We start from the raw sequence: 72,089 nt of genomic DNA, 5'->3' as shown, positions 1-72,089 counted from the left end.
CAGGGGCATGGCCAGGATCACCAGTGCCCTCGAGGCAATGATAATATCAAATACTGCACTGGATCCTGCCTTGGATGTGCCTGAGGGAGACGACAGCAGTAGCCGCAGCAGCTTGGCAAGCGCTGTGGTTCAGCCACGTAGGAGCAGCAGGCGCCCAGCTGAGCCTGCAGGCCATGAGGGAAGCAGTGAGCAACATCCCAGTGGCTCTGGGAAGCGCGGGGGTCAAATGACTTTGCCAGTGTGGGTGATGTAACCCAGGACATGTAGTCCCCACCTTTATTTTCTTTAATTTGTTGCACTTCAGTGCATGAACAATGTGGCAACATTAAATGATGTTCTTCTCATTCACAACCTGTCTGTGTCTCATTACTTACTCAGAAATAGTTGCGTGTAATCTCCTCACGTCTGTATCTGCCATCACTTGGTGTTGTCTCTCCAGCAGGTGGTGTGTCAGGCACAGCAATGTCGTCGTCATGATCCTCGTAGTCAGACAACTCCACCTCAGTACCCTTCTTAACAGCAAGGCTGTGCAACATGGCAAATACCGACTCCTAAATACCGAATTTGAAGCAAATTCGGTATTCAAGAGCTTCCCTACATCTCAATTTCCATTTTTACCTATTCTTATTTACCGATTCGGTATTTTACCGAATCGGTAAATTTACCGATTCGGTAAATTTACCGATTCGGGCTATTTTTGGTCTCCTACATCCCGAAAGCTAAATACCGGTCGGTAACGGCCGAAAATACCGATTTTCGGCCGTTACCGACCGGTATTGGGCTACCTACATCTGGCCCTTGTACTGTGCAAATGGGCGTGGCTAGCGCTATAAATATGTGTCATGCTGTGAAGTAAGCAGCAGTCTCTGTAGAATTGTCTTTGTACCATTCTGGGACCTATGTCCTTAGCTCGAGCTAATAAATGACTTGCTTCCCTCCACGGCTGGTTGTCCTGGTCTGTTTGGTAATGTATGATTGATGCAAGAAGGACCCGTAGATTCAAGGCGTTTCCCTGCGCCACTGGCTTTGACTCTCCCAGTGGGGGGGTCTGCAAAAAGCCGGTTCTACAGTGCCCAGCGGTGACGGCCAGAAGCTGGGGTTCCAGGGGTTGGTGGACCCTCCAGTTAAAACAAGCTCTGTGTTATCGGGGTTAAGTTTTAGTTGGCTAGAATACATCCATTCACTAATGAAAGTCATAGTGGATTGAAAGTTACTAATGGATGAATTGGAGGGATCTATGTTAAATACCAACTGAAGATCGTCTGCATAGTTGAAGGTTGTGGCTGGGCTATTACGTAGAGACATGATCAGAGGTTGCATGTATACATTAAATAGGAGAGGGGATAAGGCAGAGCCCTGGGGGACCCCACAGGTCAGTTTTGTGTTCCCCGCCGAGAAGTTGTCCAAACGGACTACCTGGGAGCGCCCATCTAGAAAGGAGGTGATCCACTTAAGGGCTAGGCCCTGAATGTCGGCGTTGCTGACACGGTCGATCTGAAGTTCATGATCGACCGTGTCAAATGCCGCCGAAAGATCCAGAAGCACCAGGGCCTGGGTGATGTTTTTATCGGCTCCTCTCCTAAGCTCATCCATGACTGCCAGAATGACAGATTCCGTGGAGTGAGCAGGCCTAAAACCCGCTTGCTGATGGTCAAGAACCTGGGAATGCTCAATAAATGAGCTGAGGCAGTTCGTAATGTGAGCCTCTAGTATTTTACTGAGGTAGGGGAGCAGAGAAATAGGACAAAAATTGCTCAGCACCGAAGGATCTGCATTGGGTTTCTTTAGTATAGGGACAACCACAGCGCATTTAAAGATATCCGGGCCTGATTTAAGGGAGTTGTTAAGAAGTGAAAGCGGCGGGTCAGGGCAGGTAATAAAGGCCTCTTCAAGAATATGAGGGGGGCAGCGGTCATTAGGGGAACTAGATTCCACTTTGTTCAGTAGGGTCAGGAATTCTTCTCTAGAGATCAGGGGGATTTGATCAAACGTGAAGGGGTTTTTACTGATTACGGGGAAGGTGAAAGGGGAAATGGGGGTGGGGATATTATTCTTGATAAAGGTAATTTTGTCAATGAAGAACGAGTTCAATGAGTCACATAGTGTTTGTGAGGGGACAGATTTAGCAGTCACCCTGTCAGGTTGTACAAGTTCATTGACAATTGAAAAAATATCTTTAGCCTTCGCGGATGAATTCGTGATTTTTTGAGAGAAGTAAGCAGATTTGGTCTTGAGAATGTAATCTTAATAATTTTTTAACAGGCTACATAAACCGCTCTCTCCTCAGAAGCATAGGCTCGCCGCCAACGGCGCTCTGCCTGTCTGAGTGCCAGTTTTTTCTTTTTTAGATCGTCTGAAAACCAGCGTTGGGCGCCGTGGGGGCGTTTAAGTAAGATTTCTTTCAAAGGGGCCACCTTGTCACTGTCTACTTCTAGCTGATGAGTGGGCACGAGCTCCGTCGATTGATTTTTCACAGGCAGCACACGCAGAACGCCTCCTCCTCCACAATCCTATACTGCCCACCGTCCGTTTTTCCAAGAGCCCAGCGGGGGAGAACCCCAGCAGCCTGTTCTGAGCCCCCACAGTCGCCAATGACCTCCCTCGCAGCTGCGAGAGTGAGTACCTGGGAATATATACAATGCGGGTGGGGGAGGAGGCCCGAAACACGTGTGCTATAGGTGAGTGCCAGCGGGCCATCTTGTCAGGGTTTCTTTGCCACTGTACGCAGCGGGCAGGAGCGATGTCGTGGTAGACCGGCTCCCCCTCACCCCCGTGGCCAATTTCAGACGCGGCCTCCAGTCAGGCCGTCATGCAGTCCAGCCCTCACATCCACTCGCTCCACTGCGGTCTCAGGGGGGAGGGGTGCCAGTGTCCAGCGCGGTTAAGAACAGAGGGGGAGGATAAGCAGGGAACCCCTCACCTTCCTCTGCATCTCGAAGGTCCCCACAGTCCGTTGAGAGCCCAGCGGATCTGGCTCCGTAGTGGGCGCTGGCCTTGCTCCGTCTCTGCTTCCGAGCTCTCAGGTGGAGGACTCGCTCCCCGGCAGCGTGGGCCAAGTCTCCTCCGGCGACGGTCTCCGCTCTAATACGCCGATTTACGGGACGATGGGCGCATCAAATTGCGCCCCGTCCCGTGCTGCAACGATTTCTCGTGGCTGGGTGATGAGATGCGGCGATAATGGACGTATACTTTCAGGATAGTGAGCTTGGCTGGAAGAGCCTCTCTACAGGGCGGCCATCTTGCTGCTTGGCTCGGCCACACCCCCATCCCTACAGCTTACTTAACATAACCACTCACTTATCCATACAAGCACTCACACATCCACACAACTACTTACATATCCATGCACGTATCCATACATGCACCCCTACATCCGCTCACTCACCCATACAGACATTCACACAGGCACTCACTCTCTAATACAGCCACTCATTCACCAACTCACTTAACCAAGCACCCATTCAAATAGCCACTCACTCAGCCATACAGCCACTTACACACCCAGTTACTCACTCATACAGCCATTCAGACACCCAGTCACTCGCTCATACAGTCACTCACACAGCCACTCACCCACCCTTATAGCCATTCACACAGCCACTCACCCTCCTATACAGCCACTTATACACCCACTCACCAATACATCCCCTCACTCACCCACACAGGGACTCTTACACCCCTACAGCCACTCAGATACCTATCCAAACACTCAGACATCCACTTGCACATGGATGCACACAGTCGCACAGCCACTCACATAATATATGTTAAAAGTAGTATCACTTAGTAGTACACCTAGTCTACTAATTTACCATTTGTAGTTGCTTAGTGTTAGAACCTGGGATGTCAGGTCACCTAGGGTAGCCTGGCCTAGGGGTAAGACAAGCAATTCTAGAGGCACAAGTGTGAAGGTTGCAAACCACCCAGCAGTAAATCCACGCAATAACACTTAAAAAGGACACTACACCAATTTGTTAGGAAAATAAGTACTTGTTTATAAAAATAATATCTTTGCTCTCTTTTGACACTAGAATTCACAGTTCAATATAATGCATTCGGTCAGGGAAATAAATCACCAGTACGTTTAGATATGTCAAATAATGTCAAAAACACAGTACTCTTAAATTATCATCACATTACATTTAAATGACTTATAATCAGTAGCTCTATCTTCAGGAATGTTAACTTATTTCAGTAATTATTATCAATAGAACATTGCATCAGACACCAACATTAATATTCTACATTCAATCTGTAAATACTCCTGGTATGTGTAATTGGACTCCAGCATTAATTAACTTTGGCTCTCAATGAGGTGCTCTAGACTTTTCTCCTCAACACCACTACCCATCAACAAGGTGCACATTCAATGAGAGGTTTCAGTTAAACCAGATGTTTACAAATGTGTCAGCCGCCTTAATGAGGGGCTTATACCTCTTTTTAATTGACAAGAACTCTCAGCACCACTTCGGCACGTGCTCCTTCTCTCAGGTTCTAGTACAATAGCTTCCTTTTCCCTGGGCCAGCACTTACTAAAGGTAGTTTCCTCAATTTCCTTCCCACTTCATAGATCACAGGTGAGGAAGACAGTCAGTGTGTTTGAACTGCTTACACCGGCTCTAGCGCCCCTTTTCTCCCTCACATACAGATCTCTCAAGGACCCTTCTCCACTGATACTCGAGGAGATTAAGACCTAAACGGCTCACTCTTCCCACCTGCCCCACACACTCCTTACTGTGCCAGGGAGGCGTTACTCCCCAAGTCTCCGCGTGTTGGGCACTATCAGGCGGCTCCACAGCAGTCCCGGCTGGCAGATACTGAAGTGATCACCTCCCGCCCAATCGGCTTCCTGTTCCCGAGGCTAGCGCAGGGAGGATCGGGGACGGGCTCTCTTCCACCCGGAACCCGCTGTCAGAGCCTCAAGACTCGCTTCCACAATCCTGGGGTTGGCGCTGCGGGGACGGACTGGCGCAGATGAGCGCCACTGCCTCTTCCTCCTCCGATCCGGCTCCGCCTCACAGAGCCCGGCGGCTCAACTGGGCATGCGCGGAAAGCGAGTGTCTCACTGCCAGAGACCGCGCTGCTCGAACGGCGCTGCCCTTCTTCTCCGCCCACCCGGAAATCGACAAGGGCTTCTCCAGGTCCGCTCCTCACCTCAGGACTTTCAGCTGCAGTTCCAAATCGGCGCCGCTCGCCTCGCGCCGATTCAGGAACAGAACGGCTTGTTGTTTCACTGCCTCTGCTCCCTCAGCACTCACACGCCGTTCCAGAAGCAGAACAGCTCGTTGTCTCGCTGCCTCCGCTCCCCCAGCCCTCGTTGCAACAGGTAGGAAGAGGGACACGGTGGGGTTGTGGCACCAGGGGGGCGATTCGAGCAGTCGGGCAGAACTTAATTAACGAGCTGAGCAAGGGGGGCGGCACAAGGATTAGCCCCTTTCCGTTTGAGATTCTTGCTGCAACAGTCTCACTGAAATCTTTATGCTGGGCAGAGGACTGCACTTCACAGTGCTGCAGTCTCCTTCTCCTGTTCACTTCCCTATTCTTCCAGTCAAGGGATTAGTCAGGCGCCCAGGGTCTCCAGTAACCCTCAACAGCGGGGTCAAGACAAGTAACCCAAAGGGGGGGTAGTGTGGTGGATCAATAAGGCAGCTTCCCAGTCCAGGAGGTCAACCCTTTGACTAGCCTCCCCCCACCTTTAGCTACAGCCTGTCCTCCAGCTGACTCTCTCTGGCAAGACAAAATGGCTGCCCCGCATTCCGCCTTATATAGGCTGCCCCTCAGTGGTCCAGAAAGGACCAGAAGATTCTGGAACGCCCTATACTGGTCTATGGGCAAGTTCTGGGTTTGGCAGTTAAGGCAGTTGGTAACCACCATTTTGTGTGGTTCCAACTTTTCCTGTCAGAACAGGCCTCTGGGCCTGAGGTGAAAGACTATGAGGGACAAAAGAACACCTATCCCCTTGGCCAACACCTATAAAACTAGTGGACACAAAAATTATTAAGGGTATGAGGGGCAAAAAGGGGACAAAATAAATAATAAATTGGAGGGACTACGCAAAAAAAACCAGACAGGTCTAACACGCGTCCCCCCCAGCTGAAAGTGGGGAGAACTACCCAACCCCTTGGGAGTCCTCATCACTAAGGCGGAAATACCTGGAGAGACCGTCTGCATTGGCGTGGTCCACTCCAGGCCGATGTTCCACCCGGAAGTCCATTCCCTGTAGGGAGATAGACCACCTCAACAGCTTGGGATTTTCCCCCTTCATTTGCATCAGCCAACGGGGTCGGTGGTCAGTCTGAACCAGGAAGTGCGAGCCAAAGAGGTATGGCCGCAGCTTCTTCAGAGCCCACACCACCGCAAAAGCTTCCCTCTCAATTGCACTCCACTTCTGTTCCCGGGGAAGCAGTCTCCTGGATAAGAAGACTACAGGCTGATCCAGGCCCTCTTCATTTAGTTGCGATAACACTGCCCCAATGCCATGTTCTGATGCATCTGTTTGGACAATGAACTCCTTGGAGAAGTCTGGGGCCCTCAGGACCGGTGCTACACACATTGCCTGCTTCAACTTTTCAAAGGCTTGCTGACAAGCCTTCGTCCAAACTACCCGTCGAGGTTGTTTCTTGGAGGTGAGCTCCGTGAGGGGCGCTACTATAGTGCCATACCCCTTCACAAAGCGACGGTAGTAGCCTGTGAGGCCCAGGAAAGCTCGGACCTCAGTCTGTGTCTTGGGGGGTTCCCAGGCCATGATTGCCTCAATCTTTGCCTGCAGGGGCTGCACTGACCCCCTACCCACCAAGTGTCCAAGGTACACAACCGACCCCTGCCCAATCTGGCATTTGCTGGCCTTGATTGTCAATCCAGCCTTTTTCAGGGCCTGGAGAACTGCTTGCAAATGTTGCAAATGGTCCTCCCAACTGCTACTGAAGACAGCAATGTCATCCAGGTAGGCAGCAGAGAAACTCTCCATTCCAGAGAGGACCTGATTCACCAGCCGCTGAAATGTGGCAGGGGCATTTTTGAGCCCAAAGGGCATCACACAAAATTGGAAGTGTCCCTCAGGCGTGGAGAAGGCTGACCTTTCCTTTGCTCCATCTATCAAGGAGATCTGCCAGTACCCTGAAGTGAGGTCAAAGGTACTTAGGTATTGGGCAGCTCCTAGCCGGTCAATTAACTCATCCGCCCTAGGGATCGGATGAGCATCAGTCTTTGTAACTGAGTTCAGTCCTCGGTAATCCACACAGAACCTCAGTTCTGGTGTGGTGCCTGGTGGGGCGGCTTTTGGCACTAGCACCACCGGACTGGACCAAGGGCTGTTGGAAGGTTCTATCACTCCTAGCTCTGGCAACCTCTCCATGGATGCTAGCCTTCACCTTGTCTGACAGCCTGTAGGTCTTTGACTTCACTGGGGGGCTGTCTCCTGTGTCCACATCATGGGTACACAGGTGGGTTCTTCCCGGGACAAGGGAGAACAGCGAAGAGTACTGCTCCAATACCTGGCGGCAATCCTCTCGTTGCTCAGAAGTTAGGGATGGGGAGAGAATCACTCCCTCCACCGACCCAACCTTCTCTTGGGATGAAAAGAGATCCGGGAGAGGCTCGCTTTCTGCTTCCTCGGCACCATCCGTCACCATCATCAGGATGACCTCTGGCCTCTCATGGTGGGGTTTGAGGCGATTGGCATGCAGCACCCGTAGGGGCTGTCGCGGGGTCTTGAGATCCACCAAGTAAGTGGCCTTACCCTTCTTTTCCAACACCTCAAATGGGCCTGTCCAACGATCTTGAAGGGCACTTAGCTCTCCAGGTTCCATCACCCACACTTTTTGGCCAGGCTCCAATTCCACCGGGTGAGCATTTTGGTCGTACCATTCCTTCATTACTGCCTGGCTGGCCTCCAAGTTATCAGAAGCCTGCTTCCACAACTTGGCCATCTGGCTCCTAAAGGCCAGCATGTAGCTCACCACATCCTGAGAGGTTTCCTGGGAGACTTTTCCCATCCATCCTTCATCAGGCTGAGAGGTCCACGCACAGGGTGCCCATACAACAATTCAAAAGGGCTGAAGCCCACTCCCTTCTGCGGCACCTCTCTGTAGGAGAACAGCAAGCAAGGCAGGAGGACGTCCCATTTCCTCCGTAGGCTCTCAGGCAGACTTCTTATCATGCCCTTCAGGGTCTTATTAAACCTCTCAACCAGTCCATTTGACTGGGGGTGATAAGGAGTGGTGAACCGGTAGGTCACTCCACACTCCTTCCACATTGTCCGCATGTAAGCTGACAGAAAGTTGGTCCCCCTGTCGGACACAACTTCCTTGGGGAATCCTACTCGGGTAAAGATTCCCATCAGGGCCCTAGCCACCACAGGTGCAGTAACAGTCCTCAGAGGAATGGCCTCTGGATAACGTGTGGCATGATCCACTAGAACCAGGATAAACCTGTGACCAGCTGTTGTTGGTGGATCCAATGGCCCTACAATGTCGATGCCCACCCTTTCAAAGGGGGTGCTAACGACTGGAAGTGGTTCCAGGAGAGCTTTCAGCTTCACTCCTGTTTTCCCACTGGCCTGGCAGGATACACATGTCCGACAGTAAGTGTTGGACGCCACTTTCATCTGAGGCCAGTAAAAGTGGAGGACAAGCCGAGCAAAGGTCTTGTCCTGGCCTAAGTGTCCTGCCAAGGGTATTGCATGAGCCAATTCCAGCAGAAAGGCTCGGTATTGCTGCGGGACCACCAAGGCCCTTGATGAGCCAGGTAGGGGTACCTTGGGTTCACTGTAGAGGAGTCCATCCTCCCAGTAAATATGGTGATGTCCCGTAGCATCACCTGCTGCCTGGGCTTCAGCCTGACGCCTCAGTCCCTCAAGGGTAGGGCACTCCCTCTGCCCCTTACAGAATTCCTCTCTGATAGGTCCTCCCTCCACATGCCACTCAGCAGGGATGGGTAAATCCTCCAGAGAGTCTACTTCCCCCTCCATGGACTCCTGGCCCACCACCGCAGGTGGCCGATCTGTCACATGGGGCGTGGAAGCCGAAGCAGGCTCTTCCTGTCTCCGGGTCTGTCCCTTTTTGGCAGCGGGTTGGGCCATTGTTCCAGGCTCCAACCCAGGCGAACTCCCTCTCCGGGCAGTCGCAGACCGTGTGCTTATACAGGCCCAGTCAGGTGTACCCAGCATCGCAGAATGCGTCCGGTATTCCACCTCTCTCCAAGTGTTGTGCTCCATGTCATTCCCCAACAGACAATCAACTGGCACGGCAGGGCTTACGGCAACTCGAAGTGAACCTGCAACCCCCTCCCACTCAAAGGGAACCTCAGCCACTGGATAGTGGCCCATTCTGCCGTCAGCCATCGCGGCGGGGTGGAGTACATGGGGAACCACCTGCTCTGGAGACACCAGTTGACTCCTCACCATAGTCATACTGGCTCCTGTATCTCTCAGAGCTTCCCCTCTCTGGCCATTGATGGTGACCCACTGCCCATACTTTGTAGTATTTGGGGGCACCTGGATCTTTGGAACCATCTCCCGTTCTCCCAGGGACACTAAGGTGACACCCGCCCACTCACCCCCCTTATCTAAGGGCAACTCCTCCCCGAGCGCTACACTAGTTACTCCCGGTGACTTTCCTCCGGTGGGAGGGGGTGGTCTCTTTGGGCATCTGACATCTCCCTTATAATGTCCAACACCACCACATTCAAAACAGTGGGGAACCCTTGGCTGCTGGCTTTGGCCAGGATTAGGGTTTCTGGGCGGGTTTGCCCTAGGGGTGAAACCTGCTCCCTTACCTTGGAAATTATTTTGGGGACCTTTGGAGAACTCCTTCTTTTTATCTCCCCCCTCCTTCTTCTGGGGGGCGCCCTGTCCGGCTTTTTGAGAATCCCCTCCAGTCCCCTTTGAGGACACCCGGGTACTTGCCCAAGTGTCCGCCTCCTCTGCAAGCTTCCGGGGATTGGTCAGCTTGCTGTCCACCAGGTGTTGGCGCAACTCGGGAAAACATTTCTCGAGGAGGTGTTCTTTCAAAAATAGATTGTACAGCCCCTCATAATCTTTCACCTCGCTGCCCTTGACCCAACCCTCCAAAGCTTTCTTGGCGTAGTCTAAAAAGTCTACCCAATTCTGGGTACTCAGTTTGTGACTTCCCCTGAATTTCTGTCTGTACCTTTCAGGGGTAAGTCCAAACTTCTTCACCAGTGCCACCTTCATTGTAGGGTAGTGGGTTTGCTCATCCTGCTCCAGAGCCAACAAGGTGTCTCTGCCAGCAGGGGGCATGTATTTATACAGCCCACCTCCCCAGTGAGTTTCTAAGATCCCGTGAGCCCTTAGAGAAACTTCGTAGGCGGCCAGCCATTTGGCAATGTCATCGCCTGGGGTGTAACTAGCGATGACATCTTTGGGTAAATAGGGTCTGGGTTCCCTGGTGTTCACCTTAGTTTCGCTGCCACCATTATCTGGATTGGGAGACCTTTGTATTAAGGCTTGTAGGTCCATCTCTTTGATGGTTCGCTCATGGGCTAACCTCCTGTCCTCCCTTTCCATATCCATCCTAGCTAATTCCAACTTCATTCTCCTCTCCTCCCTCCTATCTTCTAGCTCGGCGTCAGTTAAACCCCTCTCTGAGACGCTGCTGCCCTCCCTCGAAGGTGTCCTGGGACCTGTTGTCAAAGCTAACCACGTCGTCCCTTACCTTGTCTTGACTGATGTTCTCCTGGAAGACGTGGATGATTTCGCAGGGACGCAAGGGGCCAACTTCCCTAATCACTAACTAAAACTTACTGACTTAAATATGCACAGCAAGGTTTAAACTAGAATTCAGGGAGGAGGGCCGGTACTGGGCGTTGAGGAGATGACTTTGGATCTTGCTGTCGACCTGCGAGGCAACAAGCACCAAGACTTTAGTATTCTGTCTTTAAGAGTCAAAGTTCCTAAACAATTCCTAGACCCTCCACTACAATCTCTATTTTTAAATAGAGCCCCCAAAATCAAGTGATGCTTTTCTGAGGTCCCCCTACCTGCAATCAGCAAGTTGTCGGCCTTCGCCCAGTATGTCTTGTAAGGAAGTAGGGTAGTTGTGATGAAGTCGTCAGACGTCCTTTAGGATAGTTCTTTTTACAGGTGTGATGTCAAGTTGTTCATCTGGAAGTTCACAGAAGAAAGAAAGGATTAATTCACTATTCTTTAAGAGGCCCTTTACATTCTTTCTATCTCTTCCTAGACTTACTTGGCAATAACCTTTTGCTTCTTGGTCTCTGTTATAGTGCCAGAAAAGAAAATCTAAAAGTTCTAGGTAAATCTCTTCACAACTCAACACTCGTAAATGATTGGCAAATAGCTCTCAATTATACATAGGCAAATAATGTCAATCGGTTCTCAAATATACATAAGCCAATAATGTCAATTGGTTCTCAAATATACATAGGCAAAATGTCCAAAGTCTCTTTCTTTGCGAAGGCTTTCACAAAGTATAGTTCCAAAAATTCTGAAGTCCTTTCTTGCGAAGGGCGCCTTAAATCAAGAAAATGTACTTAGCTTTTGAACTCTGTTGTTGAGGTTTCAAGTTCCAGGAAATAAGAAGCACCGCCGTGGAGTCCTGCCAGGATTGAATTCTCCTTCAGGTGAGCATCTCCATCAGACGCGACCTTCTCCGAGGGAAATCCGAGGCAAAGCGCCTTCCAGAAGGCTGGGTGTGGTTTAAATACCGGACCACACCCAGCCGCTCCCAGTCACGCTCTGTGAACGTGCGCGGGGACGCTGAATGCAGTCCCAGCTTTAGCGCGCACCGAATGGTAGCGTGTAGGGATGCGAGGAGAGATCAGTGAGACCTTCGCGGGGGCATTGTTTCTCAAGAAGCCATACGCGAAGGTCACAATTCCAAATACAAGCGCTCTTAATCTCATTAACAACACAAGGCAAGCAAAAAAGGCAAAAGTAAAGGCAAGGTGGTAAACATGCATTTGCAGAAGAAGTATATGTACACACCAAAACACACTGACTAGAAGCGTGCGCGGAGCACGGGACAGGGGTGGGTTTTCACAAGGGGAAATTAGCACATGTCTTAGGATATGTGTACTAGGGGTGAGTGGAACCATGACAGTACTCCCTCCTCAAGATCCCCCCAAGAACAGTTGAAATGGGTTTCGGTTTCTCAGGATGTCTTAAATGGAAGAGTCGGATCAATTTAGGAGAGTTTTTTAGATGGTCCAAAGGTTCCCATGACCTTTCTTCAGGGCCATATCCCTTCCAATCTATGAGGTAAAATAGTTTTCCTCGAACTCTTTTGGAATCTAAGATAGTTTTAACCTCAAATTCAGGGTGATCATCAATCATGATGGGAGGCGGAGATTTAGAGATACGGGTCTGGGGATGGAAAGGCTTAACCAGAGAGACATGGAATACCGGGTGTATCAAGTACCTTTGAGGGAGACTCAGCCTCACACAAACCGGGTTAATTACCTTCTCAATAGGAAAGGGGCCAATAAACCTTGGGTTGAATTTCCTGTTTCCCCTAAGTTTCAGATTCTTCGTACTCAGCCATACCTTATCACCTACTTTATATTGAGGTTGTTCAGATCGATGTCTGTCTTTGGTTTCTTTCTGAGATTCTTTAGCCTTTGCCAAGTTGAATTTAGCCTCTTCTTGGATGGAAAATACTTTGGATACATAATCGGAAATTGCAGGTACAGAATCATAGTTAGAAGAACTTTCAGGGATACATTTGGGATGGAATCCAAAATTACAAAAGAACGGAGACATCTTGATAGATGAATGTTCGGAGTTATTATAAGCGAACTCTAAGGGGCTTAAGAGATCAGACCATTCTTCTAGAACATTGGGCAACATACATCGGAGATATTGTTCGATTGTTTGATTAGTTCGTTCAGTTAAACCATCTGTTTGGGGATGGTAGCTAGAAGACAATCGAACGTCCATTTGTAGTAAAGTACCCAGTTTTTGCCAAACCTTAGAAATAAACTGGGAGCCTCTGTCCGAAAGGACCACTGATGGAATACCGTGTAATCTAATCACGTGTGACATAATTAGATGAGCAAGCTCTAAAGCAGTGGGAAGTTTCTTTAAAGGAATGAAATGGGCCATTCTAGTGAACTGATCTACTACTGTTAGAATTGTATTAAATCCCTTCTTGGTTTCAGGTAGTTCAACTATGAAGTCTAGCGATATTGTATGCCAGGGCTGAGGTGGGATAGGCAGTTGCAAAAACAACAAGTGATGGACTGAATGTGGATCAATGTCACACACTCCCCCAGTCAAAAGATCTGGGCCCAAATCCATCGGTTTTTTGCACTCCACACCACCCTGGGTTAGACAATGGCGATATGCAAATCAGCTCTGACCCTGTTGCCCCATGGGAACAGTCCAGTCCGAACTACAAAAGCCATGTCCTTCCCAGAACGGAATCAAGCATCCGAGGACCGGACCGGTTTCGAGGTAACACCTCTCTTCAGCCCGGCTAGCTTGACTCCAAGTGGTGTGGAGTGCCTGGGACCCACGTCTGGGCATCCCCAGCGCACTTAGGGCGGTAATTGCAAAAACAACAAGTGATGGACTGAATGTGGATCAATGTCACACACTCCCCCAGTCAAAAGATCTGGGCCCAAATCCATCGTTTTTTTGCACTCCACACCACCCTGGGTTAGACAATGGCGATATGCAAATCAGCTCTGACCCTGTTGCCCCATGGGAACAGTCCAGTCCGAACTACAAAAGCCATGTCCTTCCCAGAACGGAATCAAGCATCCGAGGACCGGACCGGTTTCGAGGTAACACCTCTCTTCAGCCCGGCTAGCTTGACTCCAAGTGGTGTGGAGTGCCTGGGACCCACGTCTGGGCATCCCCAGCGCACTTAGGGCGGCAATTGCAAAAACAACAAGTGATGGACTGAATGTGGATCAATGTCACACACTCCCCCAGTCAAAAGATCTGGGCCCAAATCCATCGTTTTTTTGCACTCCACACCACCCTGGGTTAGACAATGGCGATATGCAAATCAGCTCTGACCCTGTTGCCCCATGGGAACAGTCCAGTCCGAACTACAAAAGCCATGTCCTTCCCAGAACGGAATCAAGCATCCGAGGACCGGACCGGTTTCGAGGTAACACCTCTCTTCAGCCCGGCTAGCTTGACTCCAAGTGGTGTGGAGTGCCTGGGACCCACGTCTGGGCATCCCCAGCGCACTTAGGGCGGCAATTGCAAAAACAACAAGTGATGGACTGAATGTGGATCAATGTCACACACTCCCCCAGTCAAAAGATCTGGGCCCAAATCCATCGTTTTTTTGCACTCCACACCACCCTGGGTTAGACAATGGCGATATGCAAATCAGCTCTGACCCTGTTGCCCCATGGGAACAGTCCAGTCCGAACTACAAAAGCCATGTCCTTCCCAGAACGGAATCAAGCATCCGAGGACCGGACCGGTTTCGAGGTAACACCTCTCTTCAGCCCGGCTAGCTTGACTCCAAGTGGTGTGGAGTGCCTGGGACCCACGTCTGGGCATCCCCAGCGCACTTTTGTACCGCTTTTGGCCGCTATAAGTGTGGCAGGGTATGCTCAGACGTGAGTCCCTTGCTCACTTTGCCACTGGATTCAAGCAAGCCGGGCTGAAGACGGCTGGAATGCCAGAAACCGGTCCTCGGAAGCTTGTTTCCGGTCCAGGGAAGACATGGCTTGGCAGTTCGGGCTGGACTGTTCCCATGAGGCACAGGGTCAGACTGATTTGCATATAGCCATGTCTGAACTGGGGTGGCAGAGTGGGCTAAAGAACGGTGATGGATTAAACCCAGATCTTTTGACTGGGTGTGAGTGTTTGATTGATTCAGATGCTCCGTCCATCACCACCCCCTTTTGTACCGTGGGATAGGCAGTGGCATTAACAATCCACTAGGAGCTTGATGGGAAGTCTTATGTTGAATGCAAACATTGCAAGTTTCTACAAATAACTGAATGTCCTTGAACATCAAAGGCCACCAAAAGGTGCGTCTTATAAGTTCCATAGTCTTCAAAATGCTAGGATGAGCAGATAACATAGTATCGTGGTGAAGCTGGATTATGGATCTTTGAATATTTTCGGTAGGAACATATATCAAACCATGTACCATCAATAAATCATTCTTCTCTAGAAGATAAGGATGATCCTTTTTCAAAACCTCAACATCCCTATCTTTCAAGGCCTCCTTGATGTCAGAAATAATGTTACTCGTGGTTAAACTTCCCTGAAAACAAGAAGTCGGGATTACAGGATGGACAATTTCGGGTTGTTCTAGGCCTTTCTCACCTATTCTAGACAAAGCGTCCGCTTTCAAGTTCTCTTTACCAGGACGATAAGTAATCACAAAAGTGTAGTCATTAAAGAACATAGACCAACTTAACTGTCTAGCAGTTAGAGCTTTTACAGATCTTAGAGCTTGAAGATTTCGGTGATCTGTATAAATAGTTACAGGATGACGAGCCCCTAACAGGTAGTGGCGCCATTCTTCAAAAACCGCCTTAATTGCTAATAATTCTTTATCAGCAATGGCATAGTTTTGTTCTGCTTCTGATAACTTCCTGGAAAAATAAGCTATAGGGTGCATTTGGCCTGTATCAGTATTTCGTTGTGAAAGAATTCCTCCTAAAGCATATTGAGATGCATCTGCTTCTACAATAAACGGTTGATTGGGGTCTGGATGACACAAGATTGGGGCCATGGTGAACCTCTTCTTTAAATTTAGAAAGGCTTCTTCAGCATCAGAGTTCCACAAAAATTTCACTCCTTTTCTCAGTAACTTGGTTATGGGTGTAATTAATTGAGAAAAGTTCTGGATGAATCTACGGTAAAAGTTTACAAAGCCTAGGAAGCTTTGAATCTGTTTCACGGAAGTTGGACTGGGCCAGGTTGTTACAGCTTCCACCTTTTTAGGATCCATTTCGATGCCTTCGGGACTGATTATGTATCCCAGGAAGTCTACCTTGGAGACATGAAACAAACTTTTTTCCAATTTAACATAAAGGGAATTTGAAAGCAGTTTTTGAAGAATGGCACGGACCTGTTGTACATGTTCTTCCTCGGTATCAGAGTAGATGAGGATATCATCTATATAAACTACGCAACAGATGTCAATAAACTCATGCAATACCTCATTTATGAAAAACTGGAAGGCGGCGGGAGCGTTACACAGTCCGAATGGCATGACTTGATACTCATAGAGACCAAATTTAGTGCGGAAGGCAGTCTTCCATTCGTCTCCTTTTCTTACCCTGACTAAATGGTAAGCTCCACGCAAGTCCAATTTTGTATATATCTTCGCCTTCTTAATTTGGTCCAGAAGTGTAGGAATCAGAGGTAAGGGGTACCTGTTCTTGATGGTGACGTTGTTTTATGCCCTATAATCTATGCACGTGCGCAATTCCCCTCCCTTCTTTGGAATAAAAAAAAGAGCTGAAGATACAGGAGATTTGGAGTGCCTAATGAAGCCGTTTGCAAGATACTCGTCAAGGTATGCTCTGAGATGAGTGTTTTCTGCCTCAGTAAGAGCATATATGCGACTGCAGGGCAAGGTTGCTCCGGGCACGAGATCGATTCTACAGTCGAAATCTCTATGAGGAGGGAGAGTATTGGCCTTTCTTTTGTCAAACACATCAGATAAGCTGTTATAAACAGATGGGACCCCTTCCAAAAGCAGGACATTAGGTGATTCAATTCCAAAATCAAATCCTTGAACTATGTCTACAGATTTTTTGATTAGAAAACATTGCTCTGTACAATAGGATGACTTGAAGGTAATTAACCTGGTTACCCAATCTATGATTGGGTTATGTTTTATTAACCAAGGTATCCCCAAAATCATCTTAAACTGAGGGGCATCAATTATATCAAATTGTATTCTTTCTCGATGTATGGGTGAACATTCCATCTCTAAAGGTTCAGTTTGTTTGTTTACCAACCCTGAAGTCAACTCTTTACCATCAACTGCTCTGACGGTTTCTGGGTGATCCTTAAACACAGACTGAAAGCCTAACTGTAAGAAAAATTGGGAGTCAATAAAATTACCTGTAGCCCCAGAATCTATAATGGCTTCCACTTTTCTTGTGTGGGATTCTGGAAGCAGATCTCGGAGTTCTACTAGGATTGAAAAGTGTCTAATTCCTGCAGGAGGAAGAGTCGAGGCTAAACTAGAAAGACCACCCGATAAACTGACCTCTCCCTTTACCGAGTGTACTAGTTTTCCGACCTTTCTTGCATGATGGCCAAATCAGAAGTCTTGGTTTTAAACTTGTTAGGTCGTGTAGGGCATTCTTTTACGAAATGTCCTGTCTTACCGCAATATAAACACTGGTTTAAACGTCGCCTTTTGTCCTTCTCCTCTTTAGATAAAGGACCACGGATTGAACCAATTTGCATGGGTTCGACAGAGTCAGACTTTGGACCTGATTCACGATTCAGGGTCGACCTTTCTTTAAAGAACACTACTTTATGCTCTGTCTTCCCTCTTTCTCCTTTTCTCTCTGAAATTCGATGATTAAGTTTTACCACTAAATCAATAAACTCACTTATGTCTTCTGGGGGTTCAAGAATCTGAGTTATCATGTCCTTTAATTCCTCCCTTAGACCTCTGTAAAAGATGGACACTCTTTTGTCGTATGGCCAGTCAGCCTCTAACACCAGACGGTTAAAGGTGGATATGTAATGTATCAGATCCGAAGATCCTTGCTTTAAACTTAAAAGCTCATTATCTGCAGACTGAACGAAGAGATGTTTTGCAAACATCTTCTTTAAAGCTTTCTCGAAATCCTTGAAATTGTACAAAATCCGATCATCTCTTTCTACTAAAGGAACTGACCAAAGGGCTGCATCTCCCCCCATGTAGGATAACATAAATGCTACTCTGGAAGAATCGTCTGGGAAGGCTGTAGTCTTAGCGATAAAATGCAGGTGACATTGCTGTAAAAATACAGAAAACTTATTACAGTCCCCATAAAATCTTTCTGGTGGGGCTAAGGGGGTGGGGAACGGAGTTACCACTTGAATCTGAGTTTTGGTATCCGCACTGGAGAAGGAACCCTGGGAAGGGGTTGGTTGTTGTTGAATAGAGTTCTGAAGAGAGGATAGATCCCTACGTAAGGCTACGTTATCCTGCCTAATAGCTTCTAAAACTGCTGCCAAATCCTGCATGTTAACGTGATCCATTGCGTCCGGGCGAAATTATCTTCGTGGGCTTTGCCTTCTGTCAAAGCTAACCACGTCGTCCCTTACCTTGTCTTGACTGATGTTCTCCTGGAAGACGTGGATGATTTCGCAGGGACGCAAGGGGCCAACTTCCCTAATCACTAACTAAAACTTACTGACTTAAATATGCACAGCAAGGTTTAAACTAGAATTCAGGGAGGAGGGCCGGTACTGGGCGTTGAGGAGATGACTTTGGATCTTGCTGTCGACCTGCGAGGCAACAAGCACCAAGACTTTAGTATTCTGTCTTTAAGAGTCAAAGTTCCTAAACAATTCCTAGACCCTCCACTACAATCTCTATTTTTAAATAGAGCCCCCAAAATCAAGTGATGCTTTTCTGAGGTCCCCCTACCTGCAATCAGCAAGTTGTCGGCCTTCGCCCAGTATGTCTTGTAAGGAAGTAGGGTAGTTGTGATGAAGTCGTCAGACGTCCTTTAGGATAGTTCTTTTTACAGGTGTGATGTCAAGTTGTTCATCTGGAAGTTCACAGAAGAAAGAAAGGATTAATTCACTATTCTTTAAGAGGCCCTTTACATTCTTTCTATCTCTTCCTAGACTCACTTGGCAATAACCTTTTGCTTCTTGGTCTCTGTTATAGTGCCAGAAAAGAAAATCTAAAAGTTCTAGGTAAATCTCTTCACAACTCAACACTCGTAAATGATTGGCAAATAGCTCTCAATTATACATAGGCAAATAATTTCAATCGGTTCTCAAATATACATAAGCCAATAATGTCAATTGGTTCTCAAATATACATAGGCAAAATGTCCAAAGTCTCTTTCTTTGCGAAGGCTTTCACAAAGTATAGTTCCAAAAATTCTGAAGTCCTTTCTTGCGAAGGGCGCCTTAAATCAAGAAAATGTACTTAGCTTTTGAACTCTGTTGTTGAGGTTTCAAGTTCCAGGAAATAAGAAGCACCGCCGTGGAGTCCTGCCAGGATTGAATTCTCCTTCAGGTGAGCATCTCCATCAGACGCGACCTTCTCCGAGGGAAATCCGAGGCAAAGCGCCTTCCAGAAGGCTGGGTGTGGTTTAAATACCGGACCACACCCAGCCGCTCCCAGTCACGCTCTGTGAACGTGCGCGGGGACGCTGAATGCAGTCCCAGCTTTAGCGCGCACCGAATGGTAGCGTGTAGGGATGCGAGGAGAGATCAGTGAGACCTTCGCGGGGGCATTGTTTCTCAAGAAGCCATACGCGAAGGTCACAATTCCAAATACAAGCGCTCTTAATCTCATTAACAACACAAGGCAAGCAAAAAAGGCAAAAGTAAAGGCAAGGTGGTAAACATGCATTTGCAGAAGAAGTATATGTACACACCAAAACACACTGACTAGAAGCGTGCGCGGAGCACGGGACAGGGGTGGGTTTTCACAAGGGGAAATTAGCACATGTCTTAGGATATGTGTACTAGGGGTGAGTGGAACCATGACACCTGTCAGCAGATTCCCCCTTCCAGCTTGGTTCAACATTGCAATCTCAAGGACAGTGTCCCTGTCACTCCCTTCGGTATCTGGTTCTTCCACTAAATGAGCTTCCACCCATGCCCTTATGCTTGTCAGCAACTCGCCTTTCTTGGCACCTTTGTTAAAGAATACCCCTTGTTGCTGACACCATTCTTTGAGTTGGGTCACAGTATTGGATTCTAGCTCTTTAAAATTCAATTCCATCTTTCACTATGGAATAAAATTAACACACAGGAGAAAACCAAGAAGTGACCTGAGGTTAACCTCCACCCACCACCAGAAATAAATTTGGAAAAAACAAAATTCAAATTAGGAGGGCCGCAAGGAGAAAACTCCTGGTGTAGGTCAGTGTATTGCGTTGAATTACTAATGAGTAGCTGCAACCAAGTCAGAATCCCACCGCTAGGCACCAAATGTTAGAACCTGGGATGTCAGGTCACCTAGGGTAGCCTGGCCTAGGGGTAAGACAAGCAATTCTAGAGGCACAAGTGTGAAGGTTGCAAACCACCCAGCAGTAAATCCACGCAATAACACTTAAAAAGGACACTACACCGATTTTTTAGGAAAATAAGTACTTGTTTATAAAAATAATATCTTTGCTCTCTTTTGACACTAGAATTCACAGTTCAATATAATGCATTCGGTCAGGGAAATAAATCACCAGTACGTTTAGATATGTCAAATAATGTCAAAAACACAGTACTCTTAAATTATCATCACATTACATTTAAATGACTTATAATCAGTAGCTCTATCTTCAGGAATGTTAACTTATTTCAGTAATTATTATCAATAGAACATTGCATCAGACACCAACATTAATATTCTACATTCAATCTGTAAATACTCCTGGTATGTGTAATTGGACTCCAGCATTAATTAACTTTGGCTCTCAATGAGGTGCTCTAGACTTTTCTCCTCAACACCACTACCCATCAACAAGGTGCACATTCAATGAGAGGTTTCAGTTAAACCAGATGTTTACAAATGTGTCAGCCGCCTTAATGAGGGGCTTATACCTCTTTTTAATTGACAAGAACTCTCAGCACCACTTCGGCACGTGCTCCTTCTCTCAGGTTCTAGTACAATAGCTTCCTTTTCCCTGGGCCAGCACTTACTAAAGGTAGTTTCCTCAATTTCCTTCCCACTTCATAGATCACAGGTGAGGAAGACAGTCAGTGTGTTTGAACTGCTTACACCGGCTCTAGCGCCCCTTTTCTCCCTCACATACAGATCTCTCAAGGACCCTTCTCCACTGATACTCGAGGAGATTAAGACCTAAACGGCTCACTCTTCCCACCTGCCCCACACACTCCTTACTGTGCCAGGGAGGCGTTACTCCCCAAGTCTCCGCGTGTTGGGCACTATCAGGCAGCTCCACAGCAGTCCCGGCTGGCAGATACTGAAGTGATCACCTCCCGCCCAATCGGCTTCCTGTTCCCGAGGCTAGCGAAGGGAGGATCGGGGACGGGCTCTCTTCCACCCGGAACCCGCTGTCAGAGCCTCAAGACTCGCTTCTACAATCCTGGGGTTGGCGCTGCGGGGACGGACTGGCGCAGATGAGCGCCACTGCCTCTTCCTCCTCCGATCCGGCTCCGCCTCACAGAGCCCGGCGGCTCAACTGGGCATGCGCGGAAAGCGAGTGTCTCACTGCCAGAGACCGCGCTGCTCGAACGGCGCTGCCCTTCTTCTCCGCCCACCCGGAAATCGACAAGGGCTTCTCCAGGTCCGCTCCTCACCTCAGGACTTTCAGCTGCAGTTCCAAATCGGCGCCGCTCGCCTCGCGCCGATTCAGGAACAGAACGGCTCGTTGTTTCACTGCCTCTGCTCCCTCAGCACTCACACGCCGTTCCAGAAGCAGAACAGCTCGTTGTCTCGCTGCCTCCGCTCCCCCAGCCCTCGTTGCAACAGGTAGGAAGAGGGACACGGTGGGGTTGTGGCACCAGGGGGGGCGATTCCAGCAGTCGGGCAGAACTTAATTAACGAGCTGAGCAAGGGGGGGGCACAAGGATTAGCCCCTTTCCGTTTGAGATTCTTGCTGCAACAGTCTCACTGAAATCTTTATGCTGGGCAGAGGACTGCACTTCACAGTGCTGCAGTCTCCTTCTCCTGTTCACTTCCCTACTCTTCCAGTCAAGGGATTAGTCAGGCGCCCAGGGTCTCCAGTAACCCTCAACAGCGGGGTCAAGACAAGTAACCCAAAGGGGGGGTAGTGTGGTGGATCAATAAGGCAGCTTCCCAGTCCAGGAGGTCAACCCTTTGACTAGCCTCCCCCCACCTTTAGCTACAGCCTGTCCTCCAGCTGACTCTCTCTGGCAAGACAAAATGGCTGCCCCGCATTCCGCCTTATATAGGATGCCCCTCAGTGGTCCAGAAAGGACCAGAAGGTTCTGGAACGCCCTATACTGGTTTATGGGCAAGTTCTGGGTTTGGCAGTTAAGGCAGTTGGTAACCACCATTTTGTGTGGTTCCAACTTTTCCTGTCAGAACAGGCCTCTGGGCCTGAGGTGAAAGACTATGAGGGACAAAAGAACACCTATCCCCTTGGCCAACACCTATAAAACTAGTGGACACAAAAATTATTAAGGGTATGAGGGGCAAAAAGGGGACAAAATAAATAATAAATTGGAGGGACTACGCAAAAAAACCAGACAGGTCTAACACTTAGTATATATGTTTAACAATCAAATTCTTACAAAATACATACACTCACTGGATGAGATCATCAGTGATGTAATTTGAGATGTCATTAGTGATGTCACTGACCATGTCACGAGTGATGTAATATGTGGGGTCATAAGCAGTGCATTGCAGGGGCGTACGTTGTAGTTGGCTCTGGTAATTATAACTGGTGAATTTCACTTGTTTTGTATGAGTGAAATCTGAGCCTAACTATAACTTCGCTGTAACCTTTGGTTAAAGGTTAAAGTAACGTTATAGTTAGGTGAATATGTCAGTGACATTAACATTTTGAAATTAAAAAAACCGAAATTCACCAATTCTAGTTCGCAGAGCTAACATCACTCATGACATTTCAAATTACATTACTCATTACATTATCCAGTGAACATGTTTGCTTGTTTATAATTTAGATAAAGGCGAGTAACTACCATATTACATTTCAACCAAATTGTGTAGAGCTTGTGTCCAGCTAATTGGTGTGTTTACAAAACGCTTGTGCTCCTATCATAGGTGTGTAGAGGTAGTGAACAAGTCGTAAATCTTTGCATTGAAGAGTAACTTGGTGTGCAGGTGACAGCTGACGACTTTTGTTTATTATGTTCCATACAAGTTTATGTGCTACATACTAAGTATTGTAAGCAGCCTTGAGTTATTAGACGGAATCCTAACAACATAAAAATTTCGGCATAACACAGAATACTGTATGCACCAGGTACTAACCTATGTACATGTGCTTCTTCTGCTTCCGAAGATGAGCTACCTATAAAGTTTTCAACACAGTATGAAAGTTGCAGGTAATATAGCTATTAGCACCCTGACAATTGTTGTATAATGTGTACACTGTTCTTAGTAGATTATTTTTAATCCTCTGTGTACTTCTCATGAAAATTTCACAGACTGCAAACAGTGTGGTAGAAAATAAACTCACTACATAGAATAAACACTGTTTGTAGTACCCACCTTTCTACTCATATCAACTTCATTTCTCAGTGTAGGTTCGGTGACTGTGAGGAGTTTGAAACAGATAAATCTGTCCTTATTATTGAATTAGTTTTGGAACAGACGTTGAGTAACGTGACTTTCTCTGAACAGTTGTATACATATTGAACACCATGTGCATTGTGGATTTCCAATATATCTGTGATTGATTGTTAATGTGAACTCAGTTACTCATGAAGTGTATGGTATAGGGTCAGTGTTGCACATAACATAAGCTTGCTACACCTAAGGGATTTGTCTGTGTGATGCCATTTCTGGGGCTTCATATTATTCTGAGCTATTTTGTACTGAATTTCAGACCTCTTACGCCATACTAGTTTATAGAGTAATGTGTACAAAAGAAGCTTGGATGATGTTGTCAGTAATATCATTTGAGAGTGCATCAGTGATGTCCTAAGTGGTGCCACAGAACATGTCATGAGTGATGTAATATGCGAGGTCATAAGCAGTGCATGGCAGGAGTGCGAGTTACAGTTAGCTCTGCTAACTATAACTGGTGAATAGCTGTTTTTTTTATTTCAAAACATTATTGTGGTCACTGACATCCACCTAACTTTAATGTTACTTTAACCTTTGGTTTTTCAGTGAATTTTTAGGGTGGGTTGCCCGCAGTACCTAGCCTGAGTCCAAGTGGTACGTTACCCCCCCACCCAGTCAACCCCACACTGCTCTCTGCCTTTGTCCGTGCTGGCTCTGGGGCCAACCCACCTGTAGCAGTACCATTGAGTACTACAACCTTGGAAGAGGCAGGGTCAAACGGGAGGAGCATGTTGGTGATTTAGCGACTTTGTATACTTGACAGCAATTAAAAGGGAGAATTGTGGATTCTACTCTCAGACCAGGAAACAACAAGAAAATATCAACCTTACTGTGTTGGAGGGGGCTGCGCCGCCCCTTCCCCTAACCTCATTAGGGCCTGGGGCCCCTATCCCCTATCCCCTATGGCATGTTTTTTCCAAAGGAGGGGGTGATGCGGGCAGGAGCAATATCTTGATCTGTTTCCCTGCCCGCATCAATGGGAAACAGATCTGACATCTACTCCCAGCTGGGGGGAGCATTTTTAAAGCTCCCACCAGTTGGGAGCAGACTTTGTGTTTCCCTCCCGGTGATGTCTCCGGGATGCAGCTAGTGAGCTGACCCCAGGGATAGGGTCCCCGGGGCCCTTTAAAGGCTTGTGGAAGGGATCCACATGTTCTCCTCGCCATATTTAATGACTTGGGACCTGGGGGTCGAATGCAGCTCGGGAAGGGGGGTTGCGCCTCATCTCTGTATTAATGTATTGGGCCAAAGGGTTGGCATCCCCATGGCCGAATACGGCTCTGGAAGGGGGGCAGTGTGCTCCTCTCCCCTTAATTAAACCACGCAACTCGGAGCACTTTCTTTATTTTTTATCCCGCGAGAATCCAGAAAGATTGCTACAGAAGTTGCAGGTTTTTTTTCCTTAAAATTCTGGTCTTGGGGTCCCTCTGAGTCCCCCCATGGGGCCTAGTGGGCAAAGTATCCCTAAACAGCTCCCTTATGTTTTTTAGGTCAAGCCTAGGCAGTGAATACACGATCTCTCTCTCTCGACATGCTGTATTCACCATTGCCTTTTTATTTGTCCCCATCAACACTCTTTCTAAAATGTTTGCTTGTTAATGGATAATTCGTCCTCTTTGTCCCATTGTTTTGCCTTTCATTTACTCCCATAGAGCACTGCCCTATTACTTCTATCCTTACGCCTCTGTGTTTTTTGTGTTGTTTTGGGGGACTATTTCTTTGTTTGCTCATTGCTGCGACAGAGCAAAGCAGAGCAGAGGAAGGTGGCGTTTTCTGTCCATCGCAATGCAGTAGGAAATTGTCTCTGGTTAAACTTTTAGCTGCGTGGAATGTAACCTACGCAGGCCCGGACTGGCCGTTGTGGGCACAGGGCAATCACCCGGTCGGCCGCAAGGGTGGGGGCCGGTTTTGGGCCCTAGGGCCGTTTTTGTTGCAGAGCCGTTTTTACAGCATAGCTGCAAAATCGGCCCTGTAACAAAATCGGCTGAAAAGCGGCCCTGGCAAAGCGCTCGCCCCCCTCCCGCCCGGGGGGCGGGGGGAGGCCGGCCGAGCACTTTGCCAGGGCCGGTTTTGGTTCCCAGTCCGGCCCTGAACCTACGTCGCTGTTGTCAGCATGTTACCCCTTTCCCGTTCTCTCAGAAGCTTCATGATCCACTTCAGGGGCGCAACACCCATTGGCCTCAAAGGGCTTCAGCCCCCCCGTCGTGTGTGGCAGCCCGGGTTGAGACACTTCCCGGGCCGCTCACAGCCGCACCCGAGCACTTCACATGATAAAGGTGCTTTGTTGTTGTTTCACCCCTTCTAAGAGCCCCTGCAGCTCGACTTTGCCGATTGCCTAAAGATTCAGCTCCCCCCCCAATTTTTTCTTAGCCCACCCCGAAATTTTACTCTAGTTGCGCCTCTGATCCACTTGCATGTGGTCATTATTTTATTTAGCGGGCTGCAGGCAGGATGGAACATGCATGAGGCATTCATTTATTAAACAACATTGCGTTAAAGTCACAGCCTTGGAGTAACACTAATGGGTACTAAAATAATAGTGGATACATCTAGCGTGTATTTAGATGAAGCATCTGTTGCACATTGAAAATGACAAACCAAACTTAAGGAAAGGATGGACAGTACGCTGAAACTTTTCAGACACTCACTCCCAGTAACAGATCTGGGTTGACTCCATCATCAATCTTTAGCTCATTTCACCACCTCAGTTCAGTCACAGCTAATGCAAATTAGTCTTGACCCTGTGCCTTATGGAAACAGTCCAGCCTGAACTGCCAAGCCATGTCTTCCCAGGACCAGAAACAAGCATCCTTGGGAGGTTTCGGGCTAACAGCCCTCATCAGCCAGGCTCGCTTGAATCCAGTGGCAAAGTGAGCAAGGGACCCACGTCTGGGCATACCCTGCCAACTTAGGGCAAACAAAGCAAACACAAGGAGATGATGGAGGGAGCGCTGAAACTTTTCAGACACTCAACCCCCAGTCACAGATCTGGGTTGAATCCATCATCGTTCTGTAGCTCACTTCGCCACCCCAGTTCAGACACAGATATAGCAAATCAGTCTTGACCCTGTGCCTCATGGGAACAGTGCAGCCCGAACTGCCAAGCCATGTCTTCCCTGGACCGGAAACAAGCATCCTGGGACTGGTTTTGGGCTAACAGCCCTCATCAGCCAGGCTTGCTTGAATCCAGTGGCAAAGTGAGCAAGGGTCCCAGGTCTGGGCATAACCTGCCAACTTAGGGCGAACAAAGCAAACACAAAGAGATGATAGACAGAGCGCACAAACATTTCAGACACTCAGACACTCACCCCCAGTTACAGATCTGGGTTGAATCCATCATCATCCTAATCAAATGCCAGTTACTTGAGCATGTTGCAGTAGCCCTCCTGCGTATTCAGTATTTATATGTGGTGCAGGCTAATGGTCCATTCCTGATGTTGTGCGTAGTGTTCACATTGTGGGGGACCAGTTCTCAGAACATCTAATGGGGACACAATTTCTTTGAGTGCAATTCATTTACAGGAATTGTAAAATTATTTTGTATCACTTATTCACTCTGCATGTGCTGTATAATATTCCTGATGCACATAAATATTGCATTACTGTTAACTGATGTGATGCACACATACATAATTCTACGTTGACAAACATTCCGTCAAAGTCTAGTAGACTGCTGCTTTTAATCCGCTATGCTTCTAATTACATAACAATCAAGTTATCATTCTTGATGATTGATTGATTCGTTTATTGTGTAGTTAATAAAAACCATTACAAAAAAAAATTAATAAAAATACATCAAAGTTTGGAATGCAACATGATATGTACATGATTAAAAGTTAAAATCCTTGGTAAAAAATGATATTCGTGGAACTACGAGAATGATATCAATGTTTGGCTGAACAGTTCATGAAACTGTAGAATTTAAAGTTTGTATCAGATCTGTACAGGAGTTCCTCTTTTTTTTTTTTCTTAACTTGGTGACAAATTTGGTAAATCTGTAGTGAGACGAGGTGCCTCAGCTAACATATTGCCACTGGTCCGACTTCCATTTTCATTATACCCATTCCTCTTTTTTTCTCTGAATTCATAGCTGGATGTAGTCCATTTGCAATACTTCGAACGGTGCAGTAGGTGGAACAAACCCTCCTTTAGGAGTATGAGTCCCTTGTCCAGGATTGTGCTGTAAACATATCAGACAGGTCTGCACTACTCTCTTAGCCGTACAATTTCAGGATTTTCCCAAACCCGTGTAAGCAATTTCGTAATTGCGAGAGCTCCAATATGTGTCAGCCCATGTGTCATTTGCACCATTGTTTGTAAATAGGCCATGGGTAGTTTCCATCTTTCCATATCTTTACTGCGCCAGCAACCCTCATCATCCAATACTCCTTCAGTGGCCCATTTCGTAAGTTCTACTTCATTTGCTGACTTCTGTATATCTAATATTTCTTCTCTAGCATCATGCCACCGCTCGGCTTGTGATTTCACCACGTACATGGGGGAATTATTTTGTAGCATAGCGGTCTCTCTCGCAATGCGATCTGCAAAAGCATTGCCTTGTCCTACTTTATCCGTCACCTTTTTGTGCGCACTGCATTTGACTATTGCTACTTTCTTCTGACACAATAATGCATTCAGGAGATCACGTACCAATTCTCCGTGCATAATGTGTACTCCATGTGAAGTCAAGAATCCTCGTTCCTTCCAGAGTAGGCCAAAATCATGCACTACTCCAAAAGCGTAACGACTATCCGTGTAAATGTTCACACATAGCCCAGCACTTAACTCACATGCTTTCGTTAAGGCTATCAATTCAGCTGCTTGGGCCGATTTCTGGGGTATCCGTGCTGCTTCTACCACTGTCTTAAGTGTCGTGATCGCATAAGCTGCGGAAGTCGTGCCATCTGGTAACTTCACACACGATCCATCGACCCACAGCTCCCCATCTACATCTGGAAATGGTGTATCCTGTAAATCGATACGACCCTTTGTCTGTTCCTCAGTCAGAAAAACACAATCATGTTGTTCTTCCTTCTGGGTCTCAGCAACAGGATCCGGCAGTAAAGTAGCAGGATTCAGTGTCGCACATCGTTTTAGTGTGATGTGCGGCGCCAACAACGTAGCTCATATCCTGTTAGACGGGCACTGGTTAGATGCTGTGTTTTCGTTTGATTCAACAACGCATCTACCGCATGGGGAACTAACACCAACAATTTGTGTGACAAAACTATTCCCTCACTTTGTCGTATTGCTACTGCTGTTGCTGCAACTGTTCGAAAACATCCAGGCAATCCTCGAGCCACAGGGTCGAGTACCGCCGAGAAGTATGCACAGGGTCTCTGTTTGTCTCCGTGTGTCTGCACTAAAACTGACAATGCGCACCCATCCTTCTCGTGTACATACAATGTGAAGATCTTCGTATAATCAGGTGTACCTAACACTGGTGCAGAACAGAGAGCCTGTCTCAATTGTTCAAAAGCATTCTGACATTCATTTGTCCATTCAATGGGAATCGGTGTATCTTTGGACAGCAATGCTAACAAAGGCTTAACAATGTGAGAAAAACCCAATATCCATTGCCTACAGAAAGACGTCAAACCTATGAAGGCACGAACATCCTTCTGAGTGCGGGAAACTGGTGTATCTAACACTGCTTGAATTCGATCTGGTGTTAATGCACGGCCCTCCTTAGACAAAAGATGACCGAGGTAGGTCACCTTTGGTCTACAATACTGTAACTTCTTCTTCGAAACCTTATGATTGTTTTTGGCTAAGAAGGAAAGCAAGGAAAAGGTACTTTTCTCACACTGTTCCTGCGTATCTGCTGCAAGTAAGATGTCATCCACATACTGTATAAGAGCCACTCCATCCTGCAATTCAAAGGGATCAAGCTGTCTCTTCAAAGCCTGACTATAGATGCTAGGACTTTCTGTATAGCCCTGGGGAATTCGACAAAATCTACACGATTTTTTGTTTAATGTAAATCCAAAGAGATATCGACTATCGGGATGTACAGGAATCGAGAAAAATGCGTTTTTCAAATCGAGAACTGTAAAAGTAGTTGCCGTCGGTGGAACCAACGTAAGCAACGTGGTGATGTCAGACACCACCGGGTACTGAGGCACTACTATCTTGTTGATTTCCCTCAAATCAATAATAAAACGGTAAACCTTAGCATCTGTATCTCTTTTAAGGATCGTAAAATTGGGCTGTTGCAAACATTGTAGGGAACTTCCTCAACTACTCCTGCCAAAATCAAATCATTCACAATGTGTATCAAAGCAATTTCACCTTCCCTCGAAATTTTATATTGTGGGACACATGGCAGAGATACTCCCTCCTTTACAGTAATATGTACTGGAGGAATACTCATCTGCCCTATATCAGTATCAGAAGTGGCCCACAATGTTTTGGTAGGGAGGCTAATACTTCAGATTCATGGAGAAGACACACTCGCTCAATTTCTGGATAATTTTCATTCAACACCACCCGCACTCCTTCCGGGGCACAGCGAATAGTAGCTCGAAAATGTTTTAACATATCAAGTCCCATAATATTATCTGGTGTATTCGGTGACAGCAAAAAGGGACAAGGGGCAGCAAATTTATCAACATGAAATGTAACGGGTTGAGACAGTGGGCTAGAAGTAGGTGTTCCATCGAACCCTATAGCTGTAATTACCTCGCCAGACAGGGGAGCCCTTGGAACCAAGTGTTTGGACAAAGCGCTACGAGTAGCTCCTGTATCGACCAAAAATTGATCAGTGGACCCCAAGACATGTGCCTCTATGTATGGACCCCTTTGATCAACTGGTACCTCAACCGATTCCACACCCCATCCTACGCAATCCTATGCATAGCGCTCATCACGTTGTTCAACAGAGCCACCCTCATTTATCTGATATTGATTGCGATTATCGAATGTATTATAATCTGTCTGACCACGACCCCTTGCTCCATGTCCTCCACGATCATTCGTCCCATAACCTCCTCGATCATTTGTCCCATAACCTCTCGGTCCTCCATAATTATTCCTGGACCTACCACTTCCTCGTCCCCTCCAATTACGCTGTTCCCGAAACAATGGACAATCTGCAATCCAATGCCCAAACTGTTTACAGTATGCACACTGATTCACAGATATGTCGGAACGAGGAGGAGGAGCGTTATTATACGATCCTCGTCCCCCTCGATTGTTTCCCCTCGTAGCCTGAACCTGAGCCAACATTACCTTCGTCTTCAAATCCTTCACTTTCTTATCACTACTTTCCTTTGCCTCCGATTCCTGTCGTTCATAATATTGAGCCATAGTCAATAAAGAAGCAGGGGTTGCCGTGGTCCACGAACTTTCACTCGCTTTTAATCGTTTTGCAATGTCCGGTAGGAGATTAGCCACATATTTGTCAACGAATAAATGTCTGCCTGTATCTTCTGTCAATGATTGTCCACTGTAATCATGGAACGCTTCCTCAAAGCGAGAAAAGAAATCTGAAACCGATTCATCTGTTTTCTGTTTACAAGAGGCTAATATGGTCCAATCAATCTTTTTAGCGGGAACGAGCGTTTTTAATTTATTTAGTATGCACCCTGGAAGGTCCAATATTAATTGACAAGGCTTACATGCTGGTTCCCTGTCTAAGTCAGCTTGAACTATATCTTTCCAACCTGCCCCAAGAGTCGTGGAATCATCAAACTTACGAATCGCTCTCCACATATCAGGGGGCAATATTAGTCCAAAAAACAGATCAATATCAACTAACGTCATAATACACGATGAAATTGCACTTTCAACACTTTCATAGAAAGCCGCTGGGTTTTTACGAGGATCAGGCAAAGCATTCTTAAGTGCCATAACATCTGCTCTATTCCAGGGCGTATAAACCCAGTTATACACAAAATACCCCTTGGCGTCTTTAGATGTTTTATCATCATCTGTGCCTTCCCCTTTATGGGGGGACATACAAAGGCGCAGCTTCTCGCATAGGTCTAATATTAATCGCGGCGATCTTATCTGTTCCAAAGATAGAGCATTCTTTGGATATCTCCGTCGACCCGGACACAGGCGGACCCGATGACCTTTCCAACTCCCGTAGTCGTGTCGCCTCATTCCGTAGCTGAACCAAACGTTTGAAAAATTCATCTGCATCTGAAAGAACAAAGAGACCTTTACGAAAATTATCGCGACCCTTGGATATCTCCTTGGGTTCTAACTCTGGAGAATATTTTCTAAAGCGTTCAACAACCTCATCTCCAAAATGATCTAAGAAATACATTCGCTCCTGATCAGACCATTGTTCCATTTGCTTACTAATTTCAGAAACAGTAACAGTATTAATATTTAACTTTCGTGCAAACGAACGCAATTCCGCAGTTCGTTCCGCATGTAACCTTGTACGCTGCGTATTCTGGTCGTCCTCATCCGCATCCTTGTTCGGAGCCGTAGGTGCGACGTACGGAGGCGGACAACGATCTAGTAATGAAAAATCATCTGTTTCATTAGTAAGGACCGGATAAAGAGGACGCCGGATGGGAAACTGACCATTAACCTGTAAATTATGTTCCCGAGTCTCCCTCTCTTTCTGTTCCTGCAACTCCTTCTCCTGTAGCTGTAAAGCTTTGTCACGTGCAGCCTTTCGCTGCACCTTCTCCGCCAAGGCTTCCTCACGCTTCATTCGTTCACGCACCTCTTTCTCCCACATACGCACACAATCAAACATATCTTGTCTAGACCTTCGCTGAAACAAACACTGCTCCACATACTGAACCTTTCGTAAATCAAATGACCCATGTAGTGGCCACTGTAATTCACGATCGGCTTTGCTGTATTTGTGCCATAATGTGCTGTACATTATTGGCGGGATGACAAATTTTACATACATCTCGCGATTAGGAGTCCCCTCTGGGGGAGCCGGCTGTGATTTATTTAATCGATAATTGGTACCAGTCTCAAAGCAGCACATCCTTCGGAGCGTGCTGAAAACAGACATGTTCAAAAGTACCACGGAAACGCGATACTACATAAAATGGCACTTAATGTGCTTCATACACGGTGTGCCGTTCAAATCAAATAAATTAGAGAAATATCCCTACATGCCTGCCTATGTGAGGTGCACTCCACATATAAATCAAATTCAAAGATTCAAATGTTAGCTAACTCAACAAATTCAGATTCAAATTCAAAAAGCCATAGTAAGTGTCAGTAGACTACCTCACCAATCAGAAGCTTACAACATCTCTTCAACAAATTCAAATTCAAAAAGCCATAGTGAGTGTCAATAGACTACCTCACCAATCAGAAGCTTACCGAATATCTTCAAATGTCCAAGATCCATCTGCCAAGTTCTGTGATCGAATCAGCCAAAACGGCACTACACGACAATCCAAGATCGGAATCTCAGTCGAGGACCGGCGCCACCTGGAAGGTCAGATCAGAAGGAAGGAAAGAAACACCGTGGATGCCAAGACTCGGGTCACTCAATGGCAGCGATCGCTTCCATGGCGAGTTTCCAAACCTTCGTCTCGACCTCTCCTTCGGGCATCCGAGTCGCCGATGAGTCCCTTCGTGGTCGCCAATTGTGGTGTTGGGTTCAATCAGGCCTACATATTCTGCTAAACTCTCGAACACCTTAGTATAGAAGTTGGCACGGACACTGGAAAATGCAAAAGACAAGTTTATTAAGACCCCATGGGGTGGTGGTACATTCCTACAGCACCCTTCGGCAATGTAAGAAGTAGCACCCCGAACATCGGTGCGCGACCTCTTTTATACAGTTTAATGACAATAAAAAGATAGGCGGTTACAAGTTACACACTTTAGGTACATATAAGGTCATTTTTGGAACACAGCCAGCATGTGGGAGGAGTTTAATAGCACTGGTCAGTTTATGCTAACATTCCTAGAGAATGACCAGTCGATGCATAGTGCGCATGTGCGCTTGACCAGTACTAAAAATAGCCTGTTGCCGAGCAGAATAAATGACCATGGGTATCGAGAAAGGACAAAGGGGCACGCTGACCACGAGGCAGCGTGTTCATACAAAATGGAAGTCGGAAGGATTCAAAATGGCCCCCGTACATTTTGGTCAAGTTAACGGAAAAGATCGTGTAGCTGAGCTAAACGCTAACTCAGGAGCTGCCAAAACACGACACTGTGTGCAGATGCTTTGTATTGTAGTTCTGAAGTTTACGAGCTACTGATGTGTAATACAGCGCTTCTTTCAGGTGCACTATAATCATTTGAGTGTTAGCAGTGTCAGGCATGTGCACACAGCATCGTAGTTTATACGTCTGCAGTGGTGAGGTGCTATAACGATTAATTGCTCATCTGTGATCTTTTTGTTGGGATGCTTTCAGTTTGTGGGCAGTAATGTTTGCAAAATTTACATTAGATTGGCATTTAGGAATGTGCCCTAGCATGGCCCCAGAGCTTCTCTCACTCGTAGATGAGAATTCCATAGGTGTCCATATTGTACCTACTTAGGGCCAAACTATAAATTAGCCCTTGGTGGAGGGCTCCTGCGTCCTGCAAAGCAGACTTCCAAATACTGCAGCACCCGTTTTGTAAGATAGTCTGCTGGAATATGGCTTTTAACTGTGATTTGTTCCAGTAACCACCAGCATTTCGTAACCCTTCATCAATTTGTCACATCAAAATAAAAAAAAAATCATTGCAGTGCCGGAATGTGGATACATCTAGCGTGTATTTAGATGAAGCATCTGTTGCACATTGAAAATGACAAACCAAACATAAGGAAAGGATGGACAGTGCGCTGAAACTTTTCAGACACTCACTCCCAGTAACAGATCTGGGTTGACTCCATCATCAATCTTTAGCTCATTTCACCACCTCAGTTCAGTCACAGCTAATGCAAATTAGTCTTGACCCTGTGCCTTATGGAAACAGTCCAGCCCAAACTGCCAAGCCATGTCTTCCCAGGACCAGAAACAAGCATCCTTGGGAGGTTTCGGGCTAACAGCCCTCATCAGCCAGGCTCGCTTGAATCCAGTGGCAAAGTGAGCAAGGGACCCACGTCTGGGCATACCCTGCCAACTTAGGGCAAACAAAGCAAACACAAGGAGATGATGGAGGGAGCGCTGAAACTTTTCAGACACTCAACCCCAGTCACAGATCTGGGTTGAATCCATCATCGTTCTGTAGCTCACTTCGCCACCCCAGTTCAGACACAGATATAGCAAATCAGTCTTGACCCTGTGCCTCATGGGAACAGTGCAGCCCGAACTGCCAAGCCATGTCTTCCCTGGACCGGAAACAAGCATCCTGGGACTGGTTTTGGGCTAACAGCCCTCATCAGCCAGGCTTGCTTGAATCCAGTGGCAAAGTGAGCAAGGGTCCCAGGTCTGGGCATAACCTGCCAACTTAGGGCGAACAAAGCAAACACAAAGAGATGATAGACAGAGCGCACAAACATTTCAGACACTCACCCCCAGTTACAGATCTGGGTTGAATCCATCATCATCCTAATCAAATGCCAGTTACTTGAGCATGTTGCAGTAGCCCTCCTGCGTATTCAGTATTTATATGTGGTGCAGGCTAATGGTCCATTCCTGATGTTGTGCGTAGTGTTCACATTGTGGGGGACCAGTTCTCAGAACATCTAATAGGGACACAATTTCTTTGAGTGCAATTCATTTACAGGAATTGTAAAATTATTTTGTATCACTTATTCACTCTGCATGTGCTGTATAATATTCCTGATGCACATAAATATTGCATTACTGTTAACTGATGTGATGCACACATACATAATTCTACGTTGACAAACATTCCGTCAAAGTCTAGTAGACGGCTGCTTTTAATCCGCTATGCTTCTAATTACATAACAATCAAGTTATCATTCTTGATGATTGATTGATTCGTTTATTGTGTAGTTAATAAAAACCATTACAAAAAAAATTAATAAAAATACATCAAAGTTTGGAATGCAACATGATATGTACATGATTAAAAGTTAAAATCCTTGGTAAAAAATGATATTCGTGGAACTACGAGAATGATATCAATGTTTGGCTGAACAGTTCATGAAACTGTAGAATTTAAAGTTTGTATCAGATCTGTACAGGAGTTCCTCTTTTTTTTTTTTCTTAACTTGGTGACAAATTTGGTAAATCTGTAGTGAGACGAGGTGCCTCAGCTAACATATTGCCACTGGTCCGACTTCCATTTTCATTATACCCATTCCTCTTTTTTTCTCTGAATTCATAATAAATTTAACTAATCTGCAGATGAGTTGTGGGTCCGTTGTGCATAGACTTGTAAAATCGCAGAGCGACAGGTACGAATTCCATGTTCGTTGAACTTGGGTTTTAACCAGCTCCGGCGTTCAAGATCCAATGCTGGACAGATGCAGATCAGATGAATAAAGTCTTGTTTGGCGGCACCACATAAATCACATCCCTTATAGCCTGATGTCCTCCATTCCAGTCGATCGGCATTAGTTGTCAAGTTGCCCATCCTTAAGCTGAGATATTTGAGTTTGACATGTGGTGGAAAGGCACAATCTAAATAAGCTGCAGGTTTTGGCTTCTTGTATGATTGTAATTTCATCCAAGCATGTGAGCGATGGCTAAGGGTTTTTTTGTCATTGATCAGTGAGTGCCTTTTAGCCGCATTTTTAATCGCCAGTTTGAATGTAGGTACAGATAACTTAGTTTTCCACAGAGATGCTAGTTCAGTGGTTTCTATGGACAGGTTTAAGAACTTGGCGTATTGGGAATTGGGGCTCATTTGCATTGCTTCCCACATTGCGGAGTTGATTGCAATTTCCCTATTCATCCAAATGTCGTACCAAAATTTGACCGTTTCGTATTTTTTTTGCAGTATTTGTGATTGCAGGCCGAACTCGAGACGGACCTGTGCCGGAGAAGCATCACTTGGTAAACTGAATACACGCTTATAGACTCTTGTTTGAATTTTGTCTAAGAGCTGTGCACTCCTTCCGTGATGTAAGACACTGCCATAGGCTATTGTAGGAAGTAGCTTGGCCTTGATGACTGTCAGGAGAGGATTGAACAAGGGGCCTTTTAATTGCTTAGATAAACTGCTAAATGCGTGTAGCAGAGCTGTCCCCTTCTTTTCGATGACTGCGAGGTGCTGCGAGAACTTAAGGCGCCTGTCCAGATGAATTCCAAGGTATTTATAGCAGTCCACTACTTCCAATCTCTTGGTGTCTATTACAAGGAGTGGCGGTGCTTTGCATCGGCGAGTTATTACCATGATCTTTGTTTTCGTGCTATTTATCTCAAGAAGATTCTGTTTTGTATATCCGGCCAGTTCAAGCAAAAGACGTTGCAGACCTATTTTTGTCTGGCTAAGGAGGACCACATCATCGGCATAGGAGAGGTGTGTTAATCGTAGTGTTCCAAGCTTTGGTGGATGGGCATTGGTCCCATCTAGCCTTGTTGTCAGATCGGCCATGAACAGATTGAAAAGATGGGGGGCCAAAACGCAACCTTGTTTTAATCCATCATAAGTGCTGATCTTGCGTGTTAGCCGGAGCCCTTTATCGATCTTTACTTGCATCCAGGTATTCGTGTATAAATCCATAATTGGGTTTAGGATTTTGTCCGACAAGCCCTGGTGCTTGAGTTTAGACCAAAGCAGTTGTCGGCTGACACGATCGAAGGCCGCCTTGAAGTCTACAAAGCACGCGTACAATGCTTGGTGATTTTGGATGCTTTTTTCGGCAATTAAGCTTAGCGCCATAGCGTTTGCCATGGTGCCTGTGCCGCGGCGAAACCCTGTTTGATTTACCGGTATTTTGTTGTTGGCTTCAGACCATTTTGTGAGATCCTTTAACACCAGTGACGCGTAATATTTTGCTTCAGCATCAATGAGTGCAATTAGGCGATAGTTGGCTGGGTTTTTACGATCTCCTCCTTTGTAGATCGGGTTAATGATCGCTCCTCTCCAGCTTTCTGGGAGCCGACTTGTGTTGTTTATTGATCTGAACAGGATGTTAAAACTACGGGCCCAATATTGAGGGTCCTCCTTATAAATCGCCTGGGGGACTCCATTGGGTCATGGTGCACTATCTTGTCTGCTGTTCTTTATTATTAGCAATATTTCTTGCTCCGTATTTAAGCTTAGTACGTCTTCTGGACTTTGCTTCTTACTGCCTGAACTGTTAGAATGAGCAGATGCTGTGGTCTTTGAATTTACTACATTTGGTGATTTATGTATTGTAATTTCCTTTATAATTGGTGGCGTCAATGGATTTATTGAAAAAGTATCTACTAGATGTTGGGACCATATCTTTTCCGTGATGCAGGTCATACTTGCTGTTTGTGCTATTCTGTTCAATGAATTTACTTGTAACCAGAATGCTCTGGAATCAGATTTATTTATGTTGTATAATAATTTGGTCCAAAATTCAGTGACTCTGGTTTTTTTTTCAATCCAAATTTGTTTCTTGTATTGTTTTTTATTGATCGAACTATCTGCCAGACATTGGAATTTGAGCTGTGACCTTGGGCTAGTCTCATTGATTTCCGAAGGCGTCTTCTTAAGGAAAGTGTGATTTTGCTAAAATGGCCGTTTTTCTTTTGGTTAAAATTCTTGTTCAAACTGGCACCAGTCTTGGGTAATTTGTTCAAAAAGGCAGACCATGTTTGTGCACACAAATCGTTTTCCTCGATTAGCATTTGAAGTAGATGCTTTGCATCCTGAGCTATTTGAGGTAGTGAAATGCTTGTCCACCTTAGGCGTTTCAGGTTGATTGTTGATATTTCCCCAGCTGTTGATGGGGCTTGTTGGTGTTTCAACGGCGAAAGTTTAATTTCGATGTGCTGCATTGAATGATCACTGTCTGGGGAGCATTTTATGCGGAAGTTTTTGATTAATCCCAGCAGTGGAAGCGAGACTATGGTGTAATCCAGGATTGTGGTTGTATTTGGGCCTGTGTAGGTGGTTGAAGGCGGTTTATCCTGCTTGAGTCTTCCATTAAGCACTCGCAGCCCTTGATACTCAAGGTCCCACATCATCTGTTTGCCCACTTTATCAATCTTTTTTGCGGGTGGAATCTCCTGTCTTTCAACGGCCCAGAATTCGTTGGCAGTAGTGATGTTGTCCTCATCTTCTGGGAAATGTATGAGGTTAGCATTGAAGTCGCCTGTTAGGATTATCTCCCAGGCTGGTTGTTCGAGGCGGAAACTGGAGATTACGTTGTTAATATCTTTGAATAGTTCTTTTTTTGCTTTTGTTTTTGGGTGGGCATATATATTGATTAAGATGATGGTTCCATTGCTGGCTTGTAATATCCTTTCGAGTTTAATGATTTGCATGTCTGCCGTGGTAGCGGCCAATTGGGAGGCCTCGATATTTAATGCGGTGGTTATGTAAGTCGACAAACCCCCCTTCGCTCGCCCATGACGCTGAGTGCAGGTAGCATTGACATGAAAGCATATTCTACCTGGAACGTCAATTGGCTCTGTTAGCCATGTTTCCTGTAGGGCTATTATGTCATAAGTGGCCCAGTTGTCCGTTTTTCCGTTATCATTTAAGATTTCTTTTGCACCAGCAATGTTCCAAGAGAGAACCTTTAATGTACTTTGTTCGGTTCTGTCCACCCGGCTGTAGGTTCAGTCTTCGTTTATTCCTAGGTTTTGTCTATTCGGCTGTTTGGTTTTAAAAGATTCTGCACCCATAGCACCTTGTAATACTGAGTATGTTGGTCGACTTGCCCTTGTAAGTTCCTCTATTTTGACACATTTTCTTAGTAAGGGAGACGGGTATCCTGGCATTTCCTCTTCTCTAATTGTGATCCCCCATGCTTCAAATTTTGTACTTTCTTGGAGTATCTCGTTAACAGTTTTTGCATTCCTCCAAGTTGTGAGGGTACCTTCCTTAGCTGTATTTTTGCCGAGGCTAATAAATTCTATTGTTAATAAATCGGCAGACGTTAGGTGATTAAGGCTCGGAATTGCCGATGTAAGGTGTAGGATATTTCCTCGATTTAGGTAGTCTTGTTTACCTTGTCTTTTTTATAGTTAGGGATGAAGAGTAACCTTCCCTTTGTAGAAAATGTTCCTTCATGCGATTGCTCACGAATGAACTGTATTTGATCATTTATCTGGAAATTCAATGTTTTGTTACTTCCATTGACCTTTATTTCATCACTTGTAGTTTTTGCTTTATGGCTCTTGTCGCCATTCCCAGTTTGCTCAGGTGAATTGTTTGTCTTGGTCTTTGATGTCAGAATTGTTCTTTTTAGACCACGCAGTTCTGTATTGGGCATATTTTCATTGGTGGTAAGTGCTGGATAAAAGCCTGCCCCTGTAACTTCTTCCGATCCTATGCTTTCTTGTCGATCATATTGCTCTGTTGTTATTTTTATTTGTAATTTGTCCTGCATGCTCTTATCAGCACTTGTTAGGACTTGTCTTGTACTTATTTTGTCCCCTTTGTTCAGGGTCGCATTAGCACTCGTTGTTATGTGCGGGATAAGAGATACTTTGTATTCAGTAGTATTGCCTTTCGTCACTACCCTTTGGCATCCCTGGCTGTTCGTTTCGTGCCTAGTATGCTTCTGCTCCCTTATGTAATGTTTGGAAACTTGCCGAGTGGTCAAAAACTTTTGTTGTGCTTTATTTCTATTGTTTTTTGGCTCTCCTTTATTACTTCCCGGTGGTATTTTCGGTTGTGTTAGGGCATAATCGGCACTTTCCAGACTCCAATCTGCGCTATTTGATGTTATGGATAACATCGTGCGATTGGCGTTGTTTGAGTCCTCTATAACTGGACTTGTAACATAGGGAGTCTCCACTTTTTGTTTTGGTCTTTTTGTTCTTGTATTAAGGGATGATTCGTTACTGATTGCTTCTTTCATGTTCTTCTGTTGTGTTGCTTCTTTGGAACTGTATATTGGAAGTCTTTCATGGGTTTTTGCTGTTTTTGGAGACTGGTATAACCCCTCTTCGGTCTCTTTGTTGGAACTTACTGAAGATTTTAGACGGTTAAAAATCGGGAAATAGGTCACGGCCTGCTTTTTTGCGGGTATTCGGTTTTGTGGTTGATTTCTATTTTTTCTCGCATGTTTTTTCTGCCGTTTGGTTAGAGGTTGTCTATTGCTCGAGTTTATTTCCCAGTCCTGTTCAAGTTGTACTTGTTCAGTTAATTCAACGCTACGGTGTTTCCCCACGAGTGGGTTAATTCCTGTTGATTTTTGTTCTTCTGTTGTTTCATCAGGTCTTGGTTTTAATAACTTATTGTGCTTCACTTTTTGATCTGTTATTTGTTGTACAACTGCTGTTTTTGAGTCTCCAATCCTATTTTCATGTTTATCTATTTCTTCAGTTGGTGCATCTTTTTGATCAGCAAAGGTGATGAGATCTCTTTCATTTATTATACTATTGGTGCCCTGGTTTGCTTGCTTAAATTCCTGTAGTATATCTTTGAGTATTAAGGGTAGCTCTTTTAGTTTTTCTAGTATGGGACTACAGGTGCATGTTGACGGTTGTGTCCATGGGAGACTCTTATCATGAAAGATGTTGAATGTATTGACCATAGTGTCCAGTTTTTTGTTTATGCAAAATATATGTTCCGAGATTGTACTCATTAAGTGTATTTGAATGTCAAGTTTGTCTGACTGCATATTCAAAGTTTTGATTGATGTTTCCAGTATGTTGCCCAATGCACTATGTAGTGTAATTATGGATTCCAAGTTTTGATTTAGACTATGCTGTCCTGCTTGCTGGCATTGGTTTGTTTTGATATTGTTTTTTAAAGTGGGTTTGCAGTGTGGGTATTCAGTGTGGGTCGTAGGTACTTGGTGATCTGCATTTTGGTTGTTAGATGATCTTATATTATCAGAACCTTTTGCGCGTACTAAGTCGTACGATGCTGATGCACTTGATATTTCTATAATTTCTTGACGGCAGTCAACATCCGTACGATGGAGCGTGTTTGCGGCTTCTACGTCCTGTATCGACCCGCTGGATATCTCGATTCGGTTTTTATTTACCAGATCCAGGATCGATTCATTGTTGAGCCTGATTTCACTTATTTTCTTAACTTGTTTAGCATTATGGAGTGTTGTACTTTGTTTCTTGGCAGAGTTAATTTGGGTCTCTAACCAAGGTTTACGCGCCTCACTCTTTTTGCTGGATTTCGACGTTATTTGATTTAAACATGACCCCAATCTTGGTGTGGAGTGATTATTTGGTTGTTCCTTATGGGTGGCTTCTAAGGTGCCAATGTCATGATATCCGTCGTGGCAGCGGATGGCCATTGGGCTGCCAACCCTTGATAGATCTAGGTTTATATCGCTTGTTGATTGATCTGGCGTTATGGATATTCTTGTGGTTCTATGAGAGCTTGTGTGAGGTGTACGCTTTCCCAGAGATTTTTCTCTCGGGCAATCCATAGTCCTTTCCATTATCCTTCCGGTGACATCTAATGGCGTTAGTTGTTTTAATTGTTCTTGAGCCGTTTCATCACTTATGTTTTCCATGTGTACTTGGGCTTGTGTTTTTATTTTGTAGTCATTTTTTCCCTGGGCCATTTGCTCGCACACGCCTGATTCTTCTATTCCGATGCCCTTTTCCACATCGATATGTGGACAGGGCAAGGGTGTCTGCGTGATTACTGCCTGCGTGGCTGCTTTGCTTGGTGTCATTGGTTTTTGTAGTCCATTTGGGGTTACTGGCATTGAGTAGATTGCTGTTACAGGATCTTTTAAAAATGTAAATTTGCCAGTCGACTTCATGGAACCAAAGATAGAATAGGTAGGTGGGATTAATGTGGTATTAGAAGGGTTGACTACAATGTCTTTGGAGGGGGTAGTGAGTGCTTTGGTTTGGGATTTTCGTTTCGTGGTCTGTGGGGGGTTCCTACGTGTCCTCCCAGACCTCATTGTTCCGGTTCAATACCTAGGCCTCTCACTCCCCTATAGACCTTGGTTCTTATATAGGACCTTAGTGCTTATTTCCTATAATTAGTCCTGTGCGGGCGATGTTGGTTTTAAGTTTGAGGATATTTATCCTGAGCAGATAATGGAGTTGTTTGATTTTAAGAGGGGTGGCAGGTGGCAGGTGGCAGGTAACAGCGGGTGGTGGCAGATGGTGGGCTAGATGAATCTGTCTCAAGCTGCCCCTTTGCACTCCACTTCAACTTTCGAGCAGTGTGTCCTTTTCTACTGCACACCTGCTCTGCCGCTGCTCTGCCACTTCTGGACCTGACTATCCCACAACTCCCTTCATTTCTCCTCACCGGATTTACTGGTGGCTCAGCTCAGGCTCGGCTCCTACTCCGACTCAGCTTTTGAACGCCTCGGGGGTGCTCCGTCAGTGCTATACTTCGGATTTTATGCTCAGTATTTGGGATCATAGGCCGGGCCGGCCCCCAGCTCCCAGCTCTTCCTGCACCCCTTGCCTGTTCTTCTTATTCTACTTGCTTCGGGGGCTCCCGACTCGCACTCCTGGGTCCCGAATGACAGCAGGTCCTTGCTCCGCCTGCCCTGCTAACACCCAGCCCGGTTGGGACACCGCACGGCGTGGAGTGGACACACCAGGATGGCTCCGTGCGCTCTCAGGGGCTCTCAGGGGCTCTTCTGTCAGGAGCCCGATTTCATCACCTGGCTCACCCACGGTCCGCTTCCCACTCACGTTTCTCAGCGTCTATCTACGGGCAGGGAAAGGTCAGCAGCAGCAAAGCAAAGGGATTACTGCTTGCAAAGCGCGAGACAGAAGGGCGGCGCACCTTACTCCCCTTACTGCTCACGTCTGAAGCGGCCCCGGTACAACGGTGTGGCGGTGCGGCTGGCGTGACGTGGCAGACCGTGTGTGACCTCCGCCGGGTCCGGCTCCGAACTCCTGGCTCTCCGCTCACCCCCCGAGCCGATGCCGATGAATAAGCCGCTGAAATACCGCAATGCCGCTGTTTCTCGCCGACTACGAGCTCCGACTCTGCTTGGCCTTCGCGCTCTCTGCTCTATCATTCTTTACGCCTACTTTATTCACTCTTAACCTCTTCAGCTTGATTCATGCACACCTCTGCGCTTGATTCCATCTACTCTTTACTGCTCTTTCAGCCATGCCACTTAATATTTTCAATAGGAACACCTTATTGGATAGGTGCTGCCCATCCTGTCACTAGTAATGAAACCCTTAAAAACTATTTTCTTTCCAATGTAAGGATGTATAATTGTTTTTCTATTGTAAATAAACATAAAGGTTTTGGAGTGTATGAATGACAATTTTGTTTTCAAAGATCACTCTTTTAAATTCCCTGTTACATTTTCTTCCCCCTTTTTCCAAGGATGACTCCGTTGGGAGATCCAAGGAAAGACATTGACAGGAAAACACAGATATCCAGTTTGAAGCAGGTCTTTTCACCTTTCTGCAGACTGTGTCTACAAAATAAAAACCAAAAGGACTGCATATGGCTGATTCAGACTGTTCAGCAGCATACTTGCTATAGTAACAAGTTTCACATGGAGTATCCTTGTCTTTGGCCGTTGCTCCCAGTACTCAAGGGTGTCCGGAGTCTCCAGCTCTGGTGCTTAATGTCTGCTTCACCTGTGGTTCTTATAGCTCCTATTTTACCACAACCTGTGCTGGTCTTTTTTTGCAGCAGAGATTTCAACCCCTCAACGGCTCGGGCAGTACCAACAGCAACTGCAATACCAGAAGCAACCCTACCAACCTCAGAAGTCTGTAAAATGAAGAATCGAATATCGAGTTTCAGTGCTGCAGGAAACCCCTTCAAGCAGCGATTCCTATGTCCCCATTTCTGTTCATCACTCCTTGGTGAAAACATCAGCAATTATCTGGAAGAGTAGGACAATATAACAAAAGACAAATGGGTGCTGAATATTGGTCAGCGTGGCTATACCCTGAGGTGTTGACCATCTCCTCCAGTCATCCTGCTAAACAAAACTTCTTAGTACAGATTTTTATATTTCAGCTGGAAGTCAACACTCTTCTATGCCAAGAGGTTTAAAAATATTCCTTGTTTGAAAGAATGGTCCAAAATAGGGTTAGTGGCCCATTCTCACTTTTAGCACAGGATTTGAATGTGTACCGTAGACTTCCAGGATGCTTATTTCCACATCCTCTTTGTGCAGAATCGTCACAAGTTTCTGAGTGGAAAATATGCACTGTCAAATTAGAATCCTTCCTTCCAGTCTTTAGTTGGCTCCTAGAAAATATTCAAAGTGCATGGGCATAGTATAGAGAAAGGCAACAGGTTATGGGGCGCACAGCTAATAATTTAGGCTATATTCAATTGACACGTAGTTCCTCTTGCTACTAGGCAGAATAGGGAGGTTACCTGTCTCCCTAGCTAATACACTGTTCCCAGGTATTTAAATAATTCAAAAAGTTTTCTGCCGAGCAAAAAAAATATATTAGATAGCTAAACTCTCAGAGACCTTAGTCACAATGTACATATATCGTCCATTAAGTCCATTAGCTAATTAGACACCAGAATCCAGTATAGATTGGTCCGTATATATTTTTCACTTCTCACGGTTCAATTCATCAATTTCAATATTTTCAGTAGTTTCATCAATTTCAATATTTTCAGTAGTCAGATCAGCCTTATAAGCAGGTCAGCCGACACGTGTTTCGTTGTTTAAAACAACTTCATCAGGGCTGCAAGCCAGAAAGAATATATAAAATAAAAACCTTGTATGCTTAACTATTTACATCCAACTCTAATATTATGAAAGTGTTAATATTGATTAATCTAACACCACCTAAGTGAAAGACAGGCATAGAATTCCCAATACATTCGTGTCTCGAATTTAAAAATTGGTGATTCCCGGTGTCTCATAGTGGTACACATCAAAAACATTCGGATCTTTTGCCTACTGTACGAAATTTGTACACTTATACATACATTTTACAAAGATTATTTTCTCATCTATCTTAATCTATGGAGTGGTATGGAGAATCCCCCCGCTTCGTCCTGTTAGTCACCGCCATTCCAACCCCAAGAGCAGTTGTATCGATCTTATTAAAATTAGTATGTCTGTTCAAAACCATTGGACCTATTTCCCTACAGTTTTAGATAAAGTTTGTTTACCTTTCTATAAGTCTCAGTTTTCAATTCAATAATGTGTTCCATCCGTTTCTTAAAGTTAATTTTCGAATTATGCAGGTTCTGTAAAAGGAGGGACATGACTATACATATTTGTCCTCTATTTACTCAAAGTAAATATTATTCATGACTTAGAAGGAGCCTTACCAGTCAAGTGTCCAAAGTTCACCTATTACTCTTATAGGCGCGGTACCGGTAACTTTGTATTAGCTATAAGGGGGTAGATTAAAATCAGACCTCACCCCTGTATCCATTATAATGTTTAACAATTTATGCAACTATTTTCACAACAGTCCTTACCTCTGACAAAATCTGGGATTCTTACTCTTATATGACTCGTGTTAATAGTATAGTTATCCACTTCTAATCGTGTATCAAAATCTAAAAGAAAATATTTATAAGAACAATAATTAGGTCTAAATTCGTTTTATACGCTAAAGTATCTCATTCAAATATGTGATCGGTGAAATCATTTGCACTCACCTAGTAAGAGTATCTATCTTCTCTTACATCTTCCCGTCACCTCGAGTACCGGCGTTTGTTCCGGGCGCCATCTTGATTAAGTAAATATTTAGCAAGTATGTACCGCGTATCGATGTATTGTGCGGCCATCTTGTGTAAGTAGTAGTGCGATTAACAGCGCTACATGTAGATTATGAATTAGACAGTTTTAGCCGTATAATACTTTTCATTGTAGCTTTCTAATATATATAGTAGCGAGATTATTGTGCTACTACATATAATTCTAACACTATATAGTTTATACCGAATATTCTTAAACTATATGTTATGGCAGCCATCTTATGTAAGGCATAGCGTAATTTTTTAGCGCGTTGGATATAAACTATACCTAAGAAGGTCAAATCCGTGTTATATTATTTGTAACTGTTAGTTATGGGCGAATAATTATTATGAGCGATCGCAATAATAACTAGTTATATTTAGAAACGATTTGCGAAAATATTTTTTTTATTTACGATCCAATAAGTTTCTTTGTTTAAAACTAGTCTGACCCTCTCTGGTCTTGAGGAAATTATTCTTTTTAGTTGGCCATAATACCAATATGGCTAATTAGTGATGTTAAGCTGTCTACGAGACAGTAGAATACAGAACCTACTTATAGTGTATCTAGCCTCATTCCACCATATTGGAGTGGTGAGTTTATCCATATATTTCAATGGTAAAAAAATGAAAGTAAGATCTATAGGGTTAGCGTGGCGGTGACCCCCAGTGTCAAAGCTGTTGGCACCACATACCATTCCATTACATTCTTTACTAAAAATTATTAAACAAAACAACCCTCGGAGGATTATAGGCATAAGCAGAAGTGTTATCTCATCTCATAAAATTGCATTTGAAGTACAACAGTTATAATGAGTAGGTTATATCCTCTATACAGCAATATTATCATATTCTTAATGGTCTCCTAAGTAATATTGGAGCTCAGAATCAATGTTAAGACCATCTTCGACTGCTCTAAGGACCATAATCCATCTTGCCTCTCTACGTCTTAAGTGCAGTAGTCTATTCCCACCACGTCTGTCCAATGTCACATGCTCGATTCCATGATATGAAAACTTATGCTTTACAGAGTCATTATCATTTTGAATCATGTGTGAGGAGATTGGATACCTGGTATCACCATTCTTCAATGCCCGATAATGTTCGATCATACGGTCTTTCAATTTCCTCACAGTGCTGCCTACGTATATTTTTCCACATAGGCAAGCAATTACATATACAACATATGATGTTTCACAATTAATAAAGGATTCGATACGGAATGTCCCAGTGTTATTATATTCAAAAGTTTGTACTTTTCTCATTGCCCATCTGCATGAGCTGCAATTTCCACAATGATAAAATCCTTTTGGACATGTCCGAAGCCAGTCACTTTGACTTGTCGGTATAATAGGTTTAGGATAGCTAGGACTCACTATATTAGCAAGTGACATTCCCTTTCTGTATGTTATACTTGGACGTTCTGATAAAAAAGGTTTTAGATCTTTATCAGAAGTAAGCATTTGCCAATATTTGTTCATGATATTAAAAAGTTTGTGACTACCCTTACCAAAGTTGGTAATCATTCTGAGTTTCTGATCATGAGACGGGACCTCAGATTTATTTTTAGCTTTCAAAGTTTCTTCTCTCTTTAACCTGTTGACTCTACGAACTGCTTTATTAATTACACTATCTGAGTATCCTCTATTAGCAAATCTCTTAGTCATGTCTTTGACATTGTGGTGAAAATCTTCATCTTTAGAGCAGTTCCTCCTTGCTCTGATCATTTCTCCATATGGGATTGATGTAATTTGGCTAATCGGGTGGCAACTGTCTGCTCTAAGTAATGCGTTGCAGCTGGTCTCTTTACGAAACATGCGGCTGCCAAGTTTGTTATTCTCCACAAAAAGTTCGATATCTAAAAAGGTCAGTTTTTCTTTACTGAATTGAGTGGTGAATGACATGTTCATATCATTTGAGTTCAAGTACTGAAAGAAACTATCTAGCTCCTCTGGTGTGCCTCTCCAAAATAATAAACAATCATCTATAAATCTACCCCAGTAGTAAATATGATCAATCCATTGACAGCCTTTAGGGCCCCAAATAAGCTCCGCCTCCAATCTCCCCATAAAGAGGTTCGCGAAGGACGGAGCAAATTTGGAACCCATCGCTGTCCCAGTCTTTTGTCTATACCAGGTAGATTCAAATAAAAAATAGTTGTTTTCAAGTACAATTTTGGTCATTTCCAGTAACATGGATGTATGATTCAGGTATTCAACTGGCCTACTATTTAAAAAAGTTTCTATAGCTCGTATTCCTTTGTCATGATCAATGTTAGAATAAAGAGATACTACATCCAAAGTTGCTAGAATCATGTCACTCTCCCACATTACATCATTCATTATATTGAGGACATGTTTCGTGTCCTCAATATGTGACGGTAAATTCTGCACATAAGGTCTAAGGTATGAATCAATGAATTCAGAGAGTTTCTCAGTGGGTCCCCCTATGCCTGAGATAATCGGTCTCCCTGGCGGTTTCTCTTTATTTTTATGTATCTTGGGCAGACAATATATACAAGGTGCTTTTGGGGAGTCAATTTTGAGAAATAAGTATTCATCGTGATCTAATAAAGTTGTTTCATACCAGACCTTCAGTTTCGTGTTTATATTAGTCTTGATCGTTTCCAGAGGGTTAAAGTTAATCCTCTCATAGTATCTACTATCCCTCAATTGTGACAATACTTCATCATTATAGTCATCCCGATTCATAACAACAATGTTGCCACCTTTGTCAGCTCTACGTATTATTAGTTCTGGGTGGTCTGTAAGTTTACGTAATGCTTCCCTCTCATCCATTCTTAAGTTGTCTAAAAAGATTCTTTTATGATGGTGCTCTTTTTTGATTTGGTTGTCAATCTCAAAATTAACCGATTTATAAAAGGCATCAACCACATTACCCGTGGACAACTGAGGTGTCCATTTAGATTTTTCTTTAAAACCACTCTTACTTGAAAGACTTGGGTTTATTTCTAGATCTTGTAAAAGAGAATTCATAGTTACTGGATCTTCTTCTGATTCCGTCAATGAGAGCAGTAATCTAGTGTCATACAGTTCTTGTATAGTTAGTTCACTCAAAGCTGGTTTATTAAGAGTTTTCACAGCTACATCCTCTTTATTAGAGAAAAATTTTTTAAGCTTCAACAGCCGTACAAATTTATACAAATCAATCTTAGTGGTATACCAGTCTATGTTTTTAGTGGGACAGAATCCAAATCCTTTTTTTAGTATACTAGTCATACTCTCAGACAGCTTAAGAGATGAAAGGTTGATTACCTCAATTTCGTTGGTTCCTGAAGTTACTTCCTCCATGATCTCAGTCTCTCTCTCATCCCTGGAGCTACTTCTCCTGCGTTTGCCACGTCTCCCCCTTCTTGTCTTCCTGTTTGGTTGTTGTCAAATCTCTCCCCTATATTCCGGTTGCTTTTTCTGATTCTTCTGACCTCCACTAAAAAATTAATATTGGAGGTGGAATTATCTCCAGTGGGTGCAGCGGGAGCTTCTGTATTATCCTCATTTGTAGATAAACTGCTTGTAGATGTATTCACAGCTGAGCTAAGAGGGGTGGGAGTTCTAACTTTACCTGACCCTTTTGGGAATAAATAGTCGAATTTGCGGGCAAAAGTGAATACTCTCCCTGTTAAATAATCTTGCTCATCCCTCTTGATCTTACGAGCCTTCCTTCTCTTGATATCTGCCTGTAAATTCGCCAATATCTCATCAAATTTGTTGTAATTTTTTATGGTTGCCTCTGGTAGGTTTAATTGCTTAATCTCATCCTCAACAGTTTGAATTTCAACCAGTAATTTCGCTATTTTACGTTCAGCATTGTCGATGAGAATTCTTATCAGGTTGCATGAGCTGGTGGTTAATTCGTGCTCCCATTTGTCAAGTAGATCTGGTTCCAAATCTTCATAAGCTGGCAAAATAGATGACCTTAGTCCTCTCGGAATTCTATTAATGGTTAGGTACTGCTTTAGTGTTACAGCGTCCCACCATTTGTTAAGTTCTGTAGTTTTTAATCTTTCCAGTTTGACAAATTTGGCTCTAAGACCCTCTTGTTTGGTGTGTGTTGTCGAGGCTACTGCTACATTAATAGAAGAGCCTATACTTAAATTTTTAAATAGATCAAGTGCTTCTTGCTCACGATTCATAGTTATTGTACGCCTATAGCGGCAGCCCAACCTAATTAACAATATATAGAGAAAGGCAACAGGTTATGGGGCGCACAGCTAATAATTTAGGCTATATTCAATTGACACGTAGTTCCTCTTGCTACTAGGCAGAATAGGGAGGTTACCTGTCTCCCTAGCTAATACACTGTTCCCAGGTATTTAAATAATTCAAAAAGTTTTCTGCCGAGCAAAAAAAATATATTAGATAGCTAAACTCTCAGAGACCTTAGTCACAATGTACATATATCGTCCATTAAGTCCATTAGCTAATTAGACACCAGAATCCAGTATAGATTGGTCCGTATTTATTTTTCACTTCTCACGGTTCAATTCATCAATTTCAATATTTTCAGTAGTTTCATCAATTTCAATATTTTCAGTAGTCAGATCAGCCTTATAAGCAGGTCAGCCGACACGTGTTTCGTTGTTTAAAACAACTTCATCAGGGCTGCAAGCCAGAAAGAATATATAAAATAAAAACCTTGTATGCTTAACTATTTACATCCAACTCTAATATTATGAAAGTGTTAATATTGATTAATCTAACACCACCTAAGTGAAAGACAGGCATAGAATTCCCAATACATTCGTGTCTCGAATTTAAAAATTGGTGATTCCCGGTGTCTCATAGTGGTACACATCAAAAACATTCGGATCTTTTGCCTACTGTACGAAATTTGTACACTTATACATACATTTTACAAAGATTATTTTCTCATCTATCTTAATCTATGGAGTGGTATGGAGAATCCCCCCGCTTCGTCCTGTTAGTCACCGCCATTCCAACCCCAAGAGCAGTTGTATCGATCTTATTAAAATTAGTATGTCTGTTCAAAACCATTGGACCTATTTCCCTACAGTTTTAGATAAAGTTTGTTTACCTTTCTATAAGTCTCAGTTTTCAATTCAATAATGTGTTCCATCCGTTTCTTAAAGTTAATTTTCGAATTATGCAGGTTCTGTAAAAGGAGGGACATGACTATACATATTTGTCCTCTATTTACTCAAAGTAAATATTATTCATGACTTAGAAGGAGCCTTACCAGTCGAGTGTCCAAAGTTCACCTATTACTCTTATAGGCGCGGTACCGGTAACTTTGTATTAGCTATAAGGGGGTAGATTAAAATCAGACCTCACCCCTGTATCCATTATAATGTTTAACAATTTATGCAACTATTTTCAAAACAGTCCTTACCTCTGACAAAATCTGGGATTCTTACTCTTATATGACTCGTGTTAATAGTATAGTTATCCACTTCTAATCGTGTATCAAAATCTAAAAGAAAATATTTATAAGAACAATAATTAGGTCTAAATTCGTTTTATACGCTAAAGTATCTCATTCAAATATGTGATCGGTGAAATCATTTGCACTCACCTAGTAAGAGTATCTATCTTCTCTTACATCTTCCCGTCACCTCGAGTACCGGCGTTTGTTCCGGGCGCCATCTTGATTAAGTAAATATTTAGCAAGTATGTACCGCGTATCGATGTATTGTGCGGCCATCTTGTGTAAGTAGTAGTGCGATTAACAGCGCTACATGTAGATCATGAATTAGACAGTTTTAGCCGTATAATACTTTTCATTGTAGCTTTCTAATATATATAGTAGCGAGATTATTGTGCTACTACATATAATTCTAACACTATATAGTTTATACCGAATATTCTTAAACTATATGTTATGGCAGCCATCTTATGTAAGGCATAGCGTAATTTTTTAGCGCGTTGGATATAAACTATACCTAAGAAGGTCAAATCCGTGTTATATTATTTGTAACTGTTACACACATGATTCAAAATGATAATGACTCTGTAAAGCATAAGTTTTCATATCATGGAATCGAGCATGTGACATTGGACAGACGTGGTGGGAATAGACTACTGCACTTAAGACGTAGAGAGGCAAGATGGATTATGGTCCTTAGAGCAGTCGAAGATGGTCTTAACATTGATTCTGAGCTCCAATATTACTTAGGAGACCATTAAGAATATGATAATATTGCTGTATAGAGGATATAACCTACTCATTATAACTGTTGTACTTCAAATGCAATTTTATGAGATGAGATAACACTTCTGCTTATGCCTATAATCCTCCGAGGGTTGTTTTGTTTAATAATTTTTAGTAAAGAATGTAATGGAATGGTATGTGGTGCCAACAGCTTTGACACTGGGGGTCACCGCCACGCTAACCCTATAGATCTTACTTTCATTTTTTTACCATTGAAATATATGGATAAACTCACCACTCCAATATGGTGGAATGAGGCTAGATACACTATAAGTAGGTTCTGTATTCTACTGTCTCGTAGACAGCTTAACATCACTAATTAGCCATATTGGTATTATGGCCAACTAAAAAGAATAATTTCCTCAAGACCAGAGAGGGTCAGACTAGTTTTAAACAAAGAAACTTATTGGATCGTAAATAAAAAAAATATTTTCGCAAATCGTTTCTAAATATAACTAGTTATTATTGCGATCGCTCATAATAATTATTCGCCCATAACTAACAGTTACAAATAATATAACACGGATTTGACCTTCTTAGGTATAGTTTATATCCAAGGCGCTAAAAAATTACGCTATATCTTACATAAGATGGCTGCCATAACATATAGTTTAAGAATATTCGGTATAAACTATATAGTGTTAGAATTATATGTAGTAGCACAATAATCTCGCTACTATATATATTAGAAAGCTACAATGAAAAGTATTATACGGCTAAAACTGTCTAATTCATGATCTACATGTAGCGCTGTTAATCGCACTACTACTTACACAAGATGGCCGCACAATACATCGATACGCGGTACATACTTGCTAAATATTTACTTAATCAAGATGGCGCCCGGAACAAACGCCGGTACTCGAGGTGACGGGAAGATGTAAGAGAAGATAGATACTCTTACTAGGTGAGTGCAAATGATTTCACCGATCACATATTTGAATGAGATACTTTAGCGTATAAAACGAATTTAGACCTAATTATTGTTCTTATAAATATTTTCTTTTAGATTTTGATACACGATTAGAAGTGGATAACTATACTATTAACACGAGTCATATAAGAGTAAGAATCCCAGATTTTGTCAGAGGTAAGGACTGTTGTGAAAATAGTTGCATAAATTGTTAAACATTATAATGGATGCAGGGGTGAGGTCTGATTTTAATCTACCCCCTTATAGCTAATACAAAGTTACCGGTACCGCGCCTATAAGAGTAATAGGTGAACTTTGGACACTTGACTGGTAAGGCTCCTTCTAAGTCATGAATAATATTTACTTTGAGTAAATAGAGGACAAATATGTATAGTCATGTCCCTCCTTTTACAGGACCTGCATAATTCGAAAATTAACTTTAAGAAACGGATGGAACACATTATTGAATTGAAAACTGAGACTTATAGAAAGGTAAACAAACTTTATCTAAAACTGTAGGGAAATAGGTCCAATGGTTTTGAACAGACATACTAATTTTAATAAGATCGATACAACTGCTCTTGGGGTTGGAATGGCGGTGACTAACAGGACGAAGCGGGGGGATTCTCCATACCACTCCATAGATTAAGATAGATGAGAAAATAATCTTTGTAAAATGTATGTATAAGTGTACAAATTTCGTACAGTAGGCAAAAGATCCGAATGTTTTTGATGTGTACCACTATGAGACACCGGGAATCACCAATTTTTAAATTCGAGACACGAATGTATTGGGAATTCTATGCCTGTCTTTCACTTAGGTGGTGTTAGATTAATCAATATTAACACTTTCATAATATTAGAGTTGGATGTAAATAGTTAAGCATACAAGGTTTTTATTTTATATATTCTTTCTGGCTTGCAGCCCTGATGAAGTTGTTTTAAACAACGAAACACGTGTCGGCTGACCTGCTTATAAGGCTGATCTGACTACTGAAAATATTGAAATTGATGAAACTACTGAAAATATTGAAATTGATGAATTGAACCGTGAGAAGTGAAAAATAAATACGGACCAATCTATACTGGATTCTGGTGTCTAATTAGCTAATGGACTTAATGGACGATATATGTACATTGTGACTAAGGTCTCTGAGAGTTTAGCTATCTAATATATTTTTTTTGCTCGGCAGAAAACTTTTTGCATGGGCATAGTGACTGCACATCTTGAGAATACGAAGATTTCATTTTTTTATATATTCCTACTGGGGTCACTGGCTTGTAAAAGCAGCCCCTTACCAGAAGGCTTGGTAACACTTCAGTATAGTTATTTCTATTCTCCAGCTATTGAGTCTCCGTGAAACAATACAATCAACTTCCAGTCCTCCTGTCCATCTGGTTCTTGGGGTCATTTCTGCATACTAAGCAGCAAGAGTGTATCCTTCAGAGGAGAGGCTGCTTTCTATCTGTCTAAAATGTCATAAACGTCTAAATATGAAGCATCCATGACCCATCATACGTCATCCTTTATGGGTTCAGGCTTATAGCCCGCCCATTGCCTTTTTATTCGACCCTTCGATTGTCCTTCAAAAATGGTTGCTTGCTAGTGGTTAATCCTTCCTCTTTGTCCTGCCTTTTTGTGTGTTTTTTTTTTTCCTCCCACGGAACTTCTCCCAATCACTGGTATCCTTATGTTTCTGTGCTCGTTTTGGGGGACACTTTTTTCTTTCTCCCTTGCTCGTGTTTGTCGTTGCTTGTTTAACTTGTTCGTGTTTGTAGTTTAGCCGTCTCCACACTGCTCCGCGCCATTCATGCTTGCACATACACCCACCATTCCCCCATCTTTTTAATGTTGCTTACGCCTTCATTAGTTGTCCACCCTACATTGTTGACACAAACATTACGTCACAATTATTAGAAGTGGCAAATAGGGTTTCATGACAGGTATTTTGCTACTGCTGCCAGCTGCCATATTGGAATTATGTGGATGTGTTTCTACAATTTTACGTTTACTATTTAAAAACGAATGGAACACTTGCACATCAACAAAGGTCACACGTGCATTGAACCCATAGCTAACGATAATATGGTGCTATAGTATTAATAATATCATAGTCATGTTGTGCAATTTTGGTGCTTAGCTATATTTTCATGAAACGTGTTTTTAAGTATTGGGGTAAGTAACAAATAATGATCGTTCATCTTCTTCATATAAGAATAAATATTGATGAGTTTTGTCCACCAAAATTCCACTGTGTGACCACCACTTTTCTTATTACATTAAATGAAAGCCATGAATGAACTCATTTGTATTGCCACTACCTTCATTCCAAGATGGCTGCCTTACGACATCCCTCAGAGCTTCTTGTACACAACACCGAGCACATAGGCCAAGTGTTTTGACAAAAAATGCTCCATGCTAGACAATGTTTCAGTTTCATATGTGGGCACTCTTGATAATGGTCTCGCGTAGTATGTGTTGCAACATTATTTCAGTTATCAGGCACTTGAAAATTTGTTTAAAAATCAAGTTAGTTGTAACTTGCATACTTGTAAATTTATGGGCACTTGAGTGAAATAGGGTGAGGTGAAAGGTGCACCGCAGTGATGGCTAAAGTGTGGCTGACACTCTCTTTTCTGTTAAAGTTCTCACCTTTCTAGGACACAAGTGCTTGAATCATATTTTGAAGCAGAAAGGTGGGACATTCAGCCCCTCTCCTTCAGCTTCCGGGCCATTTCAGTTGCAGTGTTCAGTATTTCAGTATGGGGGAAGTAAGTGTTTAAACGTACATTTTGGTGTGTTGAGGGAATCTTGTTTAATATTGATGGAATATTCCGTTTGCTCTCTACATTTGAACTCTCTCCTGCCATTCAAAGAGGAAACAACATTCATCACACAATCTTTCTAACATAGGGGCAGGTGTAAACACATTGATGTTTATTTGTTAAATGGACATTAGACATGCACCAAGCATTATTGATTGGTAAAACAAATTTAAACATGCATTTAGGCTTACTGAGTGATGGGGTAAATCTGAACATGTATAATGGTGAAATTATTTACATGTTATGGAGACTCTCAACATAATGATGCCTATTGAATGCATTGACACAATGGTCGAAAATGTAGACATATTATGCACCCAATTCTGGCATAACGTTTGCATTGCAATAATATCAATTCTTGGCATTTTCTAACATTATCACTACTGCTGTTTCACTCCCAACCTGTAAGACTGATAGTATATGTCTGCTCTCACTTAACCACTCCTCAGTGTACTCACCATTAGCCATACTTTCACTCGATCTCTTATTAATTACCCATGCACTCAGTCACTCACTCATTCGTCTATCCATGCACTTACACCGTTACTTTATTCTTACATTAACCCATTCAGAACTTCACACTCACAATAGTGTATCGTGAGCTTTGCAAACAATGCTGCAGTACCAGTTTCAAAGAGAAGATAACTATATAATGTTGCTTCATCTTTTCAATAAATATTTTTGGATCTTTCCCCAAAAAGTGTCTGTGTGTAATTTAGGTGGTGTAATGTCTCTGGTTAGCTTTGCTCATCCCTCCCTCACACTCCCACCAACCCCTGTCACCTTTCACTTACAATCTCACTGCCACCTATCTTCTCTTCCTCGCACTCCCAGTGACTTGGTCATCTCTCATTCGCACCCACTGCCCCCTCATCTCTTCCTTGCACTTCTACCAACTGTCACCCCTCCCCCACTGCCCCCTTATCTCTCACTCCCACTGCCCACTCTCATCTCCCTCACACTCGCTGTCTCCTCTCTCTACTGCATGCTCATACATGCTGCCTTCCTGTACATACTCGCACTGTGCACTCCTCCACCTCCCGGCCCCACCCTCTCTGGGTGTCCCTCCCACCTGTCTCGGTACTGGTCTCACCTATATTCAGAAACTGGAAGGTGTGTACAGCCCTTCTCTCTGCTTGCCCTCTCTGTCTGCTCACACTCCTCTCTTGGTCCGGTGCCCATTCTTGGTGCCCCGCCGTCAGCTGGTAGGTAATAATTGCTTCTCTGAACACCTGCCTTACTTTGAGGTTAATAAGGTTTCTTTGGGAAGAGCAGCGAATCCCCTGTCTCTCTCACTCATACTCTCTCACCCCTCTTGCTCTCACACACTCTTCCCACCTCATGTGGTTGACTTTAGGTCTTCGAGCACAGTTTCTTTCCCGTGCCTTTTCAAAGTTTCTGTCCCTTAATCCTACGTTCTCCTCATCTTCTTGGGGTGTCTTCTGTATACACAGGCACTCGCTCTTTATGCATCTGTTGTCTGCTCTCCCTTTCTCACAAACTCTGCTCCTCTATTTGGAGTGCATTCAGCACTTTGTGCACAAACTACCTGTCGGTCTCTGTCTTCCTATCTATCTATTCTGTACAGCTCTCACCGCTCCCTTTCCATCATGCCACAAAATTGCCCTAGAACAATCCACTCCACACCACACAATTCCACCCCACAAAATTCCACAACTAACAATTCCAATGCAATCCACATAATTCCACTCCACATACATCCTCTCCACACCAAAACATATGAGTAAAAGACATTGTCATTTACAATGCCATTCTAACTCACAAGACCTATTTGCATTGTCAATGCTTGTTTTTTTAACTTCAGGGCAGGGTAGTAAGTCCCAGAGACCTGAGATGGCTGCAAACAACATTTTTCTGATGTTGGCAGTCAGTCAGAGCGCTCGCTCCCACAGAAGTCTGATTCCCATGGGAGCAAAAGGGAAAAGGGAAAAAAGCTCCCTGGGCCAATTAGAGCACTATGGTCGTAAATTGGTGCTCCCGCAAGGCTCTCTCGAGCCTCTTGTGGACCTAACCATCCAGATATACAATTATGTTTTTACCTTATTTTCTAAAAAGCTACTGAACAGATTTACACCCATTCACGAAAAGCACAAAATGAGGACCAAGATCTAGATTACTGCCTAATGTGGTGTAATTCCGTTCAGCAGTTTTTGCGGTAGCTCTTAAAGAAGTCTATGAAAAATGGATGGGTGTTCTGCTTTTTGATACCCCCCCTTTTTTCTTGCCCCCCCCTTGACGAATCACCGCAAAATTATCCAGACAGCAGCTGTAGTGGCAAACAACTTATGAAAATTTTGTAAAGATTCGTCAAACAGCTCCAAAGTTAATGGCAAAACAAAAAACCCTTTTCCTGTGAAATATATCATGTTACCTACTGTTGGTCGCCAGTAGGTAGTTAAGTTAGGACCTAGTTTCCATAGGAAAGGCATTTATTATTATCTTGCCAATAACTTTGGCGCCGTTTGACGAATCTTTGTGAAATTTTCACAAATAGTTGGCCACTCACTTCAGCAGCGGTCTGGAAAGTTTTGGTGTGATCGGTCAAGCGGGAGTTGAAAAAAAGGGGACGGACCCCAAATCTCAATGTAATTCCCTTAGAAACTTTGAACACGTCTACAGCTCGATCGGGTAAACGGAATTACACCAAATTCAGCAGAAAGCTAGATTTTGGTTTTACTATTGTGCTTTGTATTATTTGGTGTAAATCAGTTCAGCAGTTTTCATGATATCAAAAGAAAATCAAATGTGTATATGTAGTGACGTGGTCCCTCCACGGATCCACCCGTGGTGGCACTGCAAATCCAAGCGCGAAAGCAGGATCAAAAGTTGCAGTCACCATTTTATGTATCGGGGAACAGTCCCCAGAGTTGAAAAGTTTTTTGTTTGCCATGCACAAGAAATATGCAAAAGATGAACAGATTTTGCTGCAAATCAAAAAAATATATATATACACTCCAACACCCACTCTGATGTCCATACAGATGCTCTTACACCCACTGTGACACCCATACAAATACTCACACCCAGTAACACACACAGACACTCTCACACCCAGTCACACACACACAAACACTCTCACTCCGACTCTGATGCCCATACAAACTCTCACACCCAGTGACGCACCGAAACAGATGCTCTTCCAACCAGCGTGACACCCAGACAGACAGTCCCACATCCACTCTTACACCCATACAAACACTCAGACACACTCACCCCCAGTCTGATGTGCATTCATACTCACACCCACTGTGACACCCATATACTCGCACCCACTCAGACGCTCTCACACCCAGAAACACTCTTACACCCATTCTGACGCCCATACAGACTCTCACCCACTCACACACAGAAACTCTCACTCCCACTCTGATGCCCATACAAATGCTCACACCCGGTGACACACCCAGACAGACACTCTCACATTCACTGTGATACCCAAGCGGACACTTTAACACCCACTTGCACACCCCAATGCTCTTATACCCACTGTAACACCAAGACAGATACTCTCACACCCACTGACACACCCAGATATTAACCCCCATTGATACACCCTGACAGACACTCTCACATGTACTCTTTTGCCCATACAAACTCTCTCACCCAGTAACACACCAACACTCAAACCCACTCTGATGCCCAAACACTTTCACACTCACACACACACACACAAATACACAACCACACATGCGCACACACACACACACACACAAACAGACACAGACACCCTGTCACAGACTGACAGAGACAGTCAGACTTGCACTCACAGACCCACTCAGATTCCCACACACCCACTCACAGACGCAGACACACCGACATACACACACACACACATATTCACTTGCACACCTTGTGTTAGAGTGATGCACCACTCACATATCCAATAAGACATTCTGTAGTGTTACTGGTGTGTACTGGATGAGCCCTTTTGGTTTGTGAATCTGCAATGGATCCGCAGATCCACATAAGATTTAAGAAATTGGAATTGGCAAAATAACTCTCTTAAGTGAAAGGGTTGGCTCTCAAAAGAGCCTTTGTGATTATGATGTGTAGGTGATAATTACACATAATACAGGATGCAGTTCTTTGAAGTTCTTGAGGAACACCCTGTTGCCTTTCTCTGTCAAGTGAACACCATAATTTCTGTATATACCCTGCATATCAAAGTGTACTAAGGGTACTGGCTCTGAGAAGGAGGGAAAGAAATAGAGAAATAATTGGGCAAAGGTTCCTGAGGAGAGGGGGATTCCCCAGAGAGAAAGAGTTCCCTAGTGGATTTGATGCAGGAAGTAGTGTCTACATCCTAACCTAGTCCTCTGAGGATCTCAAGGACAGACATGCTTAGAGGGACCTAAGGCTGCAGCTGGCCCAGGTGGCTGCAGAGGAGAGATAAGCTGAGGCTGAGATGATCAGCACCGATTGTTTGGTACTCTTTTTATAAAAAAGAAATCAGTAATTTCTCCAAGAAGTGGATTTTGTTTGTTGCAGATGGACGGTATAATCACAACATCTGTGATTAATATACTTGCAAAAATGTGATAGATGCTATAACAAATTCTCCTGGTGTCTTGGATTTTGATGTCTTTAATGTTACAGTTCGTTTGTGTGAAAAAGTTATGTAAATTATCCCATACATATTCTGCACCAGCTCAGAGTTAGAAACCAAGTATTTGTTTTTTTTGTACAATCTTTGATTGTTTTTTCCCTACTGTTTATTGATGATTCTTTCAACAGTATATCACTTGTATAGAGTACTAGCAGCCCGTCCCGATGTTGTCCGGGTATCCCCGCTGTTACGCTGACTCTCCTCAGCCTCTTGAGAGTTCAGTGCGTGACAGCGTGCACGCGACATTGCGCGTGTGTGAAAGAGCAGCCTGTTTATTTTTTTTATCCCTGCTGGTACGCTGACTCTCCTCAGCCCCCGCCTGAGCACCGCTGGTATGCTGACTCACCTCAGACCCCACCTGAGCACCGTAGACACTGCGCGTGAGTGAAAGAGCAGCCTGTTTATTTTTTTTTATCCCCGCTGGTACGCTGACTCTCCTCAGCCCCCGCCTGAGCGCCGCTGGTACGCTGACTCACCTCAGCCCCCGCCTGAGCACCGTAGCAATATGTTATAGTGTGTGGCGGCTCCAGAACGCATCGAGGATTTCCGGCCCATTTTCCACGAATGCTGCGTGAATGCCTTGCCCATCGCTGTATGCCCACGCCCCCGGCAGAACGCACTCGCCCACAAGGAAGTAGTGTGAAGGCTTTGTTTTTCTGAATGCCGTTTTAATGTCAGAATGCCGCGCCCATCGCTGTATGCACACGCCCCCAGCACAACGCCCCGAGCAGAACGCCCACGCCCACAAGGGACTACTTTGCCCCTAAGGTTCTTTTACCCTTCTAATGTATATGGTGGGCAGCTGTATAGCCTAAGTCCATTTGCTGCAACTGTCCTTTCCGAAGCTGAATTGGGTGTTGTGATTGGTGCTGTGGTTCGTGAGATTACCAGCCTCAAAGGTTTGGGCTCTCTCTTTATAATATTAGTATAGATAGAACCTGAGAGCAGTAGGGAAAATGCACCCACAGAAGATAATCGTAGTGTGACAAGCATATGGCATTTCGCACAGTGAGTAAGCATCTCACTTAACGTTTTGAAGGGAGGTGCTAATATAATGACTGCAGCTGATGGTGGCTCTCCCAAAGGTGCTGTACAAGTGGCTGTCCTGCTGCACCTACTTTGTCCCACATGATTTAGTTGTAGCCTCCTTCTGGAATTGTTTTTAAGTGCATCCATATAGATGTTGTTTCATGGAAATAATTGTGTGCAGTGCCTCTTGATGCCTGCTTGCAGCAAGTATTGCAGTAGAGATAGTTATCGGTAACCTTTTTTTCCTTGAAGGTGTTGTAAGATGTGTTTTGTGCTTCCTGAAGTGCTTGTGCACAAAAGTGTATTTTTAAATAGTTAAATAAGTTGTTATGTTTATTTGTTATTTGTTTGGTTTAAATTGTTTTGTAATATGTTAATAAAATGTATTTGTAAAGTTATAAAAATATTTATCAGCAATTTTAGTTATGGGTCACAAACACACCCATACAGGTACTCCTACATGAGCTCGCACAGCTATGGTGTCATTAACACAGGTACTGACACACTCAAACATACACTCATACAGCCACTCAAAATTCCATACAGTGAGTCACCCACCCATTTATACTTGTAAACTGCTACTTAGATAGACTCATGCATCCTTACAGCCATTCACACCAAGCCACACACTGATATAGCGACTCATACACCCAGTTATACACTGATACAGCCATGCACATACCCTAACATATACCAGTACAGCTACTCACATACCCACTCATATGCTGATTAAACCATCCACACACTGACATCCATGCACAGATCAATGAAGCCACTGAGACATCCAGACACTCACTGATGCAGCCACTGAGATACTCAGGTTCACACTGATACAACCTCTGACACACCCACGGACACACTGATACAGCCACTGACATAACCCACACACACACTGATACAACTACTGATACACCGAGCCACAATCTGATTCAGAAACTGACACACATACCTTTTCAGCCAATGACACACCCAGACAAATATCAATACAGCTACTTAGACATTAAGCCAAACACTGATACAGCCTCTCAAACAACTATACATATACTAATACAGACACCAACACACTCATACAAACATTAATGTATCCATTAAGACACCCATGCACACACTGACACACACACTGGCACACCCCAGCATACACCGATGTATAGACTGTCACCCAGGCATACAGCAATGCAGACACTGGCACACCCAGCCAAACATTAATGTTATGCTATGTTATGTTAATGGGTTTTGTAAAGCTCAACAGCTGTCCCATCAAAGAGGTGACCCGGCTCTGACAGCAATGAGGTGGACAGAATCAGAGAGGGGCCCCAGAGAAGGCCTACAGAGTGGGAAAGAGGAAGGTTTTCATGGCTTTCCTAAATTCAAGGTAATTGTTAAGCCCACGAATGTGGGCAGGCAGCGTGTTCCAAAGGATGGCCGCTCTGTTCCGGAAAGAGCGACCTCCGGCGCGAACCCTCCTAACCCGGGTAACCACCACCAGGTGTTGTCCCATGAAACGGAGCTGGTGGGGGGAACGTAGGGTAAAAGCAAGTTGGCCAAAATACCAGGAGAGGCAATTTCAGGGCTTTGAATGCTATACAGAGAGCCTTGAACTCAATCGGCCTGGCCACAGGCAGCCAGTGGAGACGGCTAATGGCGTTTGTCACAGAGCAGGCTCTGATTAGCATATGTATCAAGGACCCCCTGAATAATCAATTCTAGTAATTCCTAGGTCAGGGAACAAACAATATATGAAAGATAACAACCTAGGCAATTAAAACTAGTTTGTCATATAACTAAGGCAGAGAGGGGAAAACAATTAATATTTCACATTCAGTTGTTTATTAATATATTCAATTTAAAACATATAGTGCATATAAAAAGGTTTATTTCTCAAGTAACAACATATAAAAGCATTTCAACAATAGGATACTATCACAAGTTTACATGAAAACAAAATAAAATAAAGGAATAAGAATTAAAAAGCGGCACAATTCACGACGCGCGTTTCGGCGACCAGCGCCTTCTTCAGGAGTAGCCACGTACTACAAGATCTGTGAATATTATCTGCTTAACAGGATATGTAGCCAATAATTTTTCATACACGAACAATTTGAATAAGTGATATCCTAATTTTTAATGTTAGTAGTTCATCCGCGGGACTTCACAAATATCGATTTTTCATGATAGTGAATCTTTCAGTTTAATTCCCTCGTGACTAATACTTTTATTTAGACGACGTTTCTAAATCTTCTATCAAATTTTCTTTTTGGACAGAATCAGGATTTATCTTTGGTTTACGATGTACAACCATCAGGTTTACCTGACTATTTAGAAAGTAACGATATGCCTCCAGAGTGAATAGATGATACAATACGCTCTGTGCCGTAGCGACTAAAAGAAAGGAGTCCTCCTGATATGAGGACAAATTCCAAAGTTCAACCACTAATTAGAGATACGGTTCAAGATTGACCGAAGGCGGGAACCTGCTTGCGTCTTGATTTCGAAACGCGCATCGTGAATTGTGCCACTTTTTAATTCTTATTCCTTTATTTTATTTTGTTTTCATGTAAACTTGTGATAGTATCCTATTGTTGAAATGCATTTATATTTTGTTACTTGAGAAATAAACCTTTTTATATGCACTATATGTTTTAAATTGAATATATTAATAAACAACTGAATGTGAAATATCAATTGTTTTCTCCTCTCTGCCTTAGTTATATGACAAACTAGTTTTAATTGCCTAGGTTGTTATCTTTCATATACAGAGGAGGCTCTGCGCAAACCGAGGAGAGATCTTGCGACTGCATTCTGTACCCTCTGTAGCCTATGTATTTCGGTCTTGTTTGCACCCAAATACAGTGAGTTAGCATAATCAAGTCTAGACATAATCAAATGCCTGAATGATGATCTGCCTAGTACGGGCATCAAAGAAGACCAGGATGGGTTTGAATCCCCGCAAAAGCTCAAAACAGGTTCCAGTCACCTTTTTCGTTTGTGTCTGGAAGTTGAGGGATGCATCCATCCAAACCCCTAAGGTCTTCACTGCCTGCTTGGGGAGAGGGCAGTGCCTAGGCTCTTGGTCCACCAGAGCTCATTCTATAGACCATGGTGTTTCCCCACACTAACACCTCTGAATTGTTAGCATTTAGTTGGAGACAGTTGACCGTCATCCACTCTGTGACTGCCGCAAGATCGCTTTGAAAATTAAGAGCGTCCTGCTTAGAGTTGCTTGAGAGAGCCACCACCAGCAGTGTGTGGTCGGCGTAGGAGACCATGGTCATCCCTATGCTCTTGGCTACTACAGCCAGAGGTTGTACGTATAGGTTGAAAAGCAGAGGTCTCAGGGAGGAGCCCTGTGGCACCCCTTGCTTGATGGGGAAGATGCCAGAGGTGAAGGGGGGGCTATCACCTGAAACATCCGATCAGCAAGGAAGGAGGCGAACCACTTCAGGGCAGAGCCTACAATTCCAGCCTCCTCCAGGCGTTGCAACAGAATGGCATGCAATAACACACTTAGGAACACTGACGTATACACTGACACACCCTGGCATACACCATTGCAAACACTGACACACTCAGACATACACCAAAGCAGGCACTGACACACCCAGCCATACACTAATGCATCAAATAACACACAAAGGCATACATTGGTGCATACACTTAATAACCCAGCCATACGCCTGTACATACACTGACACAGTCAGGCGCACAACAGTGCAGACACTGACACACCCAGGCACACACTGATGCACACACTATAGACCCAGGCAGACACTGTTGCATAGACTGACTCACTGAGACATACAGTATGCAGACACCATCACACCCAGCCAAACACTAATGCATCCAGTAATACACTGACACACCTAGGCATGAATCAATACTGACACTGACACCCAGGCATACACCAAAGCAGACACAGACACACCCAGCCAAACAGTAATGCACACAATAACACATACAGGCAGACATTCATGCATTCATGAACACACCCAGTCACACACTAATGCATATGCTCACACACCCAGGCATACACTACCTCAGCTAGGCATACATTGGTGCATACACAGACTGAGCCAGGCTTACAACAGTGCAGACACTGACACATCCAGGCACACACTGATCTATACACTGAAACACCCAGGCATACAGCAATGCAGAGACTGGTACACCCGGCCAAACACTAACGCATCCAATACCACACTTAGGCACACACTGATATACCCAGGCATTCACCAGTGCAGACACTGACACAACCAGGCATACAACAATGTAGACACTGACACACCCAGACAAACACTAATCCATACAACAATACACTCAGGCATACCATGATGCACACAATGAAACACCCACTGTGACACAGATACAGTCACTGACACTTTAAAAACACAGAGTTAGCTCTTTGTTTGACCAGATGGTGGGTCCAAAAAACGCTTTTTTCTAGAAGGGTTTTTAACTGTTTTTTATATTTTCTTTCATTTTTATTTTTTTAACAAAAAGTGAACAGAGTAGTAACAAGCATTTACAATGCAATAGGGCTTGCAGCATTTAAGTTTGAGTTATTGGCATTGTGTATGACAATGAGTTGCATACATTTTCCGAAAACTCTGAATTGGTGTATAAAGATGATTTGCAAACTGTCATATGTTTCTCAATAATAAGGAGAGTTGGGAATAATTATGCTATGCTATCTTTTGCTATCCTGTGCTTTTTTATTATGCTGTGCTGTGTTTTGTTATGCTATGCTGTGTGTTGTTATGCTATGTTTTGTTATGCTATGCTGGTGAGGGTGTGTGAGGGTGAGTGAGGGTGTGTGAGGGTGAGTGAGGGTGAGTGAGGGTGTGTGAGGGTGAGAGAGGGTGTGTGAGGGTGTGGGGGTGTGAGGGTGTGGGGGTGTGAGGGTGAGGGGGTGAGGGGGTGTGAGGAGGTGTGTGAGGGTGAGGGGGGGGTGAGGGTGAGGGCGTGTGAGGGTGTAAGGGTGAGTGAGGGTGTGTACGTTTGAGAGGGTGTGAGGGTGAGGGGGTTTAAGGGTGAGGGTGTTTGAGGGTGAGGAGGTGTGAGGGTGAAGAGTGAAGCATTGTGCAGCATGCACATAGTAAGGGTGATGCAGTACCCCCAAAATAAACATGCTGGAATTCAGAAAATAAATGAGCAATAAAATGCTTTTACATTTTTTTTTATCTTGTCACATTTGCTGCGCTTTAAAAGATGGTCAAATGTCAAGCTTTTTTGGAAAGTTGGTACTTGTTGTTTTAACGTGGAGTGTCGAGTTTACTTTTCTTTCTCCGAATGTAAAGATAGAGGATTTTGTAAAGCAAACTGACAATCTTGCTGGGAAGCAGGGAATGAAAAGAAAGGCTAAATTATGCCAGTTTGTATTTTTAAAAATAACAATTAAATACCTATAAATGCACCAAATATTTCAAGCCATATCAGCAGTTGCGGCGTAAGACGTGAGCAAAAACGAAACTGTGGCCAAAAACGAAACTTGCCGTGGGGCGGGACTTCCGTCTTCGGAAGCCCGCGCCCACGGATTGGCTGGCCAGAAAAGCAGTGCTGGTGATGCAGGGCTCTCATGCCCGAGGGAGAGCCCCGCGGAGGATGCATTAGTCCAGAGTGGTGGTAAGTGGGGCTTGGGGGGAGGGGGTGCGCGTGAGTGTATGGTGCGCTGGTGTGTGTGTGTGGGTATGTGTGCGACGGCGGGGGTGTCTGTATGCGTTGGTGCGTGTGCATGTGTATAGGTGCGCCCGTGTGTGTGCGCATGCGTGCAGGGGGAGGAGTGGCACAGCTTTCCAGGAGAGGAGACAGGAGCTGGGTACAGCGAACGCGTTCACGTGCGCGTGGCCCACTCAATTCCGAGCGCGCGGCCAGCTCCTGTCCCCTCTCCTGGAAAACAGACTCGCTGACAATAGGGTCTCTGGTGAGACCGCGCTTCGCGCGGCTAACGCCACGAGCCCTAAAAAGGGTAATGATGGGAAATGCAAGGAAGCAACTGGCTTCAATCTTCCAAAAACATTTTGTAGTCACTGGAAGCAAAAAAAATAACAACTAGCAGTGATTGTAGAATAGCGCTTTTCTAGTTTATGAGGTGGCAGTGTTATGTGCTATGGTAGATAACGCAGAGGGGCACTCCAAGTGTAACAACATTAGGGTGGTGGGGCCTACGGGGATGGAGGGGCCGAGCATGGATTTGTACTTGGAGACCTAGTTGACAGAACACGTGTTGAGGGGTCGTCCGCCTAATACAGGAGCCCCTCCCAGGCCTGTGGGGCAAGGCTGTTCAATTTCAAGGGTAGATATAACATCCTGCAGATCACTAGAGCTAGGGGCTCATGGACTGTGAACAACAATACCGTCACAATTTTCCTGGACAGCACAATGGATGTTCAGTGGCAGTAGGAGTTGGTTCATTACGTGAAGCAGCACCTCAGCATTTTGGGGATCAAGTATGCCCTGTTTTATTCAGCGGAACGGAAGGTAATTTCAGACAATGATACTCTTTTCTTCTAAACTCCAAAAGATGTGTGGGCCTGGCTAAAAACAAGGGGTGCATTTCAGAGCCTGGGGACCAGTGGAAGACACAAAGGAACAGAAGGCATCCAAGGCAAACCGACAGCGAAGTCTGCGATTGGCAGGGCGGAGGTGATAGCGGCGGTGGAACAGTCAGTTTTGGCTGGCCGAGGCAGTTGGTACTCTGATGGGGACATGGTGGAGTGCGAAGACTCATTATATGTAGAAGAGATACTGGAGGAACTGGGAGGGTCCCTTGGGTTACGCCAATGATGATGAAACTGCTGATGCGCACTTAACTAGCAAAATATACTTTTCGTTGAGGTCGTGTTGATTTCGGACTGATCTGACTGGGATCACTGGTATGCGAGCTGTGTCGTGGGGGTAGGCTTGTACAGTGATGTTGGCACGGGAGCCGGATTACACTGCAAAGCCATGGTATGCTTTGACCACCCCTGTTGCCGGAAAGACTATGGATTGCTTGTTGAATCATTGGAGGCATTGGTTGGCTGTGTTCGATTGATGTCGCGGCAGGGATGTGGGATTGTTGGGGGTTTCTTTATAATGTTCTCATGTTTGGTTTCTTACTGCTGTGCCTGCTCTCTCCTCCGCCAGCCCCTCTCTACACTTATGAACACAAAGACTCACCTACACACACAACTCATATGGTGACACAAGAATACCGCATTGTGACGTGGAATGTGAGGAGGATGGGCACATATAGTAAACACTATAAAACTCTTTCAAACTTTAAAATGCCACCGGATCCAGTTTGCCTTCCCCGAGGAGACTCATTTGATGACTAGGTAACTCACTAAGTTATGCAGGCACTTTCAGAGTATGTTGTATGGCACTACTTATATAACATATGCCAAGTGAGGGTTGATATGGGGGGTTGATATAGGTGGCACCCCAGGTCCTGTTTGGAATGGAGCATAACTTGATAGACCCGGAGTATCGTTATGTTATAGCGGAGGGCACCCTACATGGTGAGCCTCTCACACTTACAGCATTATATGCCCCGAATGTGGGGCAACCACTTTTCTTTGCCTCGTTGAGTGCTAGCCCAATTTTCTGGTGCAGACCTTTAATTATGTCCCATACCTTATGCGTGGTAGGTCAACTCCACCTGTACTGGGGACCTAATCACACACTATCACCAGGCAACATGCACACAATGTACAGGCGGTAGACATTTGGTGTGCCTTAAACCCTTGCTGGCGTGAGTACTCATGTTATTCAGCAGTCCATGCTTTACACACACAGATTGACATGATATATGGCAGTGTGGCACTGATGAGTAAATGCACACAGGCTGAATATTAAGCAGGACTCTTTCTGATCCCTTTCCCTTGCTGGTTACCTTATTGTGCGGGCATCCTGTCTTGCAATATCCACAAGGCAAATACATCCGCTGGTGTTGATGGATGCACCATACAGTACCCATGTGGATGAACAGATATTTTGCTGACAATGAGGTGACTGCCACGGATGCTGTGGTGAAGTGGGATGCCTTCAAGGTAGTAATCACGGGGGTGTGCATGACCACGCAATATAATATGAATCAAGGGTTGAAGGAGGAGGTGTTGAACCTCAAGGATAATATAAAAACTGCGGAAAGGGATAGCTCAGCCCACCTGGCATCATACCCCCACGCTGGAGAACATTAGGATGGAATATAGGGGGACATGACATAATGACAACTGTCTGCCCTAGACTATAAAGAATTTGTTAAACTCCAACATGAGCTGGGTGATAAAGCTAGTGGATTGTTAGCCTGGTTTCTGCATTCTGAGATACCGCGAGTGATTCGGTCTCTGGCGGGTCCCATAGTGAACACACAGTTGAGTGTTAATAGGCAATTTGAGAACTACTACAAGATACTCCAAAGAGTCCCCGAGGGTATAGACATGGAGTTGGTATCAGCCTATCTGGGGATCATTGTGATCCCGCTCCTCGATCTGTTTCAGAGACAAGGATTAGGCATGTCTCTGACTCTAGAAGGTACCAAATGAGCTATAAAACAAATGGCCTGGGGCAGAACTGAAGGCACCGACGGACTGCCCAGCGAGTTCTCTGCCACTTATCGAACCCAACTGGCGCCTTAGCTCTTGCAGGTTTAGGAACAGGCAAAAGAATGTGGTAGACTTACGGATTCCATGAGAGAGGCTCTAATGATGGTGCTCCCTAAACCGGGGCGAGACCCAATGGAGGTGGCATAGTATTGCCCTCTCTCTGCTTAATCTTAGTTACAAAAACCCGGGAAAGGGGCTAGCCAACAGGTTGACCCCTTGTACAGGCCATAATTCATCCAGATCAGAACTGGTTCATCCCCGGTAGGAACACGTTCTTGAATCTATGCTGTTCATTCTGCATCATGGACTGGGCACGCAGGATGGACACTCACTGTTGGGTGTCTTTTTTTGGAAATCGAGAAGACATTTGATACATACCCTCGTATGTATCGAAGTCACACAGAGCTCCGTGGACTCCTCAAAAACCACTAAACTTACAAAAAGACAACGAAAACGTGCCAGAAAAGGTAGGGCAAAACACACCCTTCAAGGAACTACAAAACTAGAGAAAAACTTCCCCATTTTTACAAATCAAAACATACAGAGGAAAGAAAATAAGGAGTTGAGAGTCAGCACAATTGAGCAAGCACCAGGTACAGATCAACCAAACCATCGAATGGATCAAAACAGATGCAACACAAAGCAAAATGCTTCAAAACTCTTGACTGAAAATCCCAAAGAGAATATAAAGCTGACGCTGTATGCAACAGATATCAATTGGCCAACAGCTTCACCCGTACTAACCTCAGGATGCCCAAACAGGCAACCAGACCAAATTCAATACACGGAAAAAGGAGAAGGGGTGGAAAAATTGCGGCTGGACCCAATTAAAAACTAGAGTAAACGAAGAAGCAAGTACCCAACCAGATAATAGGGAAAAAAAGGATAAAACGATTCACTTAAAACAAAACCCAAACATTGAGAGTAGAGAAGGGACAGAAATTAAATCACAAACCCCGTCCAGGCTCACAGCTGAAGATAAAAGAGGTAACAGTACAGAAAGCGGGTGGCTAATGGCTTGGAAGGAAAAGGGTGGAAAAATATGAGAACAATCAGGAAGAGGGGAAATAACATCAGGTAATAAGGCAAACAACTTAACTGAGCCCAAAGAACACAGTATCCCAAATCCAATCAAGACAATTAACAGGAAAGGAAGATCATGCAAACTGCCCGTTAATGATTACGAGAGTAAGCCGATAGGCACTGCAATATACACAGAAGCTGGAAAATGGGACCAAGGGTCTAACGACGAAAAAAGCCCGAAATTCGGCAGGAAGGCCTGGAAGACAATCAGAGGGAGTATACTTACAAGTTGACATTGGTATCGGAATATTGTACAAAAGGAAGGCAAGATACATTAAACAGAGGGAACGTTTTGAGGTTATTGAAAGAAATTCCTGAACTAAATGGAATACCGCCACAAGACCTCATAGCCGTGGAATTTAAGAACTCCCTGGATAACCCAGACATTGAGGAGACCCTGACAACCTGGTCATCAAAGGAGCTAGTTGAGAGGATATACAACAGCAGAGCAATCTTTGAATCCTGGGGAATCACGATGAGGCCTCTCAAACCCCCAAGGTATCCTCATCCCCTGTTAGTTAACCAGAAGATTTAAAAATCAGAAGACATACATGCAAAAAAAACAAAAAACGATCTTCCACGCCTTTACGCCTAATAAACTCAAATGGAAGTAATGTACCAGGGACACAGTTAATACATTCCGTGGATGAAGGCATGGACTGGTCTTGGGTGCCAAAAGCACTAAGTATCTCGTTACCTCGTTATCAATCAACAAGAGATGGGGGCAGATTGCTCAAACTAGGGAGCAGGGCTGCATGTGGAAGGATGAGGATCAGAACCCGTTAAAGATCTAATCGGATCGGATCGGATTTAAAAACATGGGCCATGAC

This window comes from Lissotriton helveticus, chromosome 8, assembly GCF_964261635.1.
Source record: "Lissotriton helveticus chromosome 8, aLisHel1.1, whole genome shotgun sequence".
In the NCBI taxonomy this organism is placed as follows: Eukaryota; Metazoa; Chordata; class Amphibia; order Caudata; family Salamandridae; genus Lissotriton; species Lissotriton helveticus.
Note: the sequence above shows the minus strand (reverse complement) of the source record.